Source organism: Grus americana, chromosome 2 (assembly GCF_028858705.1).
Source record: "Grus americana isolate bGruAme1 chromosome 2, bGruAme1.mat, whole genome shotgun sequence".
Lineage (NCBI taxonomy): Eukaryota > Metazoa > Chordata > Aves > Gruiformes > Gruidae > Grus > Grus americana.
In genome coordinates this window covers 144,387,003-144,447,708 of record NC_072853.1, presented here as the reverse complement: position 1 = coordinate 144,447,708, position 60,706 = coordinate 144,387,003, and the positions used below count along the sequence as shown (strand labels likewise).

At 38.2% G+C, this 60,706-nt stretch overlaps 3 protein-coding genes across 8 annotated transcripts; 2 read left to right on the top strand and 1 right to left on the bottom strand.

Annotated features, from left to right (window-relative positions):
- The first annotated feature begins 2,867 nt into the window (after nucleotides 1–2,867).
- Nucleotides 2,868–24,075, top strand: STEAP2 (STEAP2 metalloreductase). 3 transcript variants are annotated; one of them, XM_054817851.1, is made up of 7 exons: nucleotides 2,868–2,966; nucleotides 3,377–3,517; nucleotides 4,940–4,993; nucleotides 6,450–6,971; nucleotides 8,627–9,154; nucleotides 10,750–10,914; nucleotides 18,139–24,075. In XM_054817851.1, the coding sequence occupies exons 4-7, from the start codon at nucleotides 6,480–6,482 to the stop codon at nucleotides 18,421–18,423; spliced, it is 1,470 nt and encodes a 489-aa protein (XP_054673826.1). In that variant the 5' UTR covers nucleotides 2,868–2,966; nucleotides 3,377–3,517; nucleotides 4,940–4,993; nucleotides 6,450–6,479; the 3' UTR covers nucleotides 18,424–24,075. The 3 variants fall into 3 exon arrangements, with proteins under 3 accessions (XP_054673826.1, XP_054673825.1, XP_054673824.1); XM_054817850.1 differs by lacking the exon at nucleotides 4,940–4,993; XM_054817849.1 differs by lacking the exon at nucleotides 4,940–4,993 and having other exon boundaries at nucleotides 6,447–6,971.
- A 3,942-nt stretch (nucleotides 24,076–28,017) lies between these two features.
- On the top strand, nucleotides 28,018–56,684 carry CFAP69 (cilia and flagella associated protein 69). Of its 4 annotated transcripts, none has more exons than XM_054818485.1 (23): nucleotides 28,018–28,315; nucleotides 28,649–28,711; nucleotides 30,057–30,122; nucleotides 31,179–31,288; nucleotides 33,233–33,309; nucleotides 34,701–34,799; nucleotides 36,117–36,266; nucleotides 36,469–36,568; nucleotides 37,595–37,718; nucleotides 40,286–40,334; nucleotides 40,419–40,540; nucleotides 41,016–41,232; nucleotides 42,100–42,264; nucleotides 43,527–43,645; nucleotides 44,101–44,219; nucleotides 45,282–45,363; nucleotides 46,315–46,507; nucleotides 47,128–47,265; nucleotides 49,412–49,488; nucleotides 50,534–50,728; nucleotides 51,699–51,785; nucleotides 52,758–52,862; nucleotides 54,943–56,684. In XM_054818485.1, the coding sequence occupies exons 1-23, from the start codon at nucleotides 28,091–28,093 to the stop codon at nucleotides 55,117–55,119; spliced, it is 2,859 nt and encodes a 952-aa protein (XP_054674460.1). In that variant the 5' UTR covers nucleotides 28,018–28,090; the 3' UTR covers nucleotides 55,120–56,684. The 4 variants fall into 4 exon arrangements, with proteins under 4 accessions (XP_054674460.1, XP_054674462.1, XP_054674459.1 ...); XM_054818484.1 differs by having other exon boundaries at nucleotides 28,019–28,315; nucleotides 36,391–36,568; XM_054818486.1 differs by lacking the exon at nucleotides 28,018–28,315 and having other exon boundaries at nucleotides 28,646–28,711; nucleotides 31,228–31,288; nucleotides 36,391–36,568.
- A 2,680-nt stretch (nucleotides 56,685–59,364) lies between these two features.
- FAM237B (family with sequence similarity 237 member B) lies at nucleotides 59,365–60,488 on the bottom strand. Its single transcript, XM_054817679.1, has 2 exons — nucleotides 60,107–60,488; nucleotides 59,365–59,390 (listed from the first exon to the last, which is right to left on the bottom strand). The coding sequence occupies exons 1-2, from the start codon at nucleotides 60,486–60,488 to the stop codon at nucleotides 59,365–59,367; spliced, it is 408 nt and encodes a 135-aa protein (XP_054673654.1).
- Between the last annotated feature and the right edge of the window lie 218 nt (nucleotides 60,489–60,706).

Below are 60,706 nucleotides of genomic sequence, written 5' to 3'. Positions count from 1 at the left end.
AAATTCCTTTGTTATGTTCCATCCCTTAAAGGAAGAAATAATAATGCTGCCCTGGACTTGTCTAAAGAAAGAAAAACACCTGCTAAGAGAAAATAATCTCATTTTTTTTAACAGATTGTTTAAGACAGCCTGTTAACAGGATATCTGGGAATTATGTTGCCCATAGATTTTTGCATATAATTTGAGAGAACTGTAACTATCCAATTTCATCATCTCACTAAAGAGACATGGTCCAATTTTGCAGACAGCTTAAGTATATAAAAGGTATGTATACACCCTTGCTCTCATGCTAAACTCCATGCCAAACAAGGACCTCTTTATGCTTCTCCTGCTTGAATGGATCAGTTACACAGCAATCGAAGGGAGACTGTAGTTGTTGTAGTCCCAATTTCAAACGAGGCTATTCAAACTGCAAAACCTCAGAAAGGTGCAAGGAAAACATAGGATCAAGTGAAGTCCTCCAAACTGCCTGGATTTTAATTCTTTAATGTACTAGATATCAAGTTAGTGGTGTCTGTTCAACAGGCTGGTAAATGACCACGACTCAAAAGTTTCCTCACCTACCCCTGTGTGCAAAGGCTAAAGCTAGGTAGCTTTGCACGTAGTGAGAGGAGAAACAACTGGAGAAGAAATGAACTATGTAGGTGAGAAATGACACTGAATGACATCCGTGGGAACCCAGGTGGGTTAGGCATGAAGGACCGGGATCAGAGCTGGCACACCCTACATCGCGCAGGCTGGGAAACAGAACCTGTGACACTTTCACATGGAAAATGTAGCCAGTGAGCAATCACAGGCCATATGGCTGCACAAGGAACAGGTAACGGAATTCAAGGATCATTAACCATACTATCTGCGTAAGAAAAAAGCCCTCTCCTTGTTACAAATTCAACACAAATCTTCTAGTGCACAATCTCCTAAAGGTCTGAGTCTTCTGTTCAAGACTTTATGCTGCAGTAATTATATAAAAAAAATCCCACAGGAAAACAGTCATAAACATTCAGATTTACAGCCTTCTTATTAAGGGTATAATTCAAATAAATTAAGAATTATAGGATTGTGACTACTTTTATTATGTATGATGCACTATCATTTTAAGGTGCATGAGTTAGTCTCATGACTAAATATGCCTATTTTAATGTAAATATTTTTTTGGCTACAAAAGTCACATAAAGTAACATATAAGGAGAATCAGCCACAAATAATGCAGAGAAGAATATTCTGCCTTTTTCTTTTGATACATTTGTTGGTTGGACTAAAATTTTTGAACTCATACTACTGTAGTTGTACTGGCTACAGAAAAACAAGCCTAGGATGACAACTTTTGAATCAATAGCAAAGAAAAGGAGAATATTAGAACAAGAAACTGAAGGGCTGAAATGCTAGCTCTTGCCATGGAAAGGGTGTTTCTGAGTAGTCTGTCAATGCACTCACCTTCCCATCGACATTCGTGGAGTATCAACCCAGGCCTCACCATCTTGGAGCTGAAAATGCAGTTTGGAAAATCAGGCAATAGGTTTTCTGTACACTTGTTTACCAAATTAAAAAATACTTTAAAAATACATGTTTTCAATGTCAGAAAAATTACTTATTTAATAATTGGGGGGGAAATGGCTTCTGAACTTAGAACAGAAAAGTTTTTCAGCCCTCTTTTCAAATTCTACAGCATGGTTGTTTGTTATTATATATTGAAACAAATGTTTGAATTAATTATATGGTTTGTTCTGCTTAAGTCTTCAGTTAATGCACTACAGAAATAAGTCAGCGTGCCCATACAAAGAATGAAAACAGGTATGTTGAGTGTTTCACTGTGATCATATGGCTCCTTTTCAATCATCCGTGCATGTGTCAGTCTTTTGCTGGAACATGAATGACATATGTCATTATATGTGTTGGTCAATTTTAAATGTGTTAACATAAAGGTTCGAGGGTTACATGTTGTTATATATACAGCATTGCTTAATGAAAGATGGAATTTGTTTGGTAAATCAGAAAATGTTAAAATCAGAAGCTACACTGTTTCAGGAAAAAGCTCCATTTGTCTTCAACTGGAAATTTCCTTGGCCAAGCAACATAGAATTCAGATCTTGGGGTTTAGCTTTGATTTTACGTGGTTGAAACCCGTACGTCACCTCATTTTGTGTCACACTGAAATCAGAGCACCACTCCCACCTGCGTAGAGTACACCAGGTACACAGCAAACACGAGGAGCCATCTCCCCACTACCCACGCCCGGGGAAGCCAGCCTGGCCCGCAGGGACATCCAACACCCCCGTGGAATTAATTTTTTTACAATGAGGGTGGTGAAACACTAGAACAGGCTGCCCTGAGAGGCTGTAGATGCCCCATCCCTGGAAACATTCACAGTCAGGTTGAACAGGACTCTGAGCAACCTGATCTAGTTGAAGATGTCCCTGCTCATTGCAGGAGGGTTGGATTGGATGACTTTCAAAGGTCCCTTCGAACCCAAAACCATTCTATGACTCTATGATTCCTCACCCACGGCCCCGCAGCCAGCACCGGTTGAGGGCCAGCAGCACCCTTCTGCCAGGAGGGTTCCCGCTGAAGAACGAAGCAGGGCCCGGGAGGAGAGCTGCGTTTTGCCCTCAGGGCCGTGAGCATGCCTGGGGACGGGGGAGGTCCCCGCGCTGTGTCGGCGGCACCGTGTGTCTGGGCCTGTGTGTGCTGGGGTGTTGCGCGGGCCCGAGGGGTTTGCGACCGGAGCGCAGTGACCGGGGGCCGGCCGGCCGCGCCCCTCTGCTTCCCCACATGCTGCCGACGCCCGGTGCTGTCACCCCCAGCTGGAGCGCGGCGCTGCCCGCCCGGCCGCGGTGGTGGAGTGGCCGCAGGGGGCGGGTCGCAGCGGCGGGAGAGGCACCGCCTTCGCCCCCGCCCGCCCGCCACTGCGGGGCCGGAGTCTGAGGAGGAGAAGCGACGACGCTGGTCCTCCTGGCGGGCGGGAAGAGGTGAGCGGCGCCGGGGCCGGGACGGGAGAAGGCTCCATCCCCGCCGGGCGTCTCCTCAGGCCAGCCGTGCCCACCGTCACCCCGCGGGGTTTTCCCCGCTGCCCCTTGCCGTGGCGGCGGGACTCCCGCCACGGTTTCCCCTGTCTCCGAGCAGGCTCTGGCGGGCCTGGCGGTGTCGGGGCTCCCCCTGAGCGGGTCGGGCAGCGGGGCTGGCTGCGGCCCGGCCCCCGGCAGCGCAATGGGCGCCCCGGTGCCTGGTGGTGGCGCGGAGCCGGGGGGGCCTCCGCCCTGCGGCGGCCGGGCCTGGCAGCGCTGCCCCAGCTGTACCCGGGGGGACGGAGGCGGCCGAGGCGGCGACCGGCCAGGCATTGGGGTCGCAGCTCTTGTCAGGGGCGATGTTGTCGTTGCAGCTGGAGATGCCGGGCAGGACCAGGGCCCCGCCGAGCTCCGTTGGGGTAGATACCCGCATCGCGCTGCCGCCCGCTAGCCTGCCGAGGGGGCACCGGCCTGCACCCGGCGTCCGGCCAGCCCCTCGCCTCGGCCCTCACCCCGTAAGTTCCCACCCGAGCGAGTGATCACAAATTCAGTGACTGCCCAGCTTTCTGGGCTTTCTGTTTGTTCGTGTTTCTCCTCCAGTAGTTATTTTTCCAAGAGCAGTTTTTCACATCTGTGTCACCTTCTGGCTGACATAGCTCTGTAGTGTTTTCTTAGCTTATCTAAGGGCAAATGTCAAATTTATATCGCTCCTACTATTTTTTATGTCAGTGAAGCCAGATATTTTGTAAAAGAAGGTTGGTTTAGTTGCAGTCTGTTCCTGAACAACCCACCTTATCTACTTCTTATCATCTGCTTCCCATCTATTTACAAATTGATTGCTCAATAACTTGATGTAAAGGCTGAAGTTAGGCTAACAAGTCTTTGTTTTCCTCAGTCCTCCTCCTCCCCTCTTTCAGAGGTATGTGCTAGTCTGCCCCACTTGTCCTCTCTTGAGTTCTCAAGATGTCACTTCAGTCAGCGTTTTAAGCATCAAGGGTTGGATTTCCTAAGTGTCTGCTGACTTGAAAATCTTTATCTTATCTTTAACTTCATCCTTTACTCTTAACTTACCTTTTTCCACTTTGACCTTACCTTCTGTCTCCCTCTAAAAGGAATTTCATTAAATATCTATTCACAATTAACCTTTCTGCTGAGGGCTGAAATAAAGAAGACATTTAACACTTTGTCCTAATTTATGTCACCTATAATTTATTCTTTTTCCTCTTAAGTTATAAATCTTACCTCCTGTCTTTTATTGTATTTATGGAACCTTTACTTGTTACCCTTTATGCCCTTCACTACTAAATAATTTCTCTACCATTGCTGTTCTGATTTTATCCCTACACGATAGCACTGTCTCTTTATACTGTTACTTAGCCATGCACAACCCCCCTTTTTTTTTTACTTTTTGTGTGATTTTTCAGGTCATTAAAGCTCTCCAGTTAAAACAGTCATATACACTTTCTTTCCTCTGAATGGCTGTTGTGCGTTTAATATAGTCCCTTTCAGTAACTGCCAGCTGATCTCTTCCACCTCTTAGATTATTTACCCAAGAGTCATGTCTGCCTGTTCCCTGAGGTTTTTTTTACGAAGCCTGTTAGTTTTATTCTGTTCCTTACACTCTACTTTCCTTAGGACAGGCAGTGAGAAACTTTGGCCAGTGGGCCAAAGTCAGCTCACCAGAGCAATTCAGCGTGTCCACATCCTTGATACCCACTCTCCTAAGGAACCTTTGGAAAAAAACTGGAAGTAGGCTGCAGTATGGTTAAATGGTATTGGTAGCTCATTTCGTCATGGTGGTTCCTTTTCTATCCTGAAGTTTGGAACACCTTCACATCACTTGGCATGAACTGAGATGGGCCTTTGTAATCACATGGTAGATGCATACGTGTTCTGTCATATCCAGTTGATGTATTTCTCTTATCTGATCAAAATAGAGCTATTCTCATGAAGTTCCTGGATGAGAACCCATCATGGTACAGGAAATACAGGTATTTTGGTCATGTGTTAGATACATTTCAGGTCATGTGGTAAGAAAGAAGTCAATGTTTTTACAGTGCATGCAGAAAAATCTAGATGTTCTGCCTCTGCCAGAAAGATTCACTGTTAGAATCTTTTCTTAGAATACTGATTTTGCAGTCACTTTGACATATTGCTTTCTGTCTTTAGAGTCTAACTCCAGTTTCAGTGAGTCCTTCCCTTCTAGTCAAAGTTGAAATGAAAAGTGCCCATTCTTCTAGTAGCTTCCTCCTATTTCTGAAACAAAGCTACTTTTAATTGTGGGAGGTTGTTCACCACACATACTATATTCCTAGCCGATGGCTGGGTGAAGTCCCCACTTGTGATTAGTTACCATCATACCAGCTCTTGGATGGTGGCTCAGAAGAGGTTCATTCAGCTCCTGCTTTCTATGGGGTCTGTTGTTGATTCTCCCAAGACAGCAATGGTTTCTCTTTGCTCCTTCTTAGCCCGCCTTTCCTCATTGCTTCCTTCATTTTCAGAACTCATTCCAGTTCTCCAGTGCAGAACCACTTATGTCATAATTGTGGTTGCATATGAAGACTTCCCTCCTGGGGGTTGTTTTGTTCTTTTTTTATGTCTTTTTGTCTTTGGTAGAGCTTTACCGCAGTTCTGTGACCTCTTCTCTCCAAAGCTATAGCAGTATTTCTTTTAATTTTCTGTGACCCTTAGCCTCTATTCTTCTTCAAAGCCTCCCTTACTGCACTGAATTTGAGTCCTAAAACTCTCTTCCCTTTTATTATTGCATGAAATCTATCTCTTCCTGCCATTCGCTTTTCGTGGAATGCTGTCGCATGTGTTTGTCTCCAGGAGTTATCTTCTGTGCCTGGTGAGAAAAAAATCTGTTAGGCATATTTGTGCCCCATGGCCTTGAATCCTTTACCCTTGTACCCACAGTTAATCCTTATACATCCATGGCCAGACCTAGCAGTCTGACAATATAGGATACCACAATAATAACCTGCATAAGCTTTTAATGGAATTCAGCTTCCATGAACTCACTGTTCTTATTCCAGCCACAGGCCAGCTATCTCTATCTTCTAATTTTCCATAATTAGCTAGTTTTTCTTACATTTCTTCTCATTATTCTATTGACCATTAGTTTCAGGAGTACAACGTTATCTTGTCCGATATTCCAGGCAGTGGAAGACAGGGAATAGGAGAAGATGGGAAAAATATCATTTACTTCTGTAATTGTATTATTAAAGTGCTTGAATTATTTTATGTTTCTCCTTGTATTAGTGACACATGGCAAGACAAAATTGATTAGCCCATACTTTATTAAGGAGAAAATATAACATAAAACTTAGAACCACTATTTTGCTCCCAGAGACGTTTGTGGATTATGATGTCTTGAGAAATGGTATGATGGTGCATTTTCCCTTCTGTTGCTTTCTCCTTTTTTTTTTTTTTTTTTTTTTCCAGAAGAAATCATTATAGGTTTGGTGTCTTGGAAGTATGGAATCAATCTCTATGATGGGAAGTCCTAAGAACCTCAATGAAACTTTTCTACCAAATGTTGCCAATGGCATCAAGGATGCCAGTAAGATCACAATAGGCATCATTGGAAGTGGAGACTTTGCTAAGTCATTGACAATTAGGCTTATCAGATGTGGGTACCACGTGGTTGTAGGAAGCAGAAACCCTAAACTTGCTGCTGAGGTCTTTCCCCATGTGGTTGATGTCACTCACCATGAAGATGCAGTAGCAAAAACAAACATCATTTTTGTAGCCATACACAGAGAACATTATGCCTCTTTGTGGGACCTCAAGCATTTACTCGCTGGTAAAATTCTGATTGATGTTAGCAATAATACAAGAGTAGACCAATATCCGGACTCCAATGCAGAGTATTTGGCATCACTTTTCCCAGATTCCCTGATTGTCAAAGGATTCAATGTCGTTTCAGCGTGGTCACTGCAATTAGGACCAAAGGATGCCAGCAGACAGGTAAATGCTATATTTGTATTAATTTAACTTGTTTGTAAGATGAAAATGACAGGAACTGAATGTAAGCAGCCAGAACTCATGGGATTCATCCTGCCTTACTTAACGTACCTAAAATGTTGGGCCTTTAGTAGCCAATAAACATTCAGAGTTTAGTTCATCCACTGTAAGACATATAAAGTAAGTGGTCCAAATTGTCCCCTGGGATACCTGTTTATCTTTAAAATTGCAGAGAAAATGTGGATTCTGGCTTCAACTAGTATCAGCTGATAGCTGACAGCTTTGACAGCTGACCTTTAGATGACTACAGACAGAGGAATTGGGTCTTAATGTCTTTTGTAGGAACTATGTTAATTTTTATCCTTATACTCTATACAAGGATAGAGGCAGTCTTTCACAGTGTATTTTAGTTTTGGTATTGGTTTACGTGTGATAAACTATTGAAAGAGATGCACAGAAATCTGAAGTCCTGATCCCAGGGCTCAGGAGTCAGCTGTTCTAAAAGTGCTTGCATTCAACATAACAGCAAAGTGAATGAAAGAAATTATCTAGCTTTTAGAATGCCCCAAGATCATAAATCTGAGGAAACAGAAGGAAGCACATATGTTTTTAAGTGATCGTTCATTTGATCCAGGGCTGCTTGGGAACATCACGTTCAAATTTCTTCCCAGTACGTTCCCCAAATCCATCTTGCTTATAGAAGAGGCAGCTTTATGTTTTTCATGCTTTGCTGAAGTGATACAAAGGATTTAAACCTATGCAAGAACCCAGTCCTTCACAGCTTTATGGACTCTGAGAAATGCATGAGAAATGACTGGTGTAACGTGACTGCTGGAGACTAAAATGAGTTTTCTGGCAGCACTTCAGGTAGATTTTAAATGAAATGCGATTGATACAGAATTAACATAATTTTAAAAATAACCTCACCGTACTATTTTTATTCCTTTTTAGAATAGCACTGTGCTATATGTAATTAAGTTCTGTCAAAACGGATCATGTTTGCAGGTGATCAGCAATGTTGGGCAAATTATAGCCCACTGTAAATTTTAATGGAACATTAAAGTACTTTGTAGCAGTGTATTTCTTTCACTATGTAATAAACTGGTCTTCAGAAGTTCTTGTTTGGCTGCTAGATTTGTCTTTTCTGTTAAACACTCATTTTTTGTGGAAATCTGGATTGTGTAATTAAGATAAAATTGTTATACATGGAGAGATTGCACAGTTCTCTGCTTTGCATTTTCTTTATGCTGCCGCTGGTTTAGGGTCATTATTCAAGAGTCCTGTATTTTTGAGAGACTTGTGATTTTCTGAAATGATTTTAGCCATTGTTTCAAGTTCAATTCAGTCCTGTAGACATTTCTGGGGAGGGGGTTCAGTGTGCAGATTACCAGGGCATTGTATTAACTCCAAGAAAAAGCCAATTTTGTTTTGGTTACTCTGTTGCTAAATCAGTGTGCATATTTTTACTTTGTGGATTTGTATGTGGTTTCATTCTCATCTTGTTGATACAAGCTGGGATAACACTGTACAGTTTTAGCAGTAGTGCTGTGATTTTGTCCTGGAGACCCTTAAGGGTTTTTTGTGGTGGGTGGTTTGGTTTTTTTAACCTTTGAGTCTCTTTCTCTGACTACAGACAATTCACTTGACTTTCCCAACAGGTCTATATATGCAGTAACAATGTTCAGGCTCGCCATCAAGTTATTGAGCTTGCCCGTCAGCTCAGTTTTATTCCTATTGATTTGGGGGCATTGTCATCTTCAAGGGAGATTGAAAACTTACCTCTGCGACTGTTCACACTGTGGAAGGGGCCTGTAGTGATTGCCATTAGCCTGGCAACGTTTTTCTTCATCTATTCCTTCATCAGAGATGTGATCCATCCATATGTGAGAAATCAGCAGAGTGACTTTTACAAGATTCCCATTGAGATCGTGAACAAGACTCTACCAATTGTTGCTATCACTTTGCTTTCTCTAGTGTATTTGTCAGGACTTATTGCAGCCGCTTATCAGCTTTACTATGGTACCAAGTATAGGCGATTTCCACCTTGGCTGGACAACTGGCTCCAGTGTCGAAAGCAGCTTGGACTGCTCAGTTTTTTCTTTGCAACAGTGCATGTGGCGTACAGCCTCTGCTTACCCATGAGGAGATCGGAGCGATACTTGTTCCTCAATATGGCATATCAACAGGTAAGGGAATCTTTAGTTCAGTAAACCAAAAATGCCCTGGCTGTATGCATATGGCTCATGAATAAAATATATATGTTTTCTTAATCTGTTCCACTGTTTTCAGTGGAGAATGTTCTGGGTTATCTTATGTATAGCTAGTGCTGAGTAGGAAGGGAGACTAAAAGAAACATCTGGGCATTGTGCTCACGTCATGGGTCAAGCTGCAGTCAAGTTTTTGTGGTAGGGGGAATCCAGGATGTGTCCTCCTTAAATCCCTGACAGTAATATACACAAGGAGACAGTAGGATAGACAGGATAAGAGCAACAGCAGGAAACTTCTGAGTTTCTGAGATATGTTTCTATGTATACTTAATTTATGGGGGAAGTAGGTATATCATAAGTGCATTTACAAGTGTAAAAAAAAAAGTATAAGGGTAGATACTGTAATAATGCTTACAGAGTTATCTATGTTTACAAAATGAAAATGCTGTTACTTTGTAACATTTTGGACCAGTGATAAAAATATTTTATTCATTAAAAATTCTGTGAACATCATCTGTTACAGGCAATAGAAATTGACTCACACTTCCCAGAAGCAGTTGGTCTTGCATAACCTTGAAACAATCTCCGAAAAATCTGTCATCCTTTAGAAGAGGGTCTGATGCCTCTGTCAGCGAGGTAGCTTATTGTCACCTTTAAAGTGGCAGGAAAGCAGCATTGCCGTTAAGCATATAAAATCTGCAGGAAAGATGTGATGGAGCAGAAAGAAAAGCAAACTAAGGAAATCAAATCAAATGGAACAAATTAACAGGGATTTGGTCCACAAATTCTAAAAGGGCTAGTGTGAAAAATTGAACTTCAGAGAAAGGCAGGAAGACCAAAACTATAAAAGGCAGCAAGAAACTGTTATTGTTCACACTTAGTAAAGGACTAAGAAATTATCTTTGTTTTAGTAATATTGTAAAACTCTAACTTGCTAATATCCCTAGTGAACCACTTTCGAGACATGCCATATCACAACAGTTCACCTGAAAGTGGAAAAATAATTAAATATCCAGGCCTCTTAATTGTTAAGGACCTGAGTTGTTTCTTTTTTGTGGTAAAGCTCTCCAACGAGAACAATCCTGAATGTATCTGATACCAACAGTGAAAAAGGCAAAATAACTTGGACTCGGCATAGGGAGCTGAAGCAAAACCAGGAAATAATGCTGAACTATTTCTAAATGTAACAAACTAAAAGCAAATTACAATTTTACCCAATTTATGTTATAGAATTTAACTTTCAAGGGTCTGAAGAACACAGCTACTTTTCTACAGTATATAGGAATACTCAGAATTATCTGGTTTTATAAATATTGTTATAAATAGTATATAATGTTACATTTTCTTTTAACAACTCATCTAAGTTTCCATGTTTAACATATTTTAATCTAACAAGAGCAATACCAGCAGTAAGGAAATAGTTGTTTTTCTCCAAGACATGAGGAAACCTCTGAAGTATTTGACCCCATTTTATAGTTGTTCTGTGACTGTAGACTTTTACTCAGCAAAATAACTTCTGTTGATATTTTTGATATTCTGTAGAATAAAGTGCTTCCTTTCTGCTCTTTCATCAGGTTCATGCAAATGTTGAAAATTCTTGGAATGAGGAAGAAGTGTGGCGAATTGAAATGTATATCTCTTTTGGAATAATGAGTCTTGGATTGCTTTCTTTGCTGGCAGTAACTTCCATCCCTTCAGTAAACACTGCCTTAAACTGGAGGGAGTTCAGTTTCATTCAGGTGTGTTACTTTTTAAGTAAGGGGGGTTTGTTGTTAATAAGAATTCCTTGATGATGATTATGATGATCACGATGAAGAAAAGCACTTTGCAACATGATGAGAGCTTTTTTTTTCTTTTTCCCCTGTCTCTAGTAAGTTAATAAAAAGAACATATCCTTACTCAGCAGATATATGACCATGGAGGCACATTAAGCATTTTGTGAGCGTTAGAATAGTAATTTGCATTTTATACTTCTTGGTCTTAAATAACCAACATAGCTAAGACCAAATAAGCACTAATATATTCCTTTCCATTGTTAGATTTTCTTGCTAAATTGAAATTAGATAAATTTGGACACACTTGCTAAAGGCAATGATACTGATGAGATATTACTATATGTAGATGCACACAACTGTTAAAATTGAAAAATTAATTTGTTCTGTAGGATTTTTATTGCACAGCCCTCTGACAGCCATGGTGTCATTGATTCAGTTTTGCTTCCCCTCCACTGTGAGAGAATTAATACAGCTCTCAACTGCATTATTCCCATTAGCTGAAAATACCTATTAGTAAAATATGAAGCTTTGTTTATTAAAAGCAGAGGCTTTTCCAGGTCCTGGCATTCCCTCCTTCCTCAGATAAATATCTACTACAGGCAGACCTAACCAGAATAAAATACTGAGAAATATAGGCTTTAATAAATACCTTAATGTTTGCTTCCAAACAAAATTGCCTTCAGTTTTAGGTAGCAGTCAGTGATAAGAAATTTTATTAGGATTTGGTCATGTGATAAATTTCCTAAGTGTGTACACGCAGTTTTGGGTTTTGTTGTGTTTTGTTTTGTTCTCTGACTTTGGATTCAGTACTCTAGTCTTAAGTCAGTCTTTTCTGATTAACATTTTTTCAACATAGCCACTGTGATAATATTGCCTAATTCTTAGTCCTGTCACTGTTTTATACATTCCTACCTACAGAACACAGGCACTGACTTTACTGTTCAGGGCTTCAGTTGCACTTCTTAATTTACAAACATTTTAAAGGGAGTGATGGGGAACACTTCTTGACTGTAGTTACCAGAAATCTTCTGTCTGTAAAGTAATGTCTTCACTGCCCCTAGGTTTTCCGTTGGTGGAACACTCCAGGTAGGCCTACAAAAAGTTTGCTGAATTTTTTTTTTAAATTAGAGTTCCCATGACAGAACTGTTTATTCTTGCTCATGGTTTTGAGCCTTCAGAGGGAGTAAATACCCATTTTGTATTGTTACAACATCCTTGCCATCCAGAGTTCTCTGTGCAGGGACAATAGTACTGCTGTTGGGTGATGTGAAACATTAGTGCAAAGGGGAATAATTTGTATTAACTTGTGAGGGAGGTGATGCGTTTATCCAGTAATGACTTCCAGCTACAAACCCAGCACTTGTGTCTTATTTTTCAAAGTTCCAAATTTCAGGCTTGTGTGACTGAGTCAAAACCCACACAATAATCACATAATGATGTGTCTACAAGGGCATTTTTTATTGTGTCATTTTTACTGTGGTTATTTTCACTGTAAATAAAGTCAAAATAGTTCCAAATTTAAAGAATTATGAACTTTAACGTATCATCTGTTGGTATTTTGAGGAATTTGGGAACAAGTTGATACTGCATTATGTGCTGAAGAGAACTGGTATTGGTAATTAATTATGATCATTTGCAATTTTTAATTACAAAAAATGCTGAACTACTAAAAATTTCCTTAAAGTTTATGATCATTAAGGGTACTTTACTTTTTGTCATTAATTACTTCTCAGGATGTAAGTTGTTCTTCATGTAGTTATTTGTCCTTCAAAAAAGTCCTCTTGCTTTATTCAGTCAGAAAACAGACTTTCAGCGATCCCTCACTGAAGTAAAAGGATTCTGCATTTTTGCACAAGCTTCACTGTACCCAGTGTGCAAGTAGAACAGATAAAACATCATAATACTTACTGTCTTTTATATTTTTCTTCTACTGAAGTGCAATGTAATGAAGTGAATTTGAACTTAATTTTCTCAATCATCTCCTCTAAGTCAGGGGGACAAACAGTGGAACTATTAGCCCATCATCTCAGTGCTGCTTTTTTTTAACTGGGAAAAGCAGTATGTCTCTAGCTTTAGTGCTGAATCTCAGATGATTTGAGACAATAATTGCTGAACTTGTTTTGCATCTGATAGATGAAGAGTCAATCAGTCAGCACACTCAGCCAGTTTCTTACCTCAGCACTTTCCACTGAGAACAACGTACTATTGCTTGCTCATCTTAGTAAATACAGTTTCATCAAAGCAAGGGTCTGGCCTCCCTTAAAGAGTTTTACCACTAAAACGTACTCAGTCTTGAGTCCTACTAGGAAAATCTGAGTTTAGGATTAACAAATTATTAACATATACAATATAGACTATTTTCTAGCCTTGCTCCAGTAGTACAAGCCTTTTGCAAGATCTCCCCTACCTACAGTGGTTCAAAGAGACCTCTACCACAGTCTTCCTAATACTGTAAAGAAACCCCAGTTGTGAATGGTTTTGCCCAGAAATCATTGCTGCCTTTGATATCCCCAGTTATTTTGGAGATGCCTCCATCTCACTTAGCTTGGTTTCACAACACAGGCATCAGCAGCCCCAAAAATTCCAGCCTGCTTGATCAAGGGAAAAGGACTTTGAGAGAAGCAGCACAGGCTCCGCTCATTCCCTCAGAGTATGACTATGAACAAAGTGAGATCAGAGATGGTTGAATAGTGATGTAAAATGAAGTTACTGTGTCAGCTAAGAAACCAGCAGAAAACTTGGGAGTTGCTGCAGTACAGAGTGGACCACTGTACAAAAAAAATATCTGATTACTTCATCATGATTCAGAGAGAAACATCCAGATGGAGGAGCCACAGAACCAGACAGTGATGAAGAGTTTCCTCAGTAGGAGATCCTAGATGACAGAAACTTAGCATGAAACTTTGCAGGTGTCTTAACATGAGTTGGAGCTTACTGAAGAAAGAAGCAGTGAAGAAGCTGGGGCTGTTAAACCAATGCATCAGTTTTCTTAAACACCACTTCAGTACTCTTCTTTTTCTCTTGTAAACATATTTGGATAAGGAATAAAGATAGACATATGCAAGAAATAAAAAAGAATTCATATTTTGTCAGAGCAGGCAGAATAACTAGCCTAAACCAACACACTGCAAACAGAAAAAGACATTTATTGCAACCAGTCCTTGAGTGTTCACATAAAATACATGGAAATGGAGAATGTTGTCTGCAAGCAGTGCTGCACTGGGTCCTTCAGTCTTCTGAAGGAAGTTAAACTGTAAATACATAATGTAAGCATAAATGACTACTGCTTTTGTTTTCCAGTCTAAGAGTTAAGTCCAAAGCACATCACTCAAATTGGCAATGGGTAGAGCAGACTGGCTTTGAAAGCTGAGCTTTATGTTTCTTAGGAAAAATCAGCACAAATCTGCCATTTGCATAGCAGGAAGCTGATCTTTTCGTAAACATTCCTTTTGTCTGCTAGCACAATCCTAATGCTTTTTGGAGACAGCATTACTAAAACTTTTTTTGCACACTCATTTTGAGGAAAGGCTGCCCTGCCTTTGTACTCTGACAAGAATAGGATACTTTTCCCCCAGAGTAAAAAAGAATGAGGCCTGAGTATTTAGCAAGTTTATGGGTAAGATTCCAGTCAGAATTGCTGCAGCTTGTTTATAAGTTTAGCAATATCCTGTTACTGGGGAATCTGAAGTATACCTTGCATAAATGTAGGCTTTGGAAAATACCTTTTGTATGTATAAATTGCTTGGAACTACTTGACCATTGTGAAGTAAGAAATTCCTGAAGGAGATTTGTCCCACAGCAGATTTGTGTCTCTATGTACATCTTCCTGGTAACATTTTAGGGACTTTTCTCCTACATCTTTTCCACTCCTCTAATACTTTTTTTTTTCACCCCAAACAATGCCAGTTTGTCCAGTTTATCAGTAACCTTGGCTGGGAATCTCCCACATTGGGTAAAAAACTGTCTTTGATCAGGAAGGAAAAGAAACAAAACAGAGAAGACTTAGAGAAAAGCTAGAAGACTGGGGAGTCCATAGGAAATGCGCTATCTATTACTCAGCTTCCAGGAAACACAGTATTATGGAAGATAAGGAAGCAAAGCAACCGCAGATGTTCTTCCCCTTTTCCCAGCAGCCATCCTAGCACCTAGGCAGAGGGTTCCCAAGACTTACAACTGATATTTCTACTCATTCACCCATGTGAATTTACCAGTCAAGGGAAAGTATCCCTTCTTGCTGCTTTCCAAAGTCCTCTGCTCTTAAAGAAGTTATCGTCCTGTGCTTCTCCTGACCTCCCCGTAGTAACATCAGTGTAAGTGATCTTCCAGCTCTCATAGACATATTCATCCCTTTCTTTTGGTGTCTTAAGAAGCCAGGAAAAGATGACAGAAATGCAATGTGTATATTCCATCTGAAGCACAACTGTATTTCAGGAAATCCATTGCCTTTAATCCCTCTATTCTGTCCTCCACATTGTCCAGTCATAAACTTGTGCAGAAGAAAATAACCTTTCATACCTGAATGACAGCAGCTCTCTCACCTTCCTGGTATTGAACAGATTGCTTTCTAGCAATTAATAACTCCCACAGCACAATCATCATTTATTTCTCAATAATTGAAACATCTTTCATGTTAGCATCCGTAGGGATGGTCAGCTTTGGAATACAGATTTTGACATTACCGCTGGCCAAGGTTTGTAGTATGATCCATTACTACCAACTGATGTTATTTTGACTGTTCAGCTGCTCAACAGTGCCTTTTCCCGCACTAGCTGATGTCTTTTTGTCCAAGCCTGCTTTAGTCAGTTCTGAGTTTCCTCATTTTACTACTGTACAGCCATTGCTGTAGTCTTTGAACATTTGGAGATACAGAAAAATTCCAAAATTTTGTAACAAACACAGGAGTTTTGTAATGACACGGCCTCCTGCAGTGGAGTTTTACTTAAGTAGCAAAGGCAGTCAGTCTTGCTTGTACTTCTGGAAAAGTCATTGTCAGTAGCTGCAAGCTGGGATAAATGCTCTTAATGGAACTTTCTAGTGCATATCTGCCCTGACTAAACAAACCAAAGACTGCAGAATGCTAAGTTGTGTGGAGGACGTCCTCTTTCTAGCTAAGCGGTGTTATTACTGTAAAAATACAGCATGGAAATAGGGCAATTAAGGGCCTGGTAGAAGAAAATACCATCAGTAGCTGACAGAAGCTCCTATAGGAGTGTCTTTGTTGTCAGGTTTTTAGATGAGTGGTTGAAATGGTCCAGTACATACTAGCACATGCCCTACCAACACTTCAAAGAAGCATATGGCAACTTTCCATAGGGAAAAAAAAAAAAAAACGTAATAGAGGTGTATCAGACATTTTTCTTGTCCTTGTGCTGTTAGTTCAAAATGTACTGATAAAGGTACTGATGTAGTTCTTAGCTTCCATTTTGACCATTAGATAGAAAGGCATACATAGATGTCTCAAAACTGTAGTTTGCAGATAGAATTTAAAGAAGCAGTAACTTTATTTTTTTTAAATTTGGGAAGAGTCTGTATAACATTTTCCTCCTGTTTCTTTTTCAAGAACAGTTATAGTTCACATCAGTAAGCCTGATGAAGAAATGAGGGATATGATTCACTTATGCCATTTTCCCTGCTGGCAGTGACATAACAGCAATGAATTCAGGACAGTCATACCAGCAAAAATCTGCAATAACATATTCAAACATCGTGTTTGATAGTATTGTTTGCTGTCTAAATTTCTTACCAGAACTTCCATTCAGATACTGTGTATGCCATTTTGATATCCACAAGTGGTTGTCTGATTGTTCTGTTTCTTATGGAATATTTTGGGAGCAAATTGTTCTTTTTTAAAAAAGGATAGAGCATATCTAAAACACACCAACATGGCTCTGAAACCATTGGCAAAAAAATGCATGAATATTGGCAAGTTAAAAAACATGGTACCAATCTCTAGAAATTAACAAAAGTGTTTTCATTTTTATACCATTGTATCTGTGAATTCTTGCAAATTATATTAGCTCGGACATTCTCCTTTCCCTAGAAACTGCTTCATCTTGATGTAGAAAGAATTAATTCTTTCACTAACTGTTATAGACCCTTAGGCCGCATTTTTCTTTGCCTCTCTGTTTACTGGAATTAAACCAAACTTTGATAGCCAGTTACCTTTCTTAATATTCATTCTCTGTTTTGATGATTTGCTACAAATGTTTCCCAACCAAGTTAGTCATTACATCAGTTTTGGCCAAAAAGACTTTCTTCACTTGATCACCATCAGAATTCAAGGCATAGTAGTCTTTTTCTACCATGGTTTGGGAAAGTTAGGGTTAATATTTTTAATTCAAGTCTGCAGAGCAATACAACTACAGGGTTCCTAAAAGGGCAGATTCATTCAAATGGTGAATGACCCGTATTAGCACTACCTTCTGTGGCATGCTCTACAGTACATGATAAGAGGTCCTCTGCAGGGTGCTGTGGGAACCTTCTACTTCATGTTTCTTCCAGCACTACCTGTTTATGATAAATTGCATCGTTGCCTTGTGCCATTATGCCCAAGTCCTGCAGACCAGATATTCCCTTTAACCAGTAGGCAACAGCTGATGGAGAAAGGTTAGGGATGGTTTATGCTAACTTCAGACAAGTGGATGTAGGCTATTGTGAGGAAGAAGCAAACCGCACCTCTATGTAGAGTGATAAAAAACTATGTAGAGTGATAAAAATCTGGAGAGTTAGGCCCAAATCCCTTCCAGCAGAATTGGATTGTTCCATAATCGTGAATCTTGGAAGTAATCTACCTTCATAGTTAAGAAACAAGGAACTTGATTTCCAATCACAACTGATGTTGTTCCAGTAACTTCACTGGGATTGTTCCTTATTTGCCTTAAAGTTGACTATTTGTCTTAAAGTTGACTTCCATTACTTAGAATCTGGGCAAACATCATCTTCATTTCAGCTTTGACTAAGACCTATAGATGCTAGCAGAGATATGTTATAAATCAGTGTGCAGTTCAGTCCATAGTTTTCAGAACATGTGAACTTAAAACCATATATTGCTAATTTAAAATAGTGTATAGGTAAGGCATTTTAACATGATGTCTAATAAAAATGTTAAAATAATGCGATAGAGCTGTTGGATGAAGGACCAAGTATTATTATCTCTTCTTTTTTTTGCTGTTTTCTCTTTTTTCACAGTCTACACTTGGATACGTTGCTCTGCTCATAAGTACTTTCCATGTACTGATCTACGGATGGAAAAGAGCTTTTGAAGAAGAGTATTACAGATTTTATACACCACCAAATTTTGTTCTTGCCCTTGTTTTGCCTTCCATTGTAATTCTAGGTAAGATCATTTTACTTTTGCCATGTGTAAGTAGAAAACTGAGGAGAATTCGAAGAGGATGGGAGAAAAGCCATGTTATAGAAGAAGCAAGTGGGTCTGTTCCACACCTCTCCCCAGAAAGGATAACTGTGATGTGATCATAGACTAATATTTGTTAGCACTGTTGTAGATGTTTGTTTGGGTTTTTTTGTCATAAACTCGTATTTTTAGGAGTTTAGTTAAAGTTTGAGTTAAGTTGCTGTGGACTTGCTTGGCATATAGTTCAAGCTCTCAACCAAACTATGAGAAATTTATAACTAGAAGACAACTACTTCAGATAACTACAAAAATATTTTTGTTTTGAGTTACAGAGGGCAGGTGATTATGAAATCAAAAATTTTTAATGCTCCTTTGCACAACAGTATTTTGTTATAACCATGCTCGACCAGCAGGTTGAGGGAGGTGATCCTGCCCCTCTACTCCGCTCTTGTGAGACCCCACCTGGAGTACTGCATCCAGCTCTGGGGGCCCCAGTACAGGAGAGACATGGAGCTGTTGGAGAGAGTCCAGAGGAGGGCCATGAAGGTGATCAGAGGGCTGGAGCACCTCTCCTATGAGGAGAGGCTGAGAGAGTTGGGATTGTTCAGCCTGGAGAAAAGAAGGCTCCGGGGAGATCTAATTGCGGCTTACCAGTACCTGAAGGGGCCTACAGGAAAGCTGGTGAGGGACTGTTTATGAGGGAGTGCTGTGACAGGACAAGGGGTAATGGGTTTAAGCTGAAGGAGGGTCGATTTAGATGAGATGTTAGAAAGAAATTCTTCACTGTGAGGGTGGTGAGGTACTGGAACAGGTTGCCCAGAGAGGTTGTGGATTCCCCATCCCTGGAAGTGTTCAAGGCCAGGTTGGATGAGGCTTTGGGCAACGTGGTCTAGTGGAGGGTGTCCCTGCCCATGGCAGGGGGGTTGGAACTAGATGATCTTTAAGGTCCCTTCCAACCCAAACCATTCTATGATTCTATGATTCTGTGATTCTATGCTTTCCAGATATTTCTTTGACTTAAAGCATATTTGTCTGAGTGCTATTTATTAATACAACATTTTCTGGGCAGTGTTTCTTTTATTAAAACCACACTTCTGGGTTAGTGAGTTCAGAATATAGACTAACAGAGTTAATAACTTAGGAAATAATCAGGTTTTGAAAAAAATTAATTTGTAATGATGTATTGCACATGTACAGTATATTTATTTGTGGTTTTACACTACTCCATGATTTGAATATGCAAAACCAGTTTCAATTATGGTGTTATTGTCCATCTTGTAAGCAAATGGTATTGTACTAACAGGGTCCTTTTTTTCAAAGTATCACATAGGATTTTAGACCTTTGGCATCTCTTTATTTCCATATGTCATATAATGAAAATTCAACAGTGTTATACATATGTAGAAAGATTTGCAGATATGTGTGCAAGCAACTATTTTTTGATTTTAGAATGATTTCAGAATATCAGAAAACACTTAAAAAAAAAAAGCTGAGAAACGTACAACAGTAAAAATCCATTTTCACTGTGAAACTTCCAATATGTTGGTACAACAGGGAAGCATCACAATACTCACGTTCTGTATGTTTCTACACTGGAGTTTCAGTTATTATATATGAATTTCCCAGAGTATTTCTTAAATTCTTAGTATCTTCTTGTGCAAATTCAATCTTCTATTTTTATATAAAAGTCTTACTTTTACAACAAGTGTCTCTGGGATATGGCTGAATTTTTGAGAAACAAAATTATTATTCTTATACTTAAAAATGAATTTATCTCTAAAACTTACATTTGCATTTCCTTTGGGATTCAAAAGACCTGTCACAGTTACTTCTTATTACTGCTTCGTCAGGTTCTACTCTTCTCTAACAAAATAGCCAAACTCACCTCATACCTTCAGGCTACTCCTGCTTAATTAGCAAAACCTGTATTTCAGTTAATCAGAATGTGTATTTGGTCCTAATTTTCTTTACTTGTATGAAATTATATTTTTCTTATCCATATTTTCACTGTTTAGGATCTCTGACTTTCTTAGCTGAACCTTCACTTGTTATTTATTACTTTGCAAGAATTTGTCATCAATATGATACATCAGAAATATACAGTACTTTAAGCTTGAATTTATCCTTAAACATCACAAGTCCTGTAAATCTCATTATCTCTGTAATGAAACTAACAGCTCCACATAACAAGAAGAATCGAGAAACAAACTCTGCCCCCAGTTATACCAGCCTAAATCTAAAGAGTTCACATTAGTTGTTCTTAATTTAATTTCAAATTTAAAAAATCTACAATTATTTTATTTTCATTGTAGTATCCGTATTCCCCAGACTTACACATCAAGCCTGTGTGTATTCTGGGTTTGTTGCAAATCAAGAGACAGTTGAACTTTCTTTCATTTTAAGCATGTTCAAATCTAGAGATGAAAAATAAAATATTTGCATTGTTTTTTCAAGATTAAAGCCTTTTTATATGTCTTTAAACATGTTTTGTATCGAATGAGAGGTCAGTGAATTATTTTTGAAAATGGAGATTTGTGAAAACATTTTTTGGGAAAAAAACCTGAACTATATTTCATGTGTGTCAACAGAAATGTAAAAAGTTTATTTTTAGTTCACAAATTTTAAATTTCAATTAGTTGGAAAACTCAGTTATATTCTCCTTTTAAGCTATTGGGGGGGAGCAATTGGAAAGAGAAAATTCATTTTATTTCACCATTTTTTTGAGAAACAATAATAACGGCTATAATTGGTCAGACTAAGGTCTTTGAGACTTGTCTCCAACATCTGACAAGTGGCAGATGCTTCCAAAAAGAGTGCATACATCCAATGATTCTTCTCCTGACATAACCTCTCAGCCTCTTGGAAATCGATAATGTAGGTCTTATTTGAGACAGGTGCTGCCTCTAGACTATTGTATTTAATAGCAACTTCCTCCAAAAATTTATCTTTTTTAGAAATTTGAAACTTTCCCAGAGTTTTACAGGAAAAGAAGGAAAAAGAAAAGAAACCAAACCAAAACAAAATTAATAAATCTATCAAATTAATTTTAAAAGTGTGCATTCTTTCTTTTTTCCAACAACAAATCTGTTAGTTTCAAGGTACTAATTTTATTGTCCCTCCTCCAATATGCAGCTATTTCAGGGATACTTGTGATACACAAGCAAAATACTATTTATCAAACATTGTAGACATTAAGTGAAAAACCTGTTATTGTTGGAGATTAGACAGGAGCCTAAACTAGTACGAATGAGATTTTCACATAAAAATGAAGAACAAGTGACAATTACAACTTCTAACTTACTTCGCCTGTCTGTAAAGACATTCCAATACAGAAAGCTGTGTGTTTCTTGAAATGCTTGCAGAATTATATGTAACTGAATTTCCTATTCCATATTGCAGGGGGATATATTTCCTCTTCCAATAGGCCAGTTTCCTATTCCATAATGCAGAGGGAAACCACACAAAGCTTAGGCATTTGTGCTTCAATCCTTTAAATAAAATTAATTTTAAAATCTTAGCATACACCAAGTCTTGGAGAATTTTAATGGGATAAATACCATGATATGTTCTACCCCAGTTCCGTGCATGAAACCCAACTGAAATCACCAGAATGGGATGGTATAACTGATGGTGTAACTGAGAGCAGAATTTCATACCTCTGAACAAATTTAGGGCAGAAACCATTACTGTTGACAATCTGATTACATTACAAAATTAAATATACAGCTATGATTTTATAGTAATCCTACACTTCCGTAGAATAAGTAATTAACATTCATATTCCCTATGATTATCTAATGCAATAGCAATAATGTTGCAGAACTAAGATACTGTACTAATCGAAAATTACTGTCAAAGTCCATATATATAGTGCTGTAATGCAACCACTGACAGTATATACAGAAATGTATTGGCCCTTTTTGCTATGCAAAAAGTTATTTCATCATTAAATTTCTTCAAGAATGTTTAAACTGTTAAATTTTGAACTGCCAAAGGTTTCTGGAGACAATAATGATGTGTCATTCCTTTTTTCAGACTGTGCGTGTAGAAAACTATAAAATGTGTTTTGATTTTATGAGTTACTTGAAAGGTTGAAATATTGACATATTAATAAATAGATGATATTTTTAGATCAAATATATGAAGACATTTTGTGAAATATTTGTGCTACAGAATGACATATGGTTTCTCGTTAGGCCGTGTATTTACTTCTAATTGGAATAACAAGTTGACTTGTGATTTAATAGTTTGTAGTGTTCTTTAAGGACCAATTCACTCTAACAAGACACTGTTAAGTCTGAAATAAAATGACACTCATGCATTTACTACACATTATGTATCATATCATGCATATGTTTAGTCACATAAGGAATCTTTATTCATGTGATCAAACACATTGATTTCTATAGACCAACTCACATTAGAACTCATTGGAAAAAGACCTGAGGCTAAAAGTTTAGTTTGGATTGCCTAAATATAAACAACTAAATTCATTTAGACATCTTAGTTACTTAGGAGAATAAATACGTATTTTGAGGAATAGCCTGCTATAAAAATACTTTTGTGTAGATATTTTTAAATTGCTTACTGCCTAGTGAAAAACAAATAATGAAATAAACTTCATTTCTTTTCATTACTGTTCAGTAAAAAAAAAAGTGCTTAATATGTAATACAGAACTACACATCATATTAGAAAATGGAGACCTTTATGTGTTTAGCAACAAGTTACTTGTTTTCTATGGATATTAAGGTATTTTTTCTTAACATTGTCTAAAATACAGTTCTATTACAGGTTCCATATGTGTCTTTAATTTTATCTCACAATTCTATTAACTGTGGCAACTATGTACAAGTTAATTAAGTACTCACGTTCTTGAACTATTTAGAGATTAATTATTTTGTAATTGTTTTGCAAGTTCTTTGCATATCTAGCTTGTGGTAATGGTTACTGTGAATTGGTGCCACGTTTAACTTTTTGTTCCAACGTTGTGCATTATATGATGTGCCAACATGAGAAAGTACATGTGTATTTTTATTTGGCATTAATTGCCTATAAAATAGTGTGTCTGTGTGTGTGTGTCTATATGTTATTAGCTATACATGCTGCCCAACTAGCACTAAGGGAAATTATTAATTAATGTAAGGCAATGAGTTCCCAAGTGGCTATGAATTTCACAGGTATTAATATAGTTAGGAAACAGCTTTCCTCTGAATGTGAAGATTTCCTCTGAAAGTTAGCTATATCAGGTGCATAAAAATTAGATAGATTGAGTTTTTCAGTATAGTATTTTCATGTATGCAGTGGTAATGGATGCATATGCATAGTTCCTTTCAGACAGTGTGTTTCCTAATACACAAGTTTTTGATTTCTTGGCTGTTCATCCTGTAGTATTTTCTATCAATATAATGAGTAATGTTGCAGTACTGATATTGTATCATTATATGATACTGCTTGATTGAATTAATTAGATTACAACCTTTAAAATAAGTGACACATTGAACTGACTTGAACAATGATCTCTATCGTTATATATTGTTTCTCATGCCTTGCTGGCAATGTCTTGCAGTGAGCATAGTACGTCTCCCATGTACAATATTCTCTTTGTAGTTGTGTTTGTCAATTTGTTTGTGCTGTCTCTCTGAACAGGGCTATTACAAATTATTAGTAATGCTTTTATCTATTTTTCCATAGACTGTGTTTTACACAAAAAAACCAATAAAAAATCAATGTCAGGTATTTGGCTTTTTCTTCTGTACTTATGCATAATAAATTTTGGCGTGCTTTTCTTTATAATACATTTGTGCTCTGATCAACATTTTCTCTCAGAGGTAGAACTTGAATGTGAGTTCATTAAAAAAAATTCTAAAGGGTGACTTGTTTCTTTTGCAATGGCTGGATAACAGATATTTCACACGCAATGGAAAGCTGTATCCCATATCCAACTGTAAGGTATTCTCCATGTTTTCAGAACACAGAGTGAACACTGCAGTACTATCAGCATATATTCAGTCCACTTTTCATTCAACAAACAAAAAGTTTGGCAAAAGTGAGACTGCTAGGCACAACTAAGTTTGCCAGGTGGAGACACTCTTCCTGTTTGGTTGTGTGTGTGAGAAAGCATTACTGCTTGAATGAGAAAAACAGGTGAAAAACTTTGCAATCCTTCATTTGGAAATATAGAACTTTTTTCCAAAGAGGCTTATGCCAACATAAGAGGAAAGAGGAAAAGAATATATGAAAAGTAAAATCCTGCTTAACTAGAGGTCAGCAGCATAAACTGTTCAGAGAAGTCAAGATGCATGAGTCAGTGAAGCTGGCAGCATTCACATTGCTTTCACATTAAGTTACATAGCCTTCCTAGATGTATTTTAAAATTAAAAATATTTAATATCTATTCATGCCATGCCTGACAATGGTAACGTTACGGTCCTTGAAGTCTGTCTTTTCTTAGCTTTTTTTTAAAATCTCACCCTGTTTCTCTGTATCAGAGTGCTTGTTTTACTGAGTGTTGATACTATGTTGACAGCTGGGGCCCCAAACGTACACCTTTGTCCAGCTGTACCTTGTACAGTACAAAAGTGGAAGTTCTGTCTACTGTGACTTACTGCATTCCCTTACAGTAATAAAGATCATTGTGAAAGTCCCCCTCAAATCCATACCACCCAATCACCCCAACACTGTATTTTAATAGTACTGGCAGGGAAATCCAGATGCTGGAAGCTCTGTTGACTTTACGGGTTTAAGGTTGAGTCTACTGCCAGCCACTTTACGGGTCTTTTCTTTTTTCTGTGATTATCAAACACAGGAGGTCTGGCAGGACAGTTCTACACTTTCCTGTTCTTGTGCCCCCCCCCCCCCCTTTTTTTCCCCTTCCTACTCACCAAAAAAAGAAAGAAGAATGAAAAGGAAGACAAGGAGTCAACAGACTGATTCTTATAAAGACTGATTTCTGTATGATAAAAAGCTCAGTGTCATATTTGACAAACTGTGCAGATGGCTTTGGAAAAAGTCTACAGTTTCCATGCAGCCAAGGAAAGGGCATCATTTGGCTGGGGCTGAAGCCCCTCATTGCAGCACATGAAAGGTGTGTCCTGTACTGAGTAATAGTCCTTCAAAGGCTTGCAACCTCATTTGTAAGACAGCAAATACAGAGTGGTAGAGGAAATAATTCACTCAGCAAAGTCATCAGGAGATTAATGGCAGACCTAGATATGGAACCCTGATCTCCTAATGCACCACTATGTCCTACACGTTCGACTATGCAGTCCTGCAGTTTTATGAAATTTAACTTTACCTCAAGAACAGAGTTTGCTGAAATGTCTCTTCACACCAAAAGAGTTTGTCCTCAGTCAAAATAGAAATTGTCTACATCGTCTACTTTTTAAACATATTTCTTAGCATTTGCAAGACTTAACATTTAATACTTGTGAATTAATACTCTCAGCCTTGATGTCTCAAATGTTATTTGTTAGCAACAGAAAAGGTAGATGTGATAAAAAAACAATATAAGCCTATTTGGGGCAGAACACTGGTACATAAATATTTTCACAGTTGATTGCAGGTTTTTGAGGATGGCCATTTGCCATTTGCTAAGGGCAGCAGAATCCCTGTAGTAAAACTTGCACAGTGTAGCTTTCATCCCAATTTTTTAAAAGCTTCATTTATGAAGAAGGTGCACAGTGAGCAAATGGAGCTTTGCAATATGATCTTTGGAACAGTCAGCCAACAAATGGCATGTGACCTGAGCTTATAATTTACAGACTAAGTTGCCCACTTTAGCCTGTATGGTATAGTTCTCCATACATTTGTCATTTGAAACACAAGCAATAGAACTTAAAACCACTTAAGCCACGATAAAAGAAAATCTGAGTGGGTTTTTTTTTTTCATAAGCTTAAAAACTTTTAATACATACAACTTCAGTAAGTATCTGGGCACCAAGCAAAAAACTATATGATCCAGTTTGTTCAGTGCTAACTGCTTGCAGACCTGTAAGCATTGTTATTACAATTCACCTCAAATACTTCATAAAAAGTCAGTGTAGACCCAGATACAAGACCACCGCTGATAATATGTTCACAGAAACAAGTGTTTAAGGGAGAGATGCGTGTAGATAGATGGATGAAAAGCGTTAAATGCCAGCTACAAGACCAGCAGCTGCATCATCACATTAGGTGAATGCACTATAATGTCTTACAGGTCCTGCCATTGTACGGCCTGTGTTCCTGCGAATGCAACTCAGGAGGTTAAGGATGTCAAAGTGGTCATTGCATTTGCCAAACTGGCGTCCCATTCTATGCTAGGCTGTATTTTTGCTATCATTGTGGAGTTGTATACAGGATGAACTTGTACAAAATGCAGAGTGTGGATGGGTATATGTGGTATTGTGTATTTCCCCTTTGATGGAGAACTGTGTGGCATATGTGAGTACTAAACATGATATACATCTTCCATATTTCTGAAGAAGGCAGGTATGAAATGGGAGGAGTGTAGCATGCAAGCTGGGAAGAGTGAAAATAAGACCCGTGTTGGTTATAGTTGGAGCCATAAAAGTTTCTTTCTGTTATCAATCACTTATTTTCCTATACAAGCTGTCTGGAGATTCAAACAGCTATCCCAGCATTTAATAAATTTATTCATGTATTAAAATTTTATTTGGAGCCACAGGAGTTAAAAATTACTTGTTAATGAAAACTGAGGTTGGTATCAGCAGTGCCCGCAGTCAAAGACCGGGGATGTGTGTGCGTCCAAAGTTGCATAGGTGCAACTTGTCCAAAGTGTATCCAAATCCTGCGAAGGGCCGGTGGAGTGAGCAGCTATCAGATGTCACGTCTTGCTGCAGCCACTGCTGGATACCCAGCTCTCTTCCTCCAGGTGTGGCCACCCAGCACAGTAAACCCAGCAAAGGGCCTGGTGCTCCTGGACAGTTTGGCATTGGCAGGCTCAGCCATGCTCCCAGCCTGGAGACAGCGTTTCAGAACACGACTGTATGGCCATTGGGTGTTCGTATATCCTCACAGGAGCAGCTGTGCTCACAGGTGAGAGATGCCGTAGCAAACCTAGTGATGAAAAATGTGAGCAAGTAGAAAATACCCAAATCCTCTTACGCTTCTGTCCCTGCCTTTATTACGTTCCAGGCATTAGTCATCTGTTTTGAATCGGTTTACACAGAGAAAAGGCTCCTTTCCCCTTCCTCTCCACAGCCAGGCTACCCCAGACAGGGCAGTCACGTCTGTGCTAGGGTTTATCATGGTGGTCTCTCATGGTGGATTTTTTCATGATCAAAAGTTATGGATCGACCAGCCTCTTTACCTGCTCTAGGTGATCCTGCTTGAGCAGGGGGGTTGGACTAGATGATCTCCAGAGGTCCCTTCCAACCTCTGCCACTCTGTGAATCTGATTCCCTCCAGCTCCCCAGCAAGTGGGAAAAGTCCAGCCTCTGTGCTGCACAGGGGTGGGGAAATGGATTTCTCACTAAGGAAGCGTTTTGTACCGGGGCATGAAATGGCATTACTGCTAGGGTGGAGGAGGGTATAAAACACGGTTGTCGCGGCAGGGCTGCAGAGATGTAGCACCGGGATGAGGCGCGAGGGGCAGGACTGGGGCCTGCAGGCCGTGGCGGGTGGGGGAGGGCACGGGGCGCACTGCGACACCCCGGCGGTCCCGCAGGCCGGTGAAAGCCGAGCTGCCCGCCGCCCCGGGGTGGGTGTGGGGGTGCCGGCAGGCGGAGCCGGCCCAGCTCGGCGGCCTGGGCCCCGGCGCCGGGAGGTGGCGCCTGCCCGCTCCCATGGCAACGGCGCGAGGCCGCGCTGGTGCCGCGGGCGGCCGGGCGGGCGGTGGTGTTGGGCCGGCCGGCACCATGTCCTCCCTGGCCGAGCCCCCCGCCTCACGGGCGCCCTCTCGCTCCCCGGCCCGCTCCCCCGCGCTGTCGCCGGCACCCGGCCCCTCTCGCTGCGGCGGGGAGCGGCGCAGGAACGCCTCGGACGCCGGCGCGGACCTCGGCGCCGTCCAGGTGAGCTCCCCCGCGGGCATGAGTGACCCGCCAGCCCCGCTGCCTGCAGCTGCCGCCGGCTGGGAGGCCCTGCCCTGTCCTGCCTGGTCTGCCCTGCCCTCCCTGGCCTGCCCTGCCCTGGCTTGGCCTGGTTTGTCTTGGTTTGGTTTGGCTTGGCTTGGCCGCTGTGTCGGGCTGAGAACAAGCCCTGGGTTGTGCTCTACACACAGCCTGGATTTACCCATCCGTGGGTAGATTCAGTGTGGTTCAACACGGCACTTTTACCTTTTAAGGTTTAAGCACTTTTTAAGCACAGTCTAAAAAAAAAAAAAGTTAAACGTGTGACTTTTCCAGGATACACAGTTAAGATCAGTGGATCTGAATCACGTCATCAAACTACTTCAAGATTCAGACTCAGTAAGTAAGCATGATACCTCACTGTTTCACTTACACGGGTAGTAATGGGGCTTAGAAAAATGTTCTATACAATTACTTTAATACCCAGATGACACTGGTAGCTGGGGCTACAGAGCACAAAGCTGAAGTATTTGTTCTAGTATTTGAATACTTCTTCTAAAGGTGGTCATCGTAATAGAGAATGGTATCGATGATGTTTTTATATTAAAAAATGTATATGACCCAGTATGTCCACACACAGGCACTTTTCAAAAAAAAGACAAAAGCACGTGCATTTATAAACTAGATGTGCAAAATTTCTAGCTCATCTGGGAGTTTTTGAGTGCTGAAACCTATAGCTGAGAAACAAATACATACAGAGTTACTAGAAGTATGTCAGGAATTTATGTAATTGTCCAAGTTAACTGCTAACATTTCTCCAAGGATGTGATTTTTAAAGGAAGGAGAAATATACAAAGTTCAGTGTTGAGGAACAGATCTGACTGCCTAGGCACACAGGACAGCATAATCTTGTGGACTTCCACAGATTGTTTTTGGTCTCCACAAGAAGATTTGGCAGACTAAATTCACTAAGCCATCAGTTATGTTTAATCTGAAAATCTAATAATTTATATTCTTAAAACAAGTACTTGATTAAACATACCACGTTTTAAATTAATGCCCCACAGAGAAGTAGTTCATGTCCTTTTTTGATACAGAGCTGATAGAATTAACTTAATGACTGAAGAAAAATGTGCTGGATTATGTTGTTTGCTGCTTCTCTAGAGAGTATAAAATATACGATAAAATGCCCTTAGGATTCTGGGCTTGTATATTCCTGAAACAACTTTCTGGTCTGCCTCAAGTTGCAGCGCTCTTGCCCAGCGTGGAGGTGCTCAGAAGAGCTGGAATGAATGCTGCGTATCACTGACACACCCTGACATAGCCTCATTTCAGTTGTTTGCAACTTTGAATTTGCAGGCCGTTTCCTAGTGGTGGCAGAGCTTCACTCTATAAGCCACTCAGATCGACGTTTTTATACGTTTATGTCACGGGTGATACAGGTTTGGTTTTCTTAGTTGTCTTTCACAGAATCCCAAAGAATTTAAGAAAAAGAGCCCAGATGTTTGAACAAAAGAGAGTTTTTAAAAGCCTCTTCAGTTACAAGAGCACAGACTCCATACTTAGAAATGAGGCTTGATTAAGGAGCTAATCCTGCTGCAAAGCACTTTCAGAATTTCATTGTGTCTTGTGATTTTTTAATCTGGTTTCCACTTTCATTTAAACTTAAAAGGGGATAAATATAATCATTTAATGTTCTAAGGCAAACTACAATTAAAACCTGCTTTTCATTCTTTTACTTAAGAACGATTTGGAAAAAGAGCAGCTGAAAATTCTCAAGAAGGTAATCAAGCGTTTTGAAAATGGGCTTGTATCCTTTTTGCTACTGTAGAATTCTAAAATCATAGTGTTTTATGTATGATAATACTCTGACTTTTCAGCAAAGCATTTTACAATGTGCTGTGCTTCCACATGGAGAGCAGTGATGGTCCACATACATTCTCCTCATTGGCCTTGTGCACACAGCAAGGTTGGTAGGTTAGCAAGATTCTTGGATGCTAGATTCATTTGCTACAAAATTCAGTAGGGGAATCTTACCTATACAGTGGTTGAAAGTGTTCAAAAGGTAATTGGTATACTTTCAACTCAGAATAGACAAGCATAATAATTGTCATTGCTTAAGAAGCAGCAGGTAAAATAGCAGTGACTTCCAGTGAGGAGACATTTTAAAGAATAAAGTCAGACTATCTGAAACTTTTTTTCATATTTACAGTACAAATTGAAAGCCTTCCAATAGTCAGAAGTACTATGGAGGGGATAGGCATATGGAAAAATGTGATTAATTTTGTACAGTTCAGCTAATTGCCACAGTGATTTAAGCTATCACATTACTTCATAACTGAATTGTGGCTAAGCACTTACAGGCAGTTTCCATGAGTCAGTGGATTGGTAGTAACTGCTCAGTCTCAGTAGTCTGTTCAGTTTTGATCTTGTGCCTCTACCCTAAATTAAATAATCTCAATATGTGTTTGGGTCCAGATTTTCAAACTTAGTTAGTCACTTGGGACTAGAGTAGGAAAAAATTTAAATACCTCAAGGTTGTCTCAGAATTTAGATGGGCAAATCTGACACTGTGATGTAAAAACTTTTCATCCTATATTTTTAGATATTCAGTGCTGAACTTCCAGTGAGTTCAGCTGATAAGGAAGCTAAATGACACTTGCAAGAGTTCTACTTCTGTAAAAGTAAGGCTGCTTCGAAAAGCCTAAGTATTGATACGTGCTTCATTTTAGACGTTTAACTTTGAAAGCATTGGCCTTGTTTTTTCTTGGTCATGTCTCTGAAGTATGATAAATAGAGTTTTCAACTTTTTCTTCAGATTCATAGCAGTACAAACAATCTGATTTCCTTAACTTCAAATTAAAAGCCCCTTAAGGATTTAGCACAAATAATTGAAATTCTTAACCTGTGTGCAGAAAAAATGAATGAACAAGAAGCTTTCACTGAGCCTTTATGTGAGCTTATTAAATTATGTGGGTAAGTACTTCAGCCCTTCTTTTAGAGATTTAAACACTGCTTATTAACATGTTCATACATTTTCTAAGGCAACTGACATACCCATACAGCATCTATCCACAAGGCATTTATATCTGCAAGGCATCTATTATGTCACCCTTCCTTTTCATTAACTGTGTTTTCTTCGAGTCCAATTTTTGCTGGCATGAAGGAGGGACCCATTTTAGCAGTGCAGTATCTGTGGAGTTACCTGTTACGTCTTTCAAAACTGTATTGTAATTGGCCCCAGCTTGCTTGGAAGCAAGATTCCCCAAGGTGTCTTATTGCCCGAGTAAGTAAGACTGCTGGCCTCAAAAGATTCAGCAGCTAAATCCTGCTACGTTTTGCTGTTTCAAACAAGTTCTCTAAGTGAGTTTATAAAACCTAAAGTGACACAAAGAGACTTTAATATCTGAAGGTAAGCTTTATGAAATGACAAGCCATATTGCAGAAGAGAAAGAACAACAACAATTGGAGGATTTGGGATTTATAATTACTTTAAAAACATATTGCATTAACTTTTGGGCATCTTCATTGCTATACTGTACCTTAAATTATTTTTAGAATAGAATTTAGGTGTTATCCACACTTGTCAATAGTTTTTCTCCTCAGTAAGTTACTTACGGAATGCTTGTAGCTACAGTTACTCTTGTATTTAATTATAATTGGATACAATAAGGAAGAGAAAAATTATGCCAGACAAAATGAGTCACATAGTAAACCAGATATTCAAATAGGTTTTTACATAGCTTCCTCTCAGCTGTTAGGTTTAATACACATAGAACTTACCAGCTGAAATCTCTTAGTTCCCTGAGCACCATCAGTTCTAGTGCTTTCCTTTGCTGCCACACAGTGGACAATAAGAAAATACATCACGAAGTTTCGTTTTCTTCAGTGTTTGGCAGAAGTGTTACAAAACTGAGAATGAGTGTATAAAGTCGAGAAAATGTAGTTGTGAGTAAGACTTTTTGTCTCTTACAGCAGTTCAGCAATAATTGTGGTTTCTACAATGAGTATATTTTGGAAGATTGCACCCTTGGGTTTTGCTTTAATTTCTGTATTATGGGAATTCCCCCACAATTCACTACTACTTCATATGACAAAGAGAAGCCTATAACTAGAGGGAGAGGGTGTTATTTAAAATATCCTTCTGGATATTAGAACTCTGGTGGTAAAATTTTCCACTCTTTCATAACTGCTTCTGTTTACCTGTCGTCTTCACACTTTTTTTTTTTTTAATGTCTGTTTCTTTTTCCCCATTTATTCCATTATTTGCTCTCTCATTTCTTTTTCTCTGGCTATGTTTACAGAGGTAAACCTGCCAGGAAGCCGCTTCTACACTGTGAACTGCAGAGACCTCAGCATAATATTTTAATGTTTACTGTTAGAGAATTTTTAGCACTTACATGTTTATGTCATACCTGAGTGTTTTGCTAATGTTATTGAATATTTCTTAATATCCTGTTTTTAAAAATAAATTTGTTGTTGGGCTATTTGGAGTCAGTTTATTGGTTTTATATTTTATCCATTTCAAGAATCTTGCCCAGGGATATGATCCTTTTTTTCCACCCCTGCACATGTCTATGCATAGTCTAGCTCTGCAATAGCCTGATGGTGCCTAGGTTCTAGGATTTAATCTTCCATGACATTTGTTTATTCAGTATTTCGTATTGCACCAAATATGAATTATGAAAAGGTTATCTATGAATATGTACCACTAATTGCCAAAATGCAATTGCCAGATTATGGAACTGGAACTTTCAGTGTAGAATCAGCATTGCAAAGAATGTATTTGTCCTGGGAAAAGTGTCCTTATTTGCAAAAAATGTCAAGGAGGGAGAGAAAAGCTAATGAGCTTTTCTGGCGATTTGATTAAATTGTTCTTCTGCAGCGTTTTAAGCATAGCTGTAATATTTCATTTTGCAGATTACCATTTCAAAAAAACAAATTATCTGATGAAGTAAGCTATTCCGTGGCAGTTTCAAAATGTATTGCGCAACTGGGTGAGTGTAAACTGATATGCCACAATAAAATTATTATTATGCCATAATAAAATTAACTGTATTATTAGCGCAATTTTAATTGCTTGTTACCTCCTTAGTAAATGAAAGTAATTTCTTTCAATTCTTCAGTCAATCCTCTGTGCTTTTTAGTATTAGAAACTATTCTTATTTTGCTGTGCAGCTAACCTGCAGATTAGCTAGCGGAATTACCCATTTGCCAATGTCAGAAGCTATGTGAGGTAACTTTATCAGTTGAAGAACTAAATGTGTCTATAGCCTGTTTCATTTCATTTTGCTCTGAGAAACTGCTGTATTACTATAGAGGTTGGAGCGTGGGATAAGGGGAACATGTATCTTTCCTGCTTTTTTGAAATTAAATGGAAGAAACAAGTGAGAAGGAGGAACTCCTGAATCCTAGCTCAAACCTTCAGAACCCAAAAGCCTGAGACCTGTCACCTACAAAAGCAAGATACAAGTCAGTTTAGTGCCGTGCCTTACTAGGAGTAGCGCTTTCTGACTTCAGCCTCCTGCTGCATCTGAGCCATGAGCTTCTATCTTTCAGAAATCTGTTTTAACAGAGCTGTTGAGGAAAAGGTGTCAAAGGCATGTCTTAATGTCACTGGACCTCTTAGTACCAAAATATCTTTTTATAACCTTGCATGTCACATTTGTGATTTTCAAAGAAAATACTGCAAGCACTGTAGGTCGAAAAGATTTCAGAATAAAGTGGGAGTGATATATCAGCTCACTTAATGGTAAGATTTAAATGGTAAAGAGGTAGCCCAATCAGCCTGTCACACATGAAAAGATTATCCTTGAAATGGGTGAGAAAAAAATATTTTTAGAAGTCTTTATTTTCACAGATCCAAATAGATAGCATAATGGCCTCCTGGTTTCAGATAGTTCCAGACTAGCTTTAGAGTAGCATGTCCAAAAAGACACTAAGATCTAAAAGATTGTTTATATTACCCGTGTTAGGCACTGGTAGCTCTCAATGGAATTCTCTTTATCTTGTGGAAAAGGATCTGTTTCTGTGTTCCCTTTATGTCATATCGTGTCTGCTAGAAGAAGAGTTTCTGACATGGTAATCATGACAACAGCCTAATGTAGTAGCTTTCTTCTGAATCCCACAACTTCTGGAATAACATCCAGTCTCTTTCAAGGGTCTGTAGCCATAAAGCAGTGGAGGTCACTTTCTGATAACATTATGCTACTCCTCCAAGACCCCTTTGTCCTCTTCGGTATTTTATAATCAAACTTTGCATGAAATAACAGTTTTGTAGGGGGTATGACCAAAGGAAACACTAAATACTGTAAGTAGAAGTGTTAAGATTACTTTCTAAAAAAAAATATAAACTTTGTAAATTACATTTTTATTCTGTTTCTGACAGGTTATTTGATGAGGGTGCCAAGTTCTCAAGTTAGAATTCAAATCTGTAAGTGTGTTGTTAGCTTTTATAATGTGGAGCTGCCAAAGAAACTACCTTCAGGTAAAGCACAGTATTTTCAAATATCACAAGAAATCAAGTGTTTATAATCCCAGCTACTTTGAAATGGCTCTTATAATTAGCTCTGGATTAATTTTTCTTTATAACTATAGTTACTGTATCTCATATATTAAATAAATAACATTGGCAAATGTGCAGTTAACATGTTTTTATAGAAATGCATACTCAAAATCTGAAATTAGTACAATGTACAATGAATTCATTATTACACTTACAGGATTAGGATTTAATAGTGTCCAGAAAATGTGAAGTGGTCATGAGTTCTCTGAAACGTGGATAATGGAGGAAGAGTAGTTAGGTTCAGAATTATAAGAAGAAAAATGTAATTTTCAACTTTGTATATGTAGCCTGGAGAGAAGCAGGTCTGGTTTCACTTGTGGTGCTTGTGAGGGATAGATCTGAGCCTATCTAAGTTTGATTGAATTCATATTATATGGACATGTTTGAGCATAGCTGTAGGCTTTGAATAAATTGCGTGACTTGTCTCTGCAGAAAGAGGCTGATGATGCCTGCATATGAGCTTAGGCATGATACTGTAGTGTTATACATAGGTATGCAAACTGCAATCGGAATCCAAAGTTTGATCCTGCAGAGTTCTCCTACCTATGAAGTCATACCTATTTAGACCCTATCAGAGTTTATGCTGAACATGCTAAAACTCTCTTCACTATGTGCAATATTTGCATTTATCAATCCTGCATTTCATGTCATTGATATATATATAAGCTATTTAAGATAAACTTTACTTTTATGAGTTAGCATATATAAGTATAAATTTCTTTTCTCAGTGCTTTCCCTTCCCCCGTAATTCAGTCATGAAGTACAAATTTCCATATGCATGGACAAAAGTAGAAACAGGGACACATTAGAAAGTCAAGTTTATAAATCAAAGGTTGGATTGACATATTTTAAGTAATATAATAATAGAAGGCATTAATTCTGCAGTGAATAGGCTATAGAAGAGAACTAGGTCCTGCACCAACAACTTATTGCATGACCTGAAGGTGGTTTTTCTGCTTGTTCTTTCATTCTGTAAATTCTAGGAAGCAATTAATTTGTTTATATAGCATTTTAGTCTTCCTGAAGGTAAGTCTGTTGGATATGCTTGAGGCACTATTAATACTCAGATATAAGAAAAGCAGCTGTTGTTGTTGATTAGATTTTTTCTTCACTTGGTTTTAGGACTAAGGAAATATGATACTCAGTTCTCAGTCCTTTAATGAGAAGGGATGAATATTTTATGAAGTAACCAAAATTCTGAATATTTACTGCATTATAACTAAAGCTATTTATGTGCAGGTTACCAGCCAACAAGTGCAAACTATAAAATTCAGATGGCTGAATTAGGAGGATTAGCAGAAACTCTTGTTTTGTCACTGGCATTAGTTGAAAATCGACTTACTGAGAAGTTGTGGGTACTTAAAGCTCTCCAGTATCTCTCCAGCTCTGGTTAGTACAAACTGTTCTTTCAACAGTCTCATTACCTCTGTTCTTAGATCATTTGTTCTCTGAACATGCCTAAAACAATTATTGACCTACAGGGAATTAATAATTCAGATTTTCATAATTTCAGGAGTAAATTGCAGACTTATGATGAAGGCCCAAGCAGCCAGCAGACTCTGTTTGTATCTAAATGGTGTTGATCCCTCAGGACAGCTGGTGTTCCGCTCCTCAGAAATCCTATGGAACCTGTTAGAAAACACCTCAAAAGAAGAAGTTGTTAATCAGCTTAGTAGCTTGGAATGTGTACAGTAAGTACGAGGGAGCATTTTATGAATTAGTATTATAATTTTGGAGACATCTAAAGCATTGCTGTTGTGTAGCATTTTGTTTGAAATGAATTGAGAGAAAATACGAAAGGGAAATAGAGGTCTCTCATTAAGTCTTCATTAAGTTTTCAGTATTAACACACCTGATTCTCCAAAATGGAAGCACTACCACGTCAGACCTCAGAGCCAAGCAGCCTGTGATTTAGACCCCTCAGGCATCTGTTTCTGTTTCAGCAAGTTAGATAGCACTGTGGGCTGTGAGACGCCAGAAAATTATATAGGATATGAGAGGTGCCTGCCAGGTAGCTTACAAACTTGGTGGCCAGGGTCCAGCTAAAAGCACATCCATTCAACTCCAAAACTATATTATTGTCGAGCCTCTCTATTTCATGAACACAGCAGTCTACCACTGGTTGTTTCTGTTACAAGGCAAGATGGAGATCAAGGTGCTCTGCTGCATAGTGCAGGAGGTATAGCTCTAGCTACTGCTTTGTATGATGAAAAAGTTAATGGCACCGTTTTCAAGCTCACATGTTAGGCTTGGTAGGGCAGTATTTCGGCACTGTTGAAATGCTTATGCTATAAACTTAGTAGGAAATTCTGTGCTATGATACACAAGGCGTAGTTCTAGATCCCCTGCTGGAGTAAATAAGAGGTTCTCCCTTAGTGAGTTAGTTAACTATTTAGAATTAGATCATTTCTTCTCAATAATCATTCAACAACATCCAGTTACATGCTTGAGTAAATACTATATCTTTCTATAAATTAATTATAACACATTGGAAGATGCAGTTTGTAATACAAGCACCTTGCGTATATGCTTAAATTGGATGTCTAGTGGTACACATAAGAATCCATTTCATAATGAAGTTTTAAGTGATTTCTCTTGCAGTTAAACCCTAAGGCTTTGAAAAGTATGACGCTGAATGAGGAGGATTCGTGTACCTAGAGCTGTCTAAAATGAGAATATGAAAGGAAAAGGTAAAATCCATTTCACTTTCTTTTAAGTGCTTTGAAAGAAGTATTTGTAGACCTTCTCATGCATGGTTTCCGGCATTATGATCGTCAGCTACGGAATGACCTCTTGGTGATTGCCACATTACTAGCTGAAAACCCTGCAGCACCTATGATTGTAAGTATTTATAGTTATATTCCAGAGACTAGTAACTTATCCTTTGCTATTATATACTCAGTATTTTCCCCATTAGGGTTCTAAAATTTGTTCTACTCTGTCTCCAGTGCTTTTCTCTTTCTTAGATTTGCTGAGCAAGAAACCATTTTTCTTTCTGCAATTCCCTTTACATCAAAGAGACTTCAGATCTGTAGGTTGTCAGCGTGGAGTCCTAACATCAACCTTCTTTGATACTTAGAAAATTGAGCTAATGCTATTCATGTGCAAAAGTTAACATTAACTCCTGTGCTCTTGTACAGATTCTCAGATGTGCCATTCTGTTACAGTGAGTTTTGCACTAAATCTCATTGGTTGTTTGAAGATGTAGGAGTACAGGCTATATTCAGACAGCCCAAATTCAACTGAAGTATATGTGCTTTATAACCAGGAACAAGAAGGTTCCTCCAAAAATCAGCTCAGAAGCTCTAAATAAGATGCTGAGAAAATAATTACTTCGATCCAGTCAATAAGAGGCACATACATTGTTTCTAAGACTAGGTCACCTAAATGTAGACAGCACTATCATGACTTGCCTAAAAATGTAGATGACTCATTCTTCTGTAATATTCCAGAATTTTTATGAGGAAACTGCATGGAAGTTAACTTTTTGCAGTTGTTAATATTCTTTTACTCTCTTGTTTTACAGTTGAGATTTAGAACTTTAAATTGTGACATACATAATGAATAATTAAGCAATCAAATTCCTGCTTATGTAGTCTATCAGCTGTTCAGGAATGAATTACTTTCAGGGAATTCATTTCTCAACTTGAGTACAAGTTTCCCAATTGACTGTATTACTAAATAGATTTTATAGTCTGTAATGAAGATTACAGATTTTTCATTCGAGCTTTCCACTGTATCGCTAACCATTATGAAATGTCTATTATACTATTGCAGCAACATACTTGATGTCTAAAACATTCAAATTTTTTATCTGGCTGTAGAAACAGGGCAGTTTTTTCCTACAAGATAAATAACCAGGACATATTATTTTAATTCCTTATATTACAAGGAAGACAAATTGTTTCAATACAAGGAAGAAATGAAAATGTTTTAATTTAGGTTCTCTGATCTCAGCCTCCCTAGAGATTTTACTTCACTTGTGGCGATAAGGTACAAAGTGTAAATATCAGGTAGACAAAAACATCAACATTACCATTGAATCCTGTCTTGTAGATAATACCAGAGAAATTTTCATCAGAATGTTCTCTGTTTTTCTTAATATACTATCCAAGCAACTTCAGAAAACTCAGTCTTGTATTTAATGTAATTCAGAAATCAACACGGGAATCTGAGCCTTTGAAAAGGAAAGTAATTTTCTCACCACAAGTAAACTGGAAAATATATGTAAAGTAAAGCTTATAATGATATTAATTATGATTATCTCTGTGTTAGAACAAAACTATCTGTTTGGTAATTGCTTACTGGTTCCCATCAGAATTTAGTACTGCATTCATCAGCAAGGAGAAAACATTAAGAAGTTTGAATGTTGTTTTTTTATTTAACCACTTTGCCATGGCTTTGTGCAGAGAATATAGATACCATAGAGACAAAAACTAATAGGCAATATAGTGTGTGCTTCAATATTTTCTTTAAAATTACTTTTGCAATTTTTTTCTGATTGTTAAAATCATGTGTGTATATGCTAACTTCCAGAACTAGGCTGAACAAATCTGAGCACAGATTTTTGGAGATGCATCTAAAAAGCTGCTGCAAAACTAATAGAACCACTTGATTCTGTGGGGATGTCTGTGTAGCATTCTGTGAGCTCTGCCCCTCTTGGGAGCTGGTGGAAGGTTCTGTGGTGGCTTTGCTGAGGCTAAGCTAATGTATTTTATTGCTTAAGAAGAGCAATGTCCTGGTAACCATGGCTTCTAATCATCTCGGAAACAAAGCTCTTTTGCCTCTAATGTGCTGCGTACACACCTCCTGGCCTTCGTCCTATCCGTAGTTACCTTAGACATAATTGTCCATTAGGTCTCTAGGAGCTGTGAATTAAAAGATTTTATTTTCTGAGTTTTTAACATGTAATATTTGTACATGCATGTTGCTTATGCATGCAGTTTTCATGGTGCTTACTTGTAAATGCACTGAAGTTCAATATATTCAAGTGTATTAGTAGACACAACTGAAAGCACAAAATTGTATGTACTGATGACCCTGATGTATAAACTTACATGTGCAAAAATGCATTTTAAAAACCCCAACTTTAACAGTACCGAGAATACAGTTTTCTTGTGTGGTAGATTACAGCAGTGAATACATGTGTTTGGGACTTCTCCATACCAATTCAGTCTTGTACTGAATGACACATGGGTTTAACTAATTGTACCCTTAGGACTGTAGTTAGTTATTATTGTACAATGTCCAAATGGTCGATCTCTTCTTTGATAAAATTCTGTTTATTCTGCCATAGCATACATTAAACTCTGTGTTCTGAAGAAAAAAGCAAAACTAAAATTAAATCATAAGTCTTAATTTCACTGCAATTTAATTTAATTAATGTATGTTTTTTGAACTCCTATTAGGAAAGTGGATTTACAAAGCTGTTAATAGTACTTGCAACATTATCTGAAGGTAAGAGATTTCATACTGCATAATTATACTATTTTTACTTTTAATGATGATTTTTTTGTAACTTATCTACAATTTCCTTCATAGTTAAAATTCCCAATCCCTTGGTAAAAGGTCTTAAACTTACCTACTCTTATGAGGACTTCGAGATGAAGAAGTTACTATTTAATTTAATAGGAGTCTTATCTAAAGACCCATGTGCTGTACAGGTAAGTTGTAACAGAACAGAAGATACAGTAAGCCAAAAAAAAAAAAAGAATCACAGGAATATTATTTCGCTGTCCATCTGGCATAGTCCAGTAGACTGAAATCAGCTGTTCTCCAAATCAAGAATTCATACATAACTTCAGACCAAGTCCTGCTGTTTGAAAGCAGCATATAGTTTCTATTTTAGGAGAGTTACAAACTTAGACCATGCTAGGAAAATTAGCTGACAACTGACTGCAAAGCATTATTGAAATACATGTGAAGAACATAATAAAGTTTAACAAACCACAGTCTGTGGGAATGCTACAGAATGTAAACCGAGTTTGTCTGTACTTGTAGCGTTCATGACACACTTTCTCAATAAAAAATAATTTTGTTCGTGTAGGACAGATAAAGTTGACTCATTGCTTTAGATTTTTCTTATTTGCATGTGAAAACTGTAAACTCTCTCTCTCCCTCTTTGTCTTGTCTCTGCAGCTTCTCAGTGAAAATGATGTGATGCCAGCTTTGCTTTGTTATGTAAAACCCAGTCAAAAGCCTGGATTTCATGACTGGTCTGCTGCCCAATATGAAGAATTACAGCTTCATGCAATTGCTATTTTAGCTTCAGTGGCTCCCTTGTTAGTAGATAAATATTTGTCCTGCCAAGCAAATACTCTTCTCCTTGTGTTTCTAGAATGGTGTATAGGCCAAGGTCAGTAGATGCTTATGGCTTTCAGAGAGAGTAACCTCAAAACACAACTCAGATGGGCTTACTTTCCTTGACAGGAAGCAAAAATGTAAAACACTTGAAGTCAGAATGATTCTTTTTCAATAGGTCACTTAGGAAACTAATCTTTCTAAAAAAACAACCTTTTTTTTTTTCTACTGCAAGATAAGCTGGTGCCCCATTCCCTGTTTACCACTATCTTGGTGTTCCTACAGTTGTGTGGGCAGCCGCACATCTCTTCTGCCCGTGTTTTAAGCTAGTCAGATACACTTACTGTGGCAACAAGTCCAACCAGTAATTCCTGCCGTGAGGCAGAACACGTTAACTCTGTCATAGAGCTGAACACAGTAAGACAGCTTCCAGACTACAGCTAGCTTGTGGCTGTCAGCTAAGAGTATGGGCTAAGCAAAAAGATAACTAACTCTACCCAATTTCATGGACTAGCTTTCTGGGGATGGATAGTTTTCATCATAAAATTGATAAGTTTTCCTAGGAAGAATTTTTCGTTTCGGTCTAATGGACATGTAAAGGTTAATATTACATGTCATGCTAGAGAACATACTTTGAGTTTTGCAGACTGCTTATTAACCTAGTAAGGTTAAAAAAAATTGTTGTAGTAATTTTAAATGTTCACCAAAATCATAGCTTTCTTAGGAATGTAAAAAGTATAGCCCTACACAGAAAGGCTTATTACTACATGGTTTTAACCATGAAGCCTTTCTAACAGTAAGGGGGGTTTTTTGTTTGTTTTTAGCTTACACTGACAAGCCTATACTTTTTTTCCTGAGCATATTATTATTCTGAACATACACTGTCTGCCAAAAAAAAATACTCACTGTGATTGCTCCACAGATCCTTTCTTTGGTCAAGGTAACAGTTTCCATGGAACAGGTGGTCGTGGCAACAAACTTGCACAAATGCGCTACAGCCTGAGAGTGCTGAGATCTGTTGTGTCCCTTTATGATGATACTGTGAACCTTAATTTGTGTGACCAAGGAGCAATTAGCCAGCTATTGGGTAAAGCACAATTTGTATTCCTGTACTTAAATTAGTACATTTTTGCTGACACTAAGAATGTTCGTGCTTTTTTTGTCTGCTCTGGTTTTAGTGTGTTAGTCCTTTGACTGCTGAAAAACTAAAAAACCTCAAAACAATCCAAGGTGTAATTGATTTGATTTTGATTTTTGTTACACTTTAACACACAGACTTGAACAAATAAGCAAAACAGCTGTAAAAGCCTAGGTGTTTAGTTTCCGAGTGAAAGCTGCCCTTTCTCCCTTTATTATACTACATTTGTTACATCGTATTTTCATTGTGGTAGCCCCTAGGAACTCTAGCCATGTGTCTTGTTCTACCTAAGTCTATTATGGTATTGCTTTCCACAACTACTCTTTAGAGTAGAAGAAAATTAATAACAATGTACTTTTAGATGAATAACATAATGAAGAATAAAAGCACAATAACTGCTTAACCATTGCTCCTGCAATTTTAGAGCATTTTCTTGTTCAATAACACATACCTACTGTTACATTTGGGTTTAAATTCCAATACACACTGGTTTAAGTTCTTTTCTTACAGTAATAAAAAGTTTCCAGTACTCTGAAAGAGTCATACTGGCAAAAATAAAATAGGTAAGATCCTTTGGAATTCAAAGAGTATGTTCTAATAGCCTAGAAATAAAAGATTTTGTATCCTCAGTTGAAGGTTGAACTCCAGTGGAAACTTACAGATTTTAGTGAAAGCAAAATTAACGCTCTACCTTACATAACAGATTCAAGTAAATTTTCTTACTCTGGGGGAGTTCTGTGTCTGAATGTCCCCTTTCACCTAGTGGTTCCAAGGCTGATTTTTGCAGCAGTGGTGGTATTTTTCTGTCTCTCCCACGTTTCCACTGTCAGTACAAATGTTTGTGAGCCTGTACAGTAGAGCAAATCAGTAAGTACACTGCCTTTTTTTCTAAGCGTTCCTTAACTCAGATCAGTTCCCTGAATTCATTGCACTGGCACAATACAAGGAGCAGCACAGAGACTGAACAAGGAAGAAGTCAGTGCAAGCTGCTCTCATTAACTCTGTCACCAAGAGTAAAGTCCATGAAACTACAGCATCAGAATGCTGCACTTCTGTAAACTATTATAAAACACAGGAGATAAAACTGAACAGCATAAGTAGATTCCTTTAAAAATTCCTTGATATAGATTTTTTTTTTTAAATCAGCAGCTGTAATAGAATTCTGACTTGTGTATAGGACATTAACATGTATAAACTATATTCATTTATAGACATCCTAAAGTATGCAGCAAACAAATCTAAAGAGAAAGAAGATGCCATTCTACTGGAAATCCAAGCTGATATATTATTTCTTTTGTCTGCTCTCTGTGAAAATGATCTCCACAGAAAGGTATGTATCTTTCTACCTCATACTGTGAAGAAAATGTCAAAACATGGTATATTTCCACTTAAAGGATGCCACTTTTTTTTTTTAAATGCAAAAGTAGATGTCAGCTCTAGTTCATCGCTAACAAGACAGGTCTGCTAGCTGGTTTCTGTGACAGTGGCAGTTAAAATGCAAAATCAATCAGAAATCCACTAGGAAGTGTCTCACGTATTTAATTGCTAATTTACATGATTTTTACTTGAATATATGAAAGTGTGTTAACGAATGAGCAGTTTGGAAAAACTGAAAATCTCTTTTTCTTACGTATATCGTAAGGAATATATTCTGCTTCAACAAGTAGGCCAAATTTATTACAATATAAATAGTTAATTTTTTCAATTTCCTTTGTATTTTCTGATACGTAGCTATTTAGTATGTATTGTTTAAGAAACATATTGCTTTAATTAATGTTTCAACAGGAACTCTTCAGCTATGAAGGAGTGGATATACTTATCCCATTCATTCAGATGGATCCAAAGAAGTTATGTAGCGGATTAGGCCACAATTGTCTCCTCTTCAGTGCACTCGACTGCTTGTGGTTAGTAAAGTATTTTAACTGCAGTAACTCTTAAAACTTGTCAAGTCTTGTATTTTTCAGGTCTGCGATACTATCTGCCTTTCTCTGCACATAGAGGCCTTTCTTCTATTTAAGAAGTACAAAAATCCTTCATACAATCTGACTAATTAAAAATCATATAAAATAAATGGAATATTCTTCATGTATTCTCTTCTAAATAGGGGTTCAGTATAACAGCCTAACTCCCCACACAGAGTGACCTCCTGACATGCAGAGTTACTTAAGACTTTCTGAGACGTGTATGGTTAGAATCTGTAAATAACTTCAGAGAAGTAAGCAGAAGGCAAGAATAGACCAATCTTAGCTAAAAACTGTGTAAGCATAAGAAGAAGTGTTTGTAAACTGGCTATATTGGGCTAGAAATATTAAAGATTGCCATCAGAGAATGCCATTACATGGGAGGATAACCAAAAGTTAATTTGTTTGAATGCAGGGGTTGATAAATGCATTGAAAGCCAAATGATATGTTTCTCTTGGAGAAAAGACTGATGTGGGAGATGCCTTCAGTTTCTATGTTAATGACCGTAAGTGAGGAAATAAGGAAGCAATAGCAACATGAATGCTGGTTTTATGATCATTTTAAGCTGGGAGAAGCAAACACTGTTGCCAAAAACCCAGTCTTGCTTGTCTCACCCCTTTGATTCTGCTGGCAGTAATAGTCACACAGCCCTGCAATAAACCAGATCAGGGACATGGTCTAGCTAAATTTTAGCCTCTTTTACTGAGCTAGTTTTAGTTCAAATCCATATTCTAATCCAATTCATTGTGAACCTGCCAAATTTCTTGGGCTGCTACAAGGAAGGTGTGCCATCTGCAAGAGGAGAAAGAGCAGTCAAGTAGGGTGTATTTAGTTATACAGTGTCAATGAAAAGGCATGTGAAACATGATTTTTCTAGTCCCTGAAGGTATGAAGCGTATTGCATACCAAATATATTTATGCAATTCAGTAAAATAAATAAAATGCTTGTAGAATGTTCTAAAGCATAAAAATGTTTCTACACAGTGAAATTATTTCTGTTTAAGGTCCTGTGTCATTGGATGTTACATTGCAGAGGATTATTTTCTTGAAAAACAGGGCATTTTTCTCCTTCTGGATTTGTTGGCAGTAGGTATTTTTATTATTGTTACAGAATGAGAGAGTAGTAAAACAACGTGGAAAATTGCATTATTTTTGTTACAGTATCTCCTAAGACTATTATAATACTAACAAAAAGACCAATCTATGTAATTCCCTGAGTTAGGGAGGTAGTCACACACCAGGATATCTGCTCAGAACTGATTGTATCTTTTTTAAAAATAAGTATTTAACAGAGGGAGTTTTAAATTTACCAAAAACATACTCTTTTTAAAAAGAAAACTCAGATTCTGCTCTTATTTTGGATGACATCTCTGTTTAGAAAAGCACCTCAGTTCTTACTTCATATTGAAGTTAGTAAGAGCAGAGTTAGTATATGCTTTAAGGCCTTAAAAGTTGTTATGTTTAAAGTTACTTTGTACATGTATGTACAGCTACTTTTATGGGTCTTGGACATAGAACTGGCACAGGCATTTCACCTCTCACAAAATAAGGATGCACCTTCGTTGTTTCATTCCCTCTCATTCTCGCCAGTCTTATTGCCAGCCTTTGATGCCCTTGCAGTGCAAGGCTGCAGACCCTTCCCTACTCTCAGCTGCTGCTAAAAGATCTGGCCACAAAATAGAACGGGTGCTGTGTGGTACCGCTCAGCCGCTGCCTTCAGAGCCTTAGTTGTAGTACATTCTCCCACATGGGAGCATGGAGGCATGTATACAAAACCTAATATGTAATTCTACACACAGGTATGCGCATCTTACATGATCCTACACTCATTCCCCTCATGTTCCTTGATTTATGGAACTTTGCATGGCAGGATTCCAGAAACTTGAAAGATTTACAAGTTTATCCAACAGTTTTGTGCAAATAGTTGTGATGTGCAGTTACTTGATTGCATATTATACAATTTCTCTGGTTTTTTGAAGGTTGACATCACTGTGTTTTGAACAGTTTAAAACATTTTTTCCTTTTCCTTTCACCAAGTTAAAGCAAAAGAACCTGTACAATATAATTCTTGGAATCTTGGTTGAATTTTGTGACAACCCTAAAACCACTTCGCACATCAGTACCTGGCGAGGGGAGAAAGATCAAACAGCAGCTAACCTTCTAATACAGCTATGGAGACAGGAGGAGTTGGAGCTAGGAGTCAAACGTGATCGATATGGAAGGATTGTTGGTAAGTTTTATGATGCATGTGAAACTGTGAGCAGTTCCACTGAATAAAGTAAACCAAAGACACTATTTGCTTTTGCAGTCTGAATCCTGATGAAAGTAAATAACAATATTTATAGCTTTATGCTGTAGTTCTTACCAAACCCCAAATACCTTTTATCTATTTCGTTTCGAGTCTGGCCACTAGATGGCATTTTCTACCTCAGCTGGGAATGACCCAGGTAATGAACAGAGCCATGACTAGTATCCTGAACAGCTTTTCTAATGCTGGACAGTTAAACTACTTAATTTCTTCCACAAAGGGCATTGTGGTTTGTTATATGTTGTAAAAAAAAAGTAAGGAGAGCACTATGTTCTCACAAATCTTTAGTCGTGCTAATTAATGTTTCCTGGCCCACATTACGTTCACATTCCTGGCCAAACTATCCAAATTATGTACGTAGTGTCTGCAAAGTAAGATGGAACTGTTGTCTTTTGGAGGAGGCATCACAGAAACGAATATGTTTGTTTGCTAAAGATCCTCATACTTCATTACATAGATAGAATTTCCTCTCAGTTTAGTAGCTTTGGGAACATACTACCTCTTCATTCTTTTACCCTGGTTTTGTGTTTTGAAATTATTAGACATGAAGAAGCCTATTGCTAGCAGCTTTCAGCAACAGCAAGAGGTCATCCCCATGCCTGCCAACTGTCCCAGCTTTGCCATCGTGGAAATTTCAGAAAACATACGGGCAAAACTTTATTCATTATTGTGCAAGCTAGGTAAGACAAGTCAATTGCCTTGTCAATGTCATATTCGTCATGAAACTGAACTTGTTCACTGGCAATCAATAAAGTCACTATAAAAAAAAAAAGTCAAAGGAAACTTTGAGATGCATCATCAACACTTAATAGATGCTTGCTCATCCTGTTCTTAAAAGTCCCTATTGATAGGGGATCTCAGGACTTCCCCAGTACTTTGCTGCCCCTACCATTAGGAAGAGTTTTCCTAGAATTAAACCTAAGATTTGCTTGAAACTTTCTGTAATTTGTTTTCCCACGCACAATATCTCTTTCACATATTTTAACACTTTTATATTTAATTTTATTTCCCTAGATTAAGAAATACTACTTTCTGCAGATGTTTCTCATTTTCTAGCATAACATCTAATTATTCTCATTGTTTTTTTCTTGGGTCTTTCCAATTGGTTCACATTCTTCTTGATCTGTAGTGCCCCAAAACTGTACACAGTACTCCAGCAGAAGCCTGACAGCCAAATAGAGCTACATTACTCATCTTGTAAATAACCATTCTGAAATTAATATGACAATTGCTATATTCATAGTGGCATAGTATTGTTTGCTCATTTGACTTAGGATCTTGTACAGTTATCTACCATCCTGGATTTGTACGGATGACTATTCCTATATTTAGAATTTTTTATTTGTCCTTACTGAACTAAATTCTGTGGTTTTAGATAATTTTCTCATCTAAAAACCTAAACTGAAATCCAGATACATGATAAACTCTTCCACATCCATAAGATTTCTTATCTGGCTATAGACAAAAGCTAGGTCTTAGTTTTTACTAATTCATGTTCGATATAAATGTTCTCACTGTTACCATTTAGCTGCATAAATGTTATTTGTTTAATTATTTGTTTCAGTCTTTTTTCAGGAACTGAACTGAACCAGTATTCTCTGACTTGTCCTTTTCCCCTTTTAAAAATAGGCATTATGTTTGTTTTTTCACATCCATCCTCCACAGGTTCAAAGAGGATCAGTAATTGTTCTGAGATTGCTTCAACCACTTCCCTGGGTAACCTAGAGAACCAACGGTTTTGAAAACATCCTTAGTTTCTCCAGTAAACTATAGCTGGTTCTTCCTCTGTTCTAACCCAGGTTCTTACTAATTTTTGTTAGTGTTAATTATGTTAAACGTTGGATCACAGCGAAATTCTTTATTAAAGCAAAAAGGCATGAGATTTTCTTTCAGCTTTTTCCTATACTCAGACATACCTCTTATGTTAGTTATGTACATCGTGATGTCTTTTGTGAAGTACTGAAATGACGTGAAAGTAGATAATAAAAATGGGAAGAATTTTACAGTCTTTTCTCAGCATCTTCCTCTTACTGTAGTCATGCTTCATAACAGCCTGTAACACGGTGATCTAGAAACCCAGTGTTAATTGATCTTTATGGTATTTCTTAACTACAAAGCATGATGCAATTATACTCTAATAGATAGATACTACATTCCCAGTTACCACACAGATGGTATCATGAAGTCAAGAATGAGATTTGATAGACTATATAGATATAGGATGGGTTTTTTGAAAAATCAAGTATAATTAACATTCAGCATGCAAAAAGTGAGGCATAATCTCAGCAACCATACTTCTCTACCTTATTCCTTTACACATAGTGTAAACATATTTTCGAAAATATGGAGTTGTTATGCTCAAGGTGTTATGCTCAAGGCTCAAGTCTATGAGACAGAGGACACCCTCATTACACATCGTTGAAACAAAGTACTGGACACCCTGTTATATGATTCTTCTGTTGGCTACTTCACAGCTATTTGTGCTGAATTGCTTCTTTAGAAACTGTGACCTGTGGACTCAGCTGTTTGTCTGCTCTAAGGGAAGATCAAACCCTACCACAAAAGTGTAGCTAATGCAATACTATCCTGGCTTTCCAAGTGATTGGAAGGTCACTGGAGCCACTTGTAAGTAAAGAGTTAGTATAGAGTGAATTTATTATGGCGAAAACAGGGTTTTTATCACCAAAAGCCTGCTCGGGATTAGAAGAGTGACTGAAGATTTTGCGTGTGATTATATGACAAATAAGATGGTGTCTTTTTTTAGAATGTTATTTTAAAGATAAATTCATCATGCTGTTTATACTGACATGATTCATATTCTTTTAGGTTTTGAAACCTTACCTGGCTTATCTGCTAAGGATTTTGTCACACTTGCTATCATACAGCGTTATATTGACTTTAAAGTGAGTATTGTGGAAGAAAATATTATTACTCTGTCTGTGCTTGCAAAAATAGCAAGTATATCTCAGGATACAACAAATAACCCTTCAAAAGCTATCACCTATGTCACAAGTCACCTATAGTTTCACAGAGAGTGTAAGCCAGTATTTACCATCAAAAGAAACAATCCCACCTCCGTCATTGCAGCACAGCCCAGACTCTTCCTTTGTACTGTTACAAATGTTTGTGACTGCATAGAAAATAAAACTAGAAACCAATGCTAGTTAAAAATAACTCAGAAAAAAGTAGTTTTAACTGTTTGCCAGCTCAAGAAACAGGAATGCCCCAGGATAGGAGTAAGAAATCGGGGAACGTCTGGAGAGTAGGACTGCTTCTTTATGCAGTAAGGTCAGTATAGGGGCAGGGAGCGGTTTGCTATTAAAAATTACATTAAATACACCTTCTGATAAAGGTTTTTCTGTGCTTTCCCATCTTTGTCCCCACATGCAGTACACATCCATACTGTCAAAAGTTAAGAATGATGTGCCTATAGGAAAAAAGAACAGGATAACAAGCTTTGTGGGAGCCATCCTGCTCAAAAGATGCTTCAGTTTATGCCAATTTTCTGCTTAGGAAAAAAGTCTGTGAGAGCTTGAAGTGTTCAGGAACTAGCAAGACTTGATCTTTAGTTGATAATTCCAGCTTTGTTTATGTCTCATTTCACAATTTGCTCTGATAATGTGCGCAATTTGAGATTTTAAGAAGCAGCCAATAGGACACAACACTCGTCTAATTTGGTATCTCGTAGCTGTCTGTATTTCTTCTGAGTTTCTGTTGTTACCAGCATTCCTGTTACTGCTCTGTGGAGTCAAGCTTGGGCTTGGAAGGGCTTAGGGAGGATTATCATGAATGAATTTGGCATGGCATTACTGAAGTCTAACCTTGCATTAAAATTCTGGGAAGTGAAACAACAACACGGAGAGAGATTGTGGCTCTGATATATTTTGAATAATTGGAACTGAAAAAAGATACAAATATCAAATAGTATGGTGTGTGTTCTACACGCAGGTTGGAGAAGTTTGGAGTGAACTGTGTGCAGAACTAAAAGAAGAATTCAAGCCTGTTGGGTCAGATGAGGAAGCCTTGAAAGCTATTTCAGAGATATCAGAAGATACTGGAAGAATGGTTGCTGCTCTGCAGACTGAAGTGCTTGAAAGTCAACATCACAAAGAAATCCAAGAGGAGGAAAAAACATACACAAAGGTAAGACAAGGAGTATTTAAACAAGTATAGCCCATGTAAAGCTTTTTTGTCAACTTATGTGAAGATTTTCCTATTTTATAATGTTGAGAATTCTGTAAGCATACAGTGCTTGAAGATATTTTAATCTCAGTAGTAAAATTTTAACTTTAAATTAAATCAGGTTAACCTCAGTTCTTCCAATTTGTATAATTTTGCCAGTAACATGAAAAAATGAAGCAGTATTATCAGTGATGCATCAGCAATGATGTAATGAGAAATGATCATTATGTTACTATAAGAGTTGCACCTGTGTTAATCTGTAGCAAATAACAATTTAAAGTACCTATTACAACTACATTTGCTTCTTAAAATGAAACATAAACCTCTGTTATAAACTCCCTTGGCTGAATATTCACAAAGCTTCATTGCTTCACAAAGTAGGGCTTTGTGCTTCCCAGCACACTGAGAATGAGCAAGTGTAGACATTTTCCAGCTTTGGTTATAAGGCAAGCATTTGGCATTTTTGCTCATCTACTGTCTTATCCTCTCCTGCTTTCTGAGAAGTAAAATCAATTGGTCCAGTCTAAAATCTCATGCTAGTGTTACTGAGGGATTGTAATGCATTACGGGGTCTGCACTTTTGTCACCAGAACTGATTCCGTCTCTGTTATTCAGCATTTGAGACTGAGAATATACAGAAGGTATTCCTGAAAGAGTTGGGGCTCTTCTAAAATCTCTGTTGGAAGAGGGGAAAATGTGTTTGCAACAGAGAAGATAAGCCTATTTTTTTAAAGGCAGTGCATAAGTGAAATCTTTAAAGGACAAGTACATTGCTACAACATTATCATCCAATCTCAAGTGAGAGGGATGAGCTAAGGTAACAAAAGAGGGGCATAGGTGAACATACTGTCCAAAAGCACAGGCAAAGAATTCAGGAAAGCTCATGACAATAGGATTGTGTTGCATCTTGTAAATCTCATTTATATTACAGATCCAAGCTATCCATAAGCAGAGAGAAATGGTAAATAAATCTTGGGAAAATTTCTTGACTCGAACATCAAACTACGAGGCATTGAAGGTAACAAATCTGAGTGATGCAGCAAAACTTACATTTGCAGTGTAGTTATAATAATTGGGAAGTTCCCCAAATACATTTCTTAATGAATTATGAGGATATTCACGTAGAAGTTACAGTAAATTTTATATTTGCACAGACATCGAAGAATGAACCATAAGATGTATTGACAAAGCTACGCAATCTTTGATTCTTCTGCTCTTCTGTGATGCTATGATTTGCTTTTCTGATTACAGTCACAAATTAGGGATCCACATTGTTTATGCACTTGTAATTGGGGGGGGGGGGGGTATATGCATATGTATATTTGTCCTGAAATTGTTGAAACTAAAAGTCTGGTCATTCTTTTCTTTATTTTTTCAATACTAAATTCCCTATTTTTAATACAGCAGACATCTTTCAAGATGGGAAATATTTTATGATTAAAGGAGTTTCTTTTAGCAGTATTTGTGCTTTTCCAAAAGAACATAAAAAAGAGTCCTGGTTAGGTTGCTATTCAGCAGGACCTTGACAAGCTGGAGGGATAGGCTGCCCAAAAGCTCATGCAGTTCAGGAAAAGAAAATGTGAAGTCTGGGATGTATTAAGGTCATTCATCAATACAGCCTGGGGACTGACTGGCTGTATAGGTGTGTGCTATATATGGGGCAATGAGCTGAACGTGAGGCAGCAGTGTGCTCTTGTGGCGATGAAGGCTAACAGCATATATGGTTTCTACATTAGAAAGAATATAGCCTGCAGGTCAAAGCAAGGGATTATTCCCTCCTTGCCCATGTGAAGCTATGCCCATTTATTCTGTTCTCAGGCCCCCGATACAAAAGAGAGTCATAAACCAGAGCGAGGGTACTTATCATTAAAGGCCAATAGAATTATCACCTCATTTATTTTGTCATTTTGTTTGTATATTTTATAACAAGTGCAAATGATACCATTCATTCTGATGAAAACAATTTTGCCTTTTTTCTAACTATCTTTAGAAAGCGAAAAGGCTTCAGGAAAAGTCAATAGAGGCTTCCAGATCTAAATCAAAGACTCAAAATGGAGCAGTCCGTTCTACTGATATTAAAGGTCTCGGTACAACAGTAAGTAATTCCCAGTGACACTGGTTTATTGTCATTAATGTGTAAGTGGTTTGCCGTTTATTCTGGCTCTATATGTACTGCTGCTTACTCTTTCTTCAATGATGTTTATGTTGGCAAGATCCAAGTATGTAAGAAAGAATCTGTTACTCCTGCAAAGTACCACTTCCCCTTCTGACATATCCGCAGACAACAGGTAGGTGGTCAGAATGAGATTCAGATCTGAAAATTACTCGTAAAAAGCGTGGGCAAGATGGTCCCTATGCTATTTGACATGTACCTCTTGTGGGACAGCCTTTCATGAACACCTCACTGAGGTCAAGACCTTCTTTATTTATTGTTGAGTAAATCTGTGCAATCTCTAACACATCACTAGAGATGTCCTTTGTCAGTAAACATGTTCCTGACTATCTGCAGATAAGCCACTCATTGCATCTGCAGAAAAGATTTTTTTTTTGTCATTTCTGTCAGTTAATTGCAGTGTGAGAAAATAAAAGCCGTTGCTAAGATCTTATTTGGGTGAAACAGCATATTTAGGTGTTGAATTTTGACAAACTGGAGTAAGATGTGGGAGAATCTCCACTCCAGCCAGTAACTGCTTTTGAGCTAGCTGGATGATTTCTGTGTAAGTATCACAGCTCAGGAGGATTTCAGGGGAGGGATAGCTTCTTGGTTGCTTATAAGTTACTCTTACATGTAAGGAGAAACAAGGATGAAAAAACATGAGGTGCTGTTTTCAAACTTGCACGAAGACAAGAGATCGTATTATCATGGGCTGTCTGACGTGAATGAATAATGACAACTAAGGTGGCTGCATCCTGAAAAAGAAAAGAGGCAGTTCACATTTGATGTGATGAAGAAAGGAAGAGCTTAATAGGAAGCAAGGGGGTGGTCTCAGAGTGCTGGACTAGGATTTTTATCAAATTATCTTTGCCCTAAACTTCTGAAAGATATGGAGGGACACATCTGTGAAGGCAGGATGAAGTGGGCTGGAAAAATTATTTAGTTACCTGCATATATCAGTGAGACTGTTAATCAGCAATACTTTCCAGAAATTATCTGAAAAATTTAGATATCAATATGAGTATTCTGGAAATTGTTAGTAGAGAGAAATACATTGTTAGATTTTATTTTAAAGACTTGGATCTCAAGCCAAGATTATTAATTTCTTTGGAGGGAGAGGATTTAAGAAGAAAATACCTTCATGGTTCTGTAATCAATATTTCAACAACTGTAGACAAAAACAAGGAAAATGTTAGTCCATTTTACAGAATAAGTGTATTAAGAAAACAAACACATCAGCAACATTGGATAAAATTCCTTGGGTACATTGTTTAGAAGAATTACAAATTACAGATATGGCTGGCATTTTTTTTCACGGCAAAATCTTCTTCCCTCCTGTCTGCCAAACACCCTTAGTAGACAGAGATGAAAATTAAGCTAAGATGCTGGTTGCAGACCAGTCAAGGTCAAGTAATCAAACATGTGAGCCACGTGCACTCAAAGAGTTGCATTGTTTGTTTTAGTAGGTCATGGTTAGAAGATAGAGGTGTCACTCAGGTATTTTTATTCAAAGACATGAACCTATTCAGTGTAAAGAGTAGTGATGAGACCGGAAAGTGTATGTTTCTCTCAGTCTTGAAGTTTTCCTGGAGCAGTAGTTACAGACAATTGCATTCTGAGAGAAACAGGGTCTGTTGCCTTTTTTTTCTTTGAAGTGTTAATGTATAGTGAAATTCTGAGGACAAAAACTGTGGCTGATATTATATACAAATCCAAATAACATTGCGCAAACTTCTATTGTAATAAAGGCTTGATTTTCTTTTCCTCTATTCATAAGATCAGACATGAAGGCAGAAAAGCAGAGTACATAAAGGTACCTGCTGAAAAAACACTCTGTCTTTTCCCGTGTATTGATGGGAACAATTTGTGAATTCAGTATAAAGGATAGTTTGAGTGGACCGCGGAAACCTCAGCGTGCATCTCGACCAGTGAATAATATTTTTGAAAGATAGTTCATGATTTAATTCTCATTTTAAATGCTAACATGAATGTCAAGCAATGTATTTATTTTGTTTTCCAGATTGGATCTGGTCGCTTAGTAACTGTTGAAAGTACACCTCCTCAGTTAATTGGAGGGCCACTGGCTGTTACAGACCTTGCTCTTAGAAAGCCCTCTGTTTGTGAAGGAGCCTTAAAAAAGATCAAAAGAGTTAAAACGTTGGACTCAGTCAAGAAAGATTTGGTGCAAGTAGAATAGATAGTGTTCTGAAGAGTGCTTTTAATATTTTAGTTAACTGTATGTATATTTTAGATACAAGATAAAATCTGTTTGTCATGCTTTGATGAATTGCATAGAATATGTTGAGAGTAAAGTTATATTTTGTCTTAACTAATATAAACATGGGGATGATTTATTAATAAAGTACCCTGTACCATATGGTACAAAGGTATGTTGAGTTTAATAATTTTGTGTGCTAGTGTCAGGTTACCCTGATCTACTATCAGTAGGTCCACTATTTAGGTTTTTATCTCTTGTCAACACATTCCGCACATTGCAGTTAAAGTATCTCCTTTTTTGAGCAGGGTGATGAACCTTCACATAAACACATTCAGTTCTTCATTTTCCTGGATACTGTACCAACGTGGGTTTTGTCCAAGTCCATTTTGTTTCTTGAATTGCCACCGTTAGCATCAAGACTTCTGACTTCTCTCAGTTTTCCTCTAAAGACTCACTGAGAAGTTTGTCTGTGCCAACAGTTTCTCTGAGCCTGTTGGAGACACATGCTGGAATGTCCTGCTCCTCGTGGGTTTCTCACAGCTCTTTAACTGATCTTACTATTCTAATTATTTCTTGGGTTATTGCCCATATTGTCTCCAATAAGAACTCATCCTTTTCCACCCTAGCACCTCTACAATACTGACACAAACTTAATGAGCAGCAGACCTTTTTTTAGATGACTCAGTTTCTAAGCTATTGTCTCCTTTCCTAACTTGGGCAAAGCCAGAATTTGCTATGTTACAATAGAGCAAGATTCCCTGAGGCTGTTACTTCATTTTAAAACCAGTTGCTATGCAGTGCAATGGCATAAATTGCTGTGACATTGCAAGGGGTTCTGTGACATAGAAGCTCTGGCACCTAGTCTGTCATTTTTGCCTCTAAGCAACGTTTTGAGAAAAGTACAAGCTTTCACTTTGTTAAATGCCAACTTGAAAAATGGAGATAAATTTGAGCTAAACAGGTAGAACGTAGTTTCCAACTCCCTTTTTTACTTCCTGAAACAGGGATGGAGGGGGGTGGTGTGTAAGCATTTCTTCAAAATCTGTTTGTCCCTGTAACAAGACATAGCAGTGCTGGCATTAAAAATTAAGGCAGAGATTTTTGTTTAATAATTGTCTACTTAAATTCTATAAAAAGGAGAACCTGAAGAAAATAATGAAATAAAACAAACCAGCTATATGAAACGGTACTTAAACTTCAGAGAAATCTCCACATGTTTAGTTTCCAAAGATCAGAAGCATTTTCTTATGGGCGGGTCTGTTAAACATTACATTGTGGAGTAAGACAGTCATCTAGTACTTCAAGCTAGAGAAATCGAGCTGTGCTAATTTCATTTAATTTTTATGCTAGCCCTTTGCTAACTGATAATTTTTAAGTATAATCTCATTTCATTATGACATTTTTTTCCCAAAATTATCTGCATAAAATTTGTTTTCTCAAACAAGCCTGCATGTGTATTCCTTGCCGGCCAGCAAAAAAGGTAAGCTAGGGTATATAGGGATTATTTAACCAAAGTCCTCTGTGTCAAGTAAAGTCTTGCTCAGTTGTTTATATTTCTCTGACAACTCTTCGGCAGCTGTACTGCTTTATTACTCTTTTAGAGAATGTGAAAATATATATAGACTGGAGCTACACAAAGTACTCTCCATTGTCTTTTCACAATTAAAACCAAACAATAAATATTTGACTAGGAGAACAAAGACTGTGACATTTAGAGGGTTTTTTATGTGCTTGCATATATGTGAATGTGTGGGTGACTCATTACTGCTGGCAGCAAGGCACTGGCCCATTTTTTCCAAAAAAACATACAGCACTCCAATGTAGCAAAAGCTACAGCCATACGGTGTAGCCAAGGTATGGATATAAAAGATCTTTTAACTGGAAATCAGTTTATGCTTATGTAAAAACTTTACATCAGGCACAAAGTGCCTCCCCCAACTGCATTGTGCTGCTGCTACAGGCACCCTGACCTTGCGGGCAAGTAGCTGCAAATGCTCTTGTTAGTTGTAATAAAGACTGGAGAAGAAAGGGGACAGAATTTCTTGAAATGCTTACATTTATACTTCATAAATGAATATGAACACAAGGCTTCACCGCAGCACAGACAGAATTTGATTTTGCCAGCCAGCCATGGACCACGGTCTGGCTGTCAGGGGGAACCCAAGAAAGCTGGGCTTGCTGTCCCTGCTGTCCCCCGGGGATGGAGAGAGGGAGTGCTGCATACTACTGGAGGAAAAGGTAATCCCATTCACTACTAATCCCTCCTGGAGACACCCCAGGAGAAGCCAGTTGGCTTTCCTGGCTCTTTCCATGTCCACCTGGAATTTGTTTTGCTGCTGCTGCTTACGGTCCTGTGTTCCTGTTGGTCACAAGCACCTGCTCCTTGGCAGACACCGCAGGGTGACCATAGCAGAAACTTCAAGCGTTTGGGAGCCAATTATGGTAGATGCTAAGCACCTTTGTCTCCTATAAATTAAAACAAAGACTTACAGTCTGAGGAAAGAGGGAACTTTTAAAACTGCATAAAATCATAGAATCATAGAATGGTTTGGGTTGGAAGGGACCTCAAAGAGCATCTGGTTCCAACCCCCCTGCTACGGGCAGGGACACCCTCCACTAGACCACATTGCCCAAAGCCCCATCCAACCTGGCCTTGAACACTTCCAGGGATGGGGCATGCACAACCTCTCTGGGCAACATGTCTACACGCTTTTTGAACAGCTCCAGGGACGGTGACTCCACCACCTCTCTGGGGAGCCTGTTCCAATGCAATACAATATACAGCTTTACAAACTGGCTATTGCTGGAACAGATCAGATGATGGCTCTCAAATAGCTGCTCACCATGACATACCAATTCCTGAAACTGCTGGCTTTGGGTGTGTCATGACTCCCTCTATTTGCTCAAAAGAAAAGGTGTATTTAAAATATTTTTTGTATCGGGAGCTTACAGTGATATTCACAGGTAAGAGAAATTTCCCACTGCTTTTGTACCCTCTCCAGAATACTGCAAGAGAAATATTTTACAAGATGCAGTTCAATATTGTATTTATCTAAATGAACATTTGCAAATCTATGAGAATTGTTGGATATTTTATGGACTATGTATGAGGTAGGCATTATGTGGGATGGATTTCTCGTTGCTGATGAAAGTTTATATCCTGTTAGTGTGGAAGTACTGTTTCCTACCATAATTAAACTCAGTTGGGGGTCTCATAAAAGGCTAGAACACAACAGGGACTGAACAAGCTGCATCACCCAAGGAGTAAAGCAGAGAACTAGTCAGCATGTCTGAGTGTTCCCATTTGTTTTGAGGCGCTCTGTGCCCAGAAGAAATGGATTAACTAGACAGGTGATCTCCCTGAACTAACTTACCCACGCTGGATGGTTTCTTATAATAGGAGCGGTACTCAAGCCAGTCTCTCGCTCTTTCAAACCACTTGATGCATGGGTCTCTTCTCAACTGTGATGTTGCCTGCTATGACAGGGATGGATTGTATCACCTTATTTACCTGTATGATTGTGTAAAGAAAGAGCAGTCTTGTGTAAAGTACTGTTCTTAATGTAACGTGGCAGCAGTTTTGCAAATAACATGTCAATAGGCAAGAAAATGACTACTAGACAGACCTTGCTGCATAGAAAAATACTTTAATTAATCCATAGCCTAGACTAAGCAGTGATAAAACACAAAGTTTAGACTGCACAGGACATTACAATGAGTGTAATCCTTCCCTTTAGCTTGATGTCACACTTTTTTGCAATTCTTTAAAGTTGATTGTATGTGCAAGACACTGTATAAAATGTTTGTTGGCATTTTCTCCATTGCTTAATGTATAAAAATATATTTGGTTTCCATCAAAATTAACTTTTAAAAAAGATAATTATTGGAAAAGATGAGCCTCTACAAAAATACGACACTGGTTCAGACTTACAAGCTTACCTGAGAGAACAAAAGTGCTGACTCAAAACACTAAAACATTCACACATGCAATGGGAGAAAGGTGACCTTGGTAGATTGCAAGACAGGAAAACAGAAGTGACAATGTGGGAGCTCACGTACTTCTGAGTTTAGCAGTGATTAAGTACTTTATACAGAGGGAAAAAACCCCATTGAACCATGCCAATGGATTTGTCTAAACATCTCCAGTATGTATCTGCTGTGCTTTTGTGCTCCTTCATTTTGATGTCGCCTTGCTGAGGTATCTTCATTTTCTCCCCTTGTGGCCTAAAATGGGTTGGTGAAAGCGGACCCTGCAAGATTATGAAAGAAAGATAGTTATTTTCCAAGCAATGTGGTCAGGAATGCTAGGATGAAAAGATCTCCATGTTCAGTCTGGACACCTAAAACATCTGACTGGGTATGTCAGAAAAAAGTCTATTGCTGAGGAGGAAGGAAGCACGCAGATCTAGGATTTGTTGGTAAGATATAAAGCCAATCACCTATACGATCTCAGTTCAGACTCATCCCAGACCACTATGACCAGAATTTGTCACTGTTCGATGATTCACAGTGGCCATGAGATCACGTTATGTGTCAGTAGTTTTAACGGGAAGAACAGGGTTCAAGCCGTCAGGGATTTGAGCTTCCCTTCTCACAGAGGGTCGATTCCCCAAAGTTGAGACTGAAGTCCAAATACCGGTTTGAAGTACAAACTTTAGTATCGTAAAATGTGCATTTATATGCACACAGTGATAAACGGAGAATGCAGCATCCTTCTCCACACACGTCCACATGCATACTCGACATTTTTTTAGACTTTGTTATGTATAGAAATGTAGTACCCTTACTACTGCTGACTTGTGTTGTGAAAGCAGCTACCATTCAAAGATGCAAATACTTTTGACAAGTAGAGACAGAAAACTGGAAATGACTATATTGAGTTGTCTAAACAATCAGGGATGAGGATGGAACGGTGGTTCAGTTTAATGTTAGTACATAACAGACTAGCACCATATCCTGTAGTTACCTTCTAAAGTTCTGTGTGAGTATGTGGAAGAGTATTTGGGAGACATTAATTGTCTTCTGCCCATTCCATGGGATCTTGAGAGCACACAGTCTACATACATATCCCAGAAGTTCTGGGCTAAATCATTAAAGAGTTCATTGTGCTTGGGCTTAGGGGATTCCTTTAGGAACATCATGAAGTCCCAGAGAGCAATAACCGTATCTGCTACCTTGAGTTTCTTCATTTCCACAAGCCCATGGGACGACACCTCCCAGCACTGATGGTCAATCTGACCCAGGCTTGGAGGAGTTTCTTTTGGATAGTCTAGATTGGCATAAACCACATTCAGTGTCAAAATACAGCCCAGCTGAAGATACCACCTTCTTTTCCATACAAATTCCATACTCCAGGAAGATACCTGAAAGAAAGTGTATAAAAATCACAGTGATTCTGCCATTATGTAGTTCATTCTCACATAACTTTCAAGGATACCTCAAGAGATGATTTATGCTTTGTGGTTCTGCATAATACTTTATTCTTACAGAACAATATTTCTTATCAAACCATGGAATGAATACCAGTCAATAAATCCTAACGCTGGAGCTAGGTTTGCACCTAGAA

Coding starts and splice junctions, on each gene's coding strand:
- CFAP69 (XM_054818484.1), top strand. CDS start 28,091: ATGGCAACGGCGCGAGGCCGCGCTGGTGCCGCGGGCGGCCGGGCGGGC. Junction 28,712..30,056: donor TACTTCAAGATTCAGACTCA/GTAAGTAAGCAT, acceptor CTTTTACTTAAG/AACGATTTGGAAAAAGAGCA. Junction 33,310..34,700: donor AAAATGTATTGCGCAACTGG/GTGAGTGTAAAC, acceptor TGTTTCTGACAG/GTTATTTGATGAGGGTGCCA.
- STEAP2 (XM_054817850.1), top strand. CDS start 6,480: ATGGAATCAATCTCTATGATGGGAAGTCCTAAGAACCTCAATGAAACT. Junction 6,972..8,626: donor CAAAGGATGCCAGCAGACAG/GTAAATGCTATA, acceptor CTTTCCCAACAG/GTCTATATATGCAGTAACAA. Junction 9,155..10,749: donor TCAATATGGCATATCAACAG/GTAAGGGAATCT, acceptor CTCTTTCATCAG/GTTCATGCAAATGTTGAAAA.
- FAM237B (XM_054817679.1), bottom strand. CDS start 60,488: ATGGAATTTGTATGGAAAAGAAGGTGGTATCTTCAGCTGGGCTGTATT. Junction 59,391..60,106: donor CTCACACAGAACTTTAGAAG/GTAACTACAGGA, acceptor ATAATCTTGCAG/GGTCCGCTTTCACCAACCCA.